This window comes from Nelumbo lutea, chromosome 4 (genome assembly GCF_056320005.1).
Source record: "Nelumbo lutea isolate HS-2025 chromosome 4, American lotus-T2T, whole genome shotgun sequence".
In the NCBI taxonomy this organism is placed as follows: domain Eukaryota; kingdom Viridiplantae; phylum Streptophyta; class Magnoliopsida; order Proteales; family Nelumbonaceae; genus Nelumbo; species Nelumbo lutea.
The window spans coordinates 65,009,702-65,081,790 of NC_142687.1; the positions used below are offsets into that span (position 1 = coordinate 65,009,702).

General features: G+C 37.7%; 1 protein-coding gene across 3 annotated transcripts; it reads left to right on the top strand.

Moving 5' to 3' along the window:
- Window positions 1-12,374: 12,374 nt before the first annotated feature.
- Window positions 12,375-50,639, top strand: POL (Protein phosphatase 2C family protein). Of its 3 annotated transcripts, XM_088982049.1 has the most exons (5): window positions 12,375-12,944; window positions 13,037-15,510; window positions 30,079-30,192; window positions 47,722-47,986; window positions 50,067-50,639. In XM_088982049.1, exons 2-5 carry the CDS (start codon window positions 13,276-13,278, stop codon window positions 50,180-50,182), a joined length of 2,730 nt encoding a protein of 909 aa, XP_088838175.1. In that variant the 5' UTR covers window positions 12,375-12,944; window positions 13,037-13,275; the 3' UTR covers window positions 50,183-50,639. The 3 variants fall into 3 exon arrangements, 2 of the variants coding, with proteins under 2 accessions (XP_088838175.1, XP_088838174.1); XM_088982048.1 differs by having other exon boundaries at window positions 12,417-15,510; XR_016112210.1 differs by lacking the exons at window positions 47,722-47,986; window positions 50,067-50,639 and adding an exon at window positions 15,867-15,957 and having other exon boundaries at window positions 12,530-15,510.
- The last annotated feature ends 21,450 nt before the right edge of the window (window positions 50,640-72,089 follow it).

Genomic DNA, 72,089 nt, shown 5'->3' on the forward strand with positions numbered 1-72,089 from the left:
TAGGCAGTGTATATAATCTAATTTAGCTTCAAACTTTCTTTGATATACCCAAAAAACACAAAGATATTCTTTTTGTTAAGAGGAAAAGGAATTAGCATGAGGAATCTATAATCTATTAATAGCTTTGGATTTTATCTTAAAAACCAGAAGTGTCTGAATGATTGAATCTAAAAAAGAAATTGTTTTTCGTTTGGAAAGCTTCATTGTTAACGCCATTAATTAACAAGAGGGAGGAGATTAGCTAGACCGACGATTTGACAAGGTTTTGTCCAGTAGAGGGCAAACCACATGTCTTAGGATGGGGCAATTTTACGTATATTTTTATTCAAAACATCTACACTAGATGACAGAAGTCTTTGGGCTGGGTATTATATTTGACACAGAAAACTAAATAGGAGGACCTATTATGCACGTGATAAGCCTTCAAAGCCTCTGAGACCTGAGCTGATCAGTATAATTATTTGACATGAGAGATATTAAAATTTGGATTATTTTAGTCCCTTTTATTTTCTCACGGGGAGGCTCGCCAGTTGGTAAGACTTAGGCTCTGTTTGTTTTTCACCAAGTTACTTAACATATAACTTAAGAGATGATGAGTATCACTTAAAGAAAGGAAAATAAGATTTTTCTGAATTCCACATAAATCTAAAAAAAAAAAAAGAATACAAATATTTTGATCATTGAGAACCAAAATCTTATTGACCCCTTCTCAAAACCCAACAAATATTTTGATGAGTAATATATTTAATAAAGGAAGTATGGCATGCACAATCCATGAGGTGAGGCCTCAGTCTTGGTAAATATATATAGGCATATATAGAACAGAGAGAGACAAGTTTGTATCTTTCACTCTTCATGTGACCAGATAGACAGGGGGACATGGAGAAGCTTCATTTTGTCTACTCCAATTGATGTAGCCTAGAGTACATTAGGTCAACCAAAATTGCCCACATCACCTCTAATCCCATAGAATCAGCAAGGATTAATCTTAATTGTTAAAAGCTCTCCTAATTGAAAAAAAAAAAAAAAAAAGTGAAATATTTCAACTATATGTTGGTCAAGCTTTATCTTCAGACTCTATTCAATTGTAGAGGTATGGATTATCAAAGCAACAATTAAAAGCAGTGGAAAAACAGGAATTTTGCTGTGCATAAATGAATACAGAGAGATGGGTCCTGGGTGATCCAATATCATCCTTGATTTTAATAAACTGGTCTCACGCAGTTCAACACCATGGATCCAGCAATCTACATTTATGAATTGTCACCGGGAATCATTGCTTTCTTTCTTCTCAACTGTTGTAGTAATTGAAGGAGTAGTGCGACAACATGGTGGATGATCCATCCCACAGTAGCTGACTAGCTGTAGTGGGTAATGGATTCATATATTGAACTGGACTACTGGAGTAGGCCACCCAAACCCAATGAGCCAGCTGGCCTATTCTGACCCAGGACTGCAGGAGTACCCTAAAGTTATGTATCAACCCAATTCAACGAGTCTACTTTCTAATCATGATTCAAGTACAACTGGGTGTGGATTAAATTAAAATAGTCCAATGAAAAAAAAAAGGGGGGAGGGGGGGGGGAAGGGGAGGAATAAAATGGATGAACGGTATTGAGTTGACTTTTGGAATGGGTGTGACAGGTTTGGAGTGTGGAGCCCATTTGCATTCATCACTGCACATGTTATGTGAAGGACATAGGACGGGTGGATAGCATTATATTGCATAGTTGTTACTGCTGCAAATATGTCTACTACCTTAACAGTGAAACTAGTTAAGTGGTTTTGGTTAGATAAGGGGATTAGGATATTTAGGTTGTGTGTTTGGTTTCGTGGCAGTTTAATGGAAAAAATGTTGTTATATTAGCGTTACATAAGCGTTAGATTTATTGTATATGAAGTAAAATGAAACACTTATTTGGTTTCATCGTCTATCAACTAAATAATAGAAAATTGAAATGCTTTGTGTATATGATATTTGGGGAAATTTCAAAATTTTGTTTATTCCAATACCCCAGTATTTCTTGAAATCAAATGATGATGTGACACTTTAATGGATATTAATATGAGGTAGAGAGTAAAAATGTTTAAAGTGAAGTCCAACCAAATAATAAAAACAAGAAACATTTTAAAATAAAAAAATATAAATAAACATTTAAAATGAAAAAATACAAATAAACAATTTATTCATAAACACCTACAAAACCAAACACATACTTAATAAATTACACTTATTTGAACGTTTATTTAACACACAACACAACAAATAGTATTAACTATTAATAGGTGTTCAAAAACAAAGAATAGTGGGGGAGGGGGCAATTTTAATTTTACCTATTCTCACTGTCTCACTTGTTTGGCGGGTTATAGTTATTACTATATTATATTTATTGATAAATAATAAATTGTATTAATTAACCACACAGCCCACGTAGGTTATTGACCTGCGTGTAGTCTAATAGTGTTGCCCAATGCCCACCTAAATACCTAATCACTAATCTCATCTCCATGTGTGTATTGGTTGGTTCATAGCAGCAGTGATGGTGGCTACCTAATTTTAAATTGGGCTCTTTGTTTCAACTTTCAAAGAGCCCTTCTTCTATACAGATAAGATCAGTGGTGCAAGTTAAGCCCACTCAAACAATACAAATTGTTGAATGCATGGCATTTCATTAATTAACATTGGAATTTTGTTATTATTATCTCTCTCGGACAGGACTTTGTGTTAAGGAGGATATTTATCAGACCCCAATACATGGCCTTGATTTAAATATCCTAGCATTTAATAATTATTCTTAATTATTTAAAGGGGAAACAACACCTGCAATATATATTAGAAAAACAATTAAAACTGACGATTTAACTTTTCATTTCTTTCTCTTATACACATACACTCACACACACCCTTTAGTAATCAATGTTTCTAAATTCTAACATCTCTCCTTTCCCATTAAATCTCTCTTTTTCACTTACATCTCTTTTAATTCCTTTTGGTTATATGATAAAATGGATGTATGAATAGATGGATTAGATTAAGGGCCAATCCTAAATATGAGCCCCAGCTTGAACCCAAACTAATGTCAAACCAAATTTGTCCACAAAGTATATAGGGTGAACCAACTTCTTCCTTATAAAAGTCTAAAGAAATCATTGCTCCTTTCTATGGTATCAGGTTTTTCTCTTTTTTTATTAATTTAATGCAGAGATGTTTCATGGATTGTTTTAGTTCAATAATAAAATGCTGTAAAAAAGCACTTAATGTGAACTTTTGGTCATTTTCGTTAGTTCAATTTTGAGACTGTTTTTCAACTTGGTTGTCGATTTTAAAATGATACTTAAAATTGCATTTTAAACAACAACCTGTATATCATACAAATAAATCAGAGAGAGAGAGAGAGAGAGATTTACTTAATATCTCATTAGGGGTGTCAATTGACTGGTTTTGGATTGGATCCAATGTGATCCAAACCTTATCAATTCGGATTTGGACAGTTCGTTGTAATTATTGGATTGGGCCAATCCAAAATAAATTGGTTCATATTCTTATTGGTCTAAATTGGACCTAAACCAAATTTCCAATAATCCGATCATGAGGCCAAACCCTTGTCCAATTAGGAATCTATTAGAATTGAAGCCGATATAAAATCATTTTTATAAAAGTACTTTTACAAAAGCACCTTTAGAAAAATACTTTTACGAAAGCACTTTCATAAAAGTACTTTTATGAAAGCACTTTTATAGAAGCGGTTTTATAAAAAAAGTACTTTTATGAAAGTAATTTTACACAAAAACACTTTTACAAATGAAATCTTACAGAAATACTTTTTATAAAAGCACTTTATGGATGTACTTTTATAAAAGCACTTTTATGAAAGAACTTTTACGAAAGCACTTTTACGAAAGTATTTTTATAAAAGTACTACAAAAATACTTTTATAAAAGCATATTAAAGCACTTCTATGAAAGTACTTTTATAAAAGTACCTTTACAAAGGCACTTATATGAAAGTACTTTTATAAAAGCACTTATATGGAAGTACTTCTATAAAAATACTTTTACAAAAAGTACTTTTATTAAAGTATTTTTACGAAAACATTTTTATGAAAGTACTTTTGCAAAAGTGTATTTCAATACCAAAAGGGTATATTTTTTGTAATTTTCAGATTTTCTTCATTTTAATATATTTTTGTAATTTTTTACATATTCTATTTTTTATTTAATTTTTTATATTTCATTCGATTCGGATTAGATCCAATCCAGTCCATTTACATGGATTGAATTTGGTTTGTATTACATTTAAGCTGAAGTGCAATCAATTTATAAGTGGGCTCACATTATACTGGATCGGATTGAACCAAATCCAATCCTACTGACAGCTCTATATCTCATCTTGGCTTTACATGAGAAAAATTGTACATAACTCTATATCTCATCTTGGCTTTACATGAGAAAAACTGTACATAATGGAGTCATTGTTAATATAAAGTGTACAAAAGAAAAGGGTAAGAGGAAGAGACGATCAGCATTTCTTGATTCTTCTAACAGATGATATAAAATTATACAAATCCCGAGCACCCACATGCATGCATTATTTATCTTATTCTTATTCGAGAAGCAAGTCCAGCTTCTAGCTTCTACTTTCTGAAATCTGAATCACCTCTACAAGTTACAATGGCGACCATTTGTTCCTTTAATTTTTTTTTTCTTTTCTTGTCTTTTTAATAATTAATTAATACACGACACAGACCCACCTATTTTTGCCATGTGGATGGGATCATGTGTGACACGATACTAAATATTTTCCCTTTTAACAGCTGGCTCAGACGATCAAAAGGTTATGACCATTTGACTAGAATGAATCGATTCTCGGCCATGTTTATAGTAAATATTGTCTCATTTGTGCTGTGTCTAAAATCCGTTTATGAAAAATTTCTAATGTTATTGATTCTTCGAAAAACATTTTCTCAGATCAGTCTTAGAAGTTGGGAAATGTGTGATTTGATAACATATTTTTTTATTATTTTTTATTTTTTTTATTATTGTTAATAATAATATACTGATATAGTATTAAAAAACACTTAGGCTGCGTTTGGTGGAAGTGTAAAATCGACCTGAGATAAACTTTGCACCTGGTTCGATTTTACATACATTTGGTAAACATGTAATTTTATATCGAAAAATTATTAAATCGGTATAAAATTACATTTTATCTTTTAATTACAACGATAATCGATGTAATTTTTGACGTATTTATTACATTGCTCGCTCACTCTCTCTCTTCTCCTTCTCTCTTCCTTTGATGAGAACAGAGTACGAGAACATGACTTACGAACAGAGAGGCAGTTGCAACACCTGGCAAGGATTGCAACACCCGACGAGAACGAGAACAGAGAGGCGCTTACGTACGAGAGCCTCTCCTGTTGCAACACCCAGTCACCAGTTTATGGGTCTGATACATCACTCACCGCCGATCGCGGTGCTCTGTTTCATGGCCGACCGGTAAGGACTGCAATCTCTCGGTTGTAGGGATTTTTACCTCGGTTTCCTTGTGTTCGTCGTCGTTTCATTCGCAATACCATCCACAACCATTGTTTCTGCTCCCCCTCTCTCTCTTCCCCTCTCCATCTTCTTCTTCTTCTCTCTCACTTTCTGTTCAGTAGCTTGTTGGCTTCTCTGTTCTCTCCCCCTTCCTTCTTCTTCTTCTTCGTTGTCGTCCTCGTACACTCTAACCATTACACCAGGTGAGTGCAAAAGATAACCGATGATCTTCCAAAAACTTTTACTGGATCGATTCATCTTTTACACTTATCTGATGGGCTGTTTTACAAATACATCAGTGTAATTATGTGATAGTAAAAACAATAATATGAAATAGCAAATTCCAATAAAAAAACTTTTTCTGAAAAAAAAAAGCAGCATATCTATGCAATACTATTTTCTGATAAAATACGTTCCAAACACCACCAAAAAAGTGAACAAGAGACAATTCTATTTCTTACGTTTACATTCGCTAGTAACATAACATGTGTAACAAGATTAAAAGTTGCTCATATAAATAATTTGATTTTTGAGAAGAAAAAGAAGTTGGGTTTTAATTTACGATAATAATATAATAATTAATAGATAACATGCATGTGCATAGAAATGTCAAATGTAATCTATCATCCAAAGTATCATCCCAATCCATCTATCCACCACCACCAAGAGAGGTCCAGGACCTTTAATTTCCTTAATTTAATAATAATAATAATAATAATAATCAATTAACTAATTAATAAAGAAGAGTTTCTTAATTATTATAATGAATGGTGAGTAATCTAGAAGGACCTTTTTAAGTCTTTATTTTAATTAATATTGTTATACTTCAATGGCCATTTCTGATTTCTGACTTGAGGTTTTGTTTCTTTCATTGATTGATGAGGGGGTTGGTTGAAAGATTTTTCAAGGAAAAAAAAATAAAACATTCATGCATGACTCATGAGATTGGAATATTGGACTTGGGTTGGGTTGAGAGGTGACCACTTCAACCACTTTCTAGAAATTGTTACTTTTTTTATAAGAGAAATTGTTGCTTGTTTGTCCACGGCCCACTGGAAGAGAAAATATAGAAAACAAAGATATGGTTTAATCATATATAGAATAACAGTGTTGAAAAGGATAATTAATTAATATGGGAGCTTTTCAGTCATCATTAAAGCTTTAGCTGTAGTGGAACTGGTTAATTTAGTCAAATGACAAAGTGATGAGTATCGGTGCTTTGACTGACTGTTTGTGGAGTTGGGGGTCTGCTCTTCCAAGGCCCACACAACAAATACACCTCGGATCTGCTCTCACAAATTGTTCCCATATTCTATTTACAGAGCATCACCACTGTGTATTGAAAACATCTTATAAGAAAGATATTCTCACTGTAATGTTTCATGAATAGAGATGTGAAAACAACTAATGGGTAGCATATCTGAGCCTCAACAAATGTGCATGTTGGACCATTTATCATTGCATGTTTTACAATTTCTTCACCCCAGATTCCATGTTGGGTCGTGGAAAAATGTGTGGGACCAATTTTGCTTCTTTTTACTGTTTTTCTTAGCTTTCTTATCTTCTTTAGATAAGTGAAAGAGGTCATTAGTTTTTTTATCCCTCAGTTCTTTTTCTTTTCTCTTTTCTCTTTTAGCCTGCTATATGGTCAAAATAAGGAAGATCAATTTTAATTTGTTTCCGTTTTTCTATGTTCCCTTTGCAACCAAACACAACATAAGACAATATATCTGTGGATTTGGTGGGTAAAGTGAGAAGTATTTGTCAGGATCTACTAGTTACATATTGGATGCCTAAAACCAAACACAACATAAGACAATATATCTGTGGATTTGGTGGGTAAAGTGGGAAGTATTTGTCAGGATCTACTAGTTACATATTGGATGCCTAATGGAAATGCACCTTGAGACTGTAATTACAAAGTACAAAACAGACAAGTGAAAACATCCCACTTACCCTTCAATCAGTGGATTTTGAAGGACTATACCTACTAAAAATATCTATCCACTAAAATTGATAAAAACTTATTTATTATTTGCCTTGGCTTTACATTTCAAGTCATAAAAGTTAAGAGGTTGTTTGGTATCAATGGCATTTATAAGATAAATGTTTTGTACGATTTTGTCTTGAAAAACGAGACAAAATCTGTTTTAAACATTTTGTACGATTTTCTTACACCTCAGCGTTATTAGGCGCCATATAAGCCAAACAATGAAAAATCGGTCTTGAAAATGAAAAACATCAAAATTGGTGTTTTTTAATAAATGGTTCACACAATTTTTGAGAAAGCCATATTTTAGTAGCAGCACAAAAAGTTAATACTTGCAAACAATAGTTTTCATATTTTTACTCTTTTATTATGTCCCCTTCTGTTAATTAGTGGCAATAAAACCAACTACTTTCTAAATTTAATTGGACTTTTTTCTTTTTTATTTTGCCACTGAACAAACAAACTAAAGTAAGAACACTTTCCCTTTCTCCCACAATCTAAATGTCCATTATGTATTTTTTATTTCAACATAAACTCATCATAGTCCCATTTTCCAATGTTTAGAAAATTGGACTAGATCAGCCAATTGGATTGGTTAAACTATGACATGGGCCCTCATCAATTTGGTCATACCCCTAAAACCATTATCACCAACCAATTGGCCAGCTGGCTAGTCCAACTAGAGTAAACCAGCCTTTGGTTTATAAAACTAGCCAGTTTTTTTATCATTTTAATTTTAGCTAATATGCAAACTTGCAGAGGCGTCTTGGCATCATTATTTTTGCCAAAAAAAAAACATCCTTTGCCTCAGATCTTAATTTTAATATAAAAATTGAAACTAGAATAAAAATATATATTATAACAAAATATAAATATATACATTGAATACAAGTATATAATTAATATTATTATGTATATATTATGTTATTGCTGTTGTTATTATTACATCATCACATTTTGACCTCAAACCTCTGACCCGTAAATCTCTCTCTTTTTTTATTGTCTTTGGTTCTCTAAACATTGTGTATGTATATATAAATATATATATATATATATATAGATGCTCAAATTAAGAAAATAAAAATAAAAGAATAATTAGTTAATTATAATTTTATAAGAGAGTGCAAAGGTTGGGCAATAAATATATAGATGACTTTATTGGCTGTGGACCATGTTTAATTATATCTCTTTTTTACTCAGGCATGGATGTAATATATGTTGAGCTTGTCCCAAGATTTGGACCATCTATGTATGTGTACTAGATGGGCCACAGTCTGAAGATGTTGAGTTGACTTGGTGATCCCATATGTGGCCCATCTAAATCTAACCACCCATTAATGGAAGTGTTGTGTATACCTACCTTCTCTGCCCAGCTGCAAGTTTACTCGGGGATCTTTCGAGGCAATCCACCAGGTGAGGCGAGTACGACTCAGCCCCATAGGTTTCTCTTTATCGTGACAAATCTTTCCAAATTAAGGGCCAGTTTGGTTTGTGGGATTTGAAGTATAGAATCAAAATCAAAATGGATCATTCAAATTTTAATTATTTGGTTGAGTGGAATCAGAATTTGATTCTCATTTCTAGTGGAATGAGAGAATGTCCATTGTATTGGGAATGAGAAATTCATTCCAACCAATTCTAATTTAAAATCCGATCCGAGCCTAACTAAATAGGTTGGGGAAGAACTATTTGGATTCCAATTCTGATTTTGGTTTCAATTCTCTAAATATTGATGAATGATGATTACTTTACTACTACTTGATTAGATAAATTAGTAGCTAGATTTAGATATCTATTAAACATTTCTAACATTTCATGGGTCTTCATTGTCTCTCATAAAATTCATATTTACTCTCTAATAAAAACAGTCTTAAATCTCCCATGGGTCTTATTGTCTCCATATTTACACTCTAATGGGAGAATTCTTAATGCTCCATTTGGGAAGAATGCAAATACAAATATGTTCAATACAAAAGCTTGTGTAGTATATTTCTAAACCTTGTATATACACTATACATACTTGTATTTCTACTCTTCCCTAAATTTGCCCACCAATACATGGTATGAACTAATTTTCCTCCTCTATAAAAACTTTAAGAAATCATTGTTCATTTTTCCATGGGCTCCCTCTCTCTCTCTATTGATTTAATATAGATTTGTTTCATAGATTGTTATGGTACAATAATAAAATGCATTAAGAAAGTATTTAACGTGAGCTTTAGTTATATTTGTTGGGTCAATTTTGAATTTGCTTTTTTTTCACTCGGTTATTGATCTCATGCTAAGCACATTTTTTAAACCAGCTCATGCATGAGTTTATTCTAACAATATAAGATAGAGTAAACAACCCGATTTCATACACAAAATGAATAGTTAAATGTGAACTGATAAGTAATACATTTTCATTTAGGCTACGTTTGGAAACGATGCAAATAGAGTGTGAATGCAAATATGAAGAGTGTAAAACCGTTCATGCAAATACAAAGTTGGGTTAGTTTTGCATTTACAAATTTACCTTATTACCAAACAAGCTTTTACCTGCAATGGATGCAAACAAGAATTCTAATAAAGTATGTCTTTTTTTTTTTTTTTTTTTTATCAAAAGCCCACTTGAAATGCAAATTTACTTATTTTTTATGGATGTACTTTTACATCTCATTATCGATATAAACATGCATTGAAAAATATATTTTCTGTAAACAGGCAAAACTGAACTAGAGTGTAAATTTACCTTAAACCAAGATTTACACTCCATTTACATTGTTTCCAAGTGCAACGTTAGGATTTATAGGATAAAATTCAGTGTGCTTTATGTGTACATTACATGTGCAATATAAAATAAAAGTAAATTTTCCTATAGTATTTAAATGCATGCATATATAATTTATAAATTAAAAAAATATCGTGTATTATCTGCCTTGCATTTTTATTGAAACAAATAAAAATATGACTATACAGTATTTATATTTTAAAACTAATAAGGTTTTAATTTAACTTCATAGTCAAAATTATAGAAAATAAGCTTAAAAATTGCAGATATATGCATTGGTTTCAAGGTTGGGGGTGAGTTCATTGTTGTCCAAGCCTTATTGCAAACATATGGGGTTGGCTACATGAATACTATTTAGCCATTCTATTTTGTTTAATGCCATATTTTTTTGCCACAAAATTTTATGACACCCCATACCCATGAAATATAATTAATGGGGAGATGACATGGGTAATAAATCCAATGCACACCTATGCTGTCCTGTGTAGAGATGGCAATTTTTCCCATTCTCACCGGGTACCTGACCTCGGGGATGGGGATTAATAGGAACCCCTGACCGAGGTTAAGATTGGGGACTGGGAATGAAGTCCCCACCCTGACCCGACCTTGATTATAGATGTATATATTAAATATATATTATTATATATGATATTATTTATAATTTTATATCAAAATATGTTTAAAATATTATTTATATTTAAAATTTTTCTTTTATTTTAAGTAAACTTATTTTTCTCAAAATTCCTGCTAATTAAAAAGATTTGAGGATTCAGGTCCTTGCAAGGAACCCGCCTCTGTCAAGGATTGGGGATGGAGGATAAAGACTGTAATTTATCTTTAAGTTGGGGAATATGATCCCCACCTTGAACTCACCCATTGCCATTTCTAGTGAATGATAAAGGAGATATTCCCAATCTGTGCTTACGGGGAATGAAGTCCCCACCCTGACCCGATCCTGATTATATATATGTATATATTAAATATATATTATTATATATGATATTATTTATAATTTTATATCAAAATATGTTTAAAATATTATTTATATTTTAAAATTTTCTTTTATTTTAAGTAAATTTATTTTTTTCAAAATTCCTATTAATTAAAAAGATTTGAGGATTCAGGTCCTTGCAAGGAACCTGCCTCCATCATGGATTGGGGATGGAGGATAAAGACTGTAATTTATCTCTAAGTTGGGGAATATGATCCCCACCTTGAACCCACCCATTGCCATTTCTAGTGAATGATAAAGGAGATATTCCCAATCTGTTCTTATAGTATCTTGTGGTAGGGATGTGGAAAGAGTTTATAGTAGAAGATTTGGGCTTGGAGGAGGATTACCCTTAATTGTGTAGAAATAGGGACATGGTTTTGTTTTTGAAAACAAAACCAATTATATCATCCGGCACCCCATAAAAATTCAAATTTTCTGAAAAAGTAATAGGTTCAAGAAATATTCAAATTTATTTATTTTTAAATTGTTGGTTTGTTTGATGTTTTTTTTTTCTTTTTTTCTTTTTTACTGTTTTAATGAATCACCCTAAACAAGTGGATTCTCTTCTTGAGGGTAGCCACGGATTATTTAACCCACTCTCTATTATTTAGGGTGTGGTCATCAACCTGTAAAAAAAATATAAACCGGAAATTTATTATTTTTGAATGCTAAGTAGGTTTGAAGCTTTATAATCCCCATCCATCCATGTCTTTCAGCACGAGGACGACCATGGGCAAGAGAGTGGTGCTGATGGTGATGGTGGAAAGTGGCTATTTATTGACTCCAACGATATCTGCACCACCAATCATTCAAATAAAGCAAAAATAGAAAAAAAAAAAATAAAAGCTCTCACTCAAATTTAGGGTGTTTCCCTTTAATTTTTGATAATAGCGGATTGGTGTTAGGTGGGCTCCAGCAGTACCACACTAGACGAGGGTGGTTTCATCTTTGGGAGCAGGAGCAGGATGTAGTTCAATGCTGATGCAGTTCGACCACACTTGATCGTTGTTTTGTACGAGATCTTCCCTTTTCCAGTGTTTTTCTCAACCCACAATTCACCCGTACACAGCTCTTCCACAAATGAAATGGCTTTTCTTTTATTTTATTTGGGCAGCTTCTCCAGTGCTCTCTTTGCAACAAAACCCATGTAACTGTTTCAACCCTTCAACTTAATTTAATTTCTTTTTACCCTCCCAAACCATTTGAAAACCCCAAGAAAGAGAGTTTCCTTGATGAACTCAAAATAGATTCATCATCAGACCAAAAAATATTAATAAAAAATTGAAAAAAAAACCTCGTTTCCTGCTCTTCTTTCCCATTCTTTTCTCTTGTCACTTGGGTTCCTGTTTCTCTCATCTCCCAAATCCTAGTCCTCTCTTCTTCTTTATTTACTCAAATTCTCATCTGGGTTGACTGTTTCTTCTCACTTTAGCTCTTATACAGCTCCATCTTTACATGTTTTTTTTCCTATTTTAAATCTGTTGTATTTCCTCTACATCTAGGCTTGTTTTCTTATCTGGTTTCTCAGATTCCTGAAACACCACCTGGTTACCTTGGCGACGATGTTCCATTTGAAGCCCTTTCCACCCTTCGATCTGTTTGCTGTGCCGCCCGATCCGGAGCTCCATTGACGTCCAAGGATCCTTCAAGAGGTTAGATGAAGTCTTTCACTTTCTATCATTATTGCTCTATACATCTGCTTTGTATGTGCTTTTAGTTTATCGGAGAATCGGTAAACCTACAGAAATACACGAGGAGGTCTTGGTTCAGTTGTAATGGAGAAGCTAAGAGTGTTCTTGGCCTTGGTTTCATAATGTTTTAGTTTGATATATTGATGATGCATAATCACCAGAACACCCACCAGGCAGAGGGATTTGTTGGGCTTCCTCTGTTTCCTTTAAGCTACTTTCCGTTGTACCTGCTCATGGTGCAAAGCCACAGAAATCTTCCATTCCGGAGGTCTCCTATCTAGTTTGGTCCGTGATGGGGAACAGCACTTCCCGCGTGGTGAGGTGCTTTGTTCCAGTTGATAGCGGAAAAGGTGGGGTTGATTTAGAGTTCTTAGAGCCACTGGATGAAGGATTAGGCCATTCCTTCTGCTATGTAAGGCCGATGATTCTTGACTCTCCTGCCATAACCCCGTCGAATTCAGAGAGGTTCACGGTTGATTCTAGTACGCTTGATTCTGAAACACTAAGTGGGTCGTTTCGCCACGAGAATGTAGAAGACCAATTGGGTTTACAAAAGCCCAACCGGGGGTTTCCTGAAACAACATTCAAAACAATATCGGGGGCTTCCGTGAGTGCCAATGTCTCTACAGCTCGTACTGGAAATCAGAGTGCACTTTTTGCGAGTGATGCACAAGAGCCTGCTGCATCATTTGAGGGCACTTCTTCCTTTGCAGCGATACCCCTGCAGCCGGTGCCTCGGGGCTCAGGGCCTTTAAATGGATTCATGTCGGGACCTCTGGAGAGAGGTTTTGCTTCTGGTCCTTTGGAAAAGGGAGGTGGGTTTATGTCAGGTCCTCTAGACGGTGCAGATAAAATCAACTTCTCAGCACCACTTGCTTATGGTCGTAGAAAGCCAGGTCTTGGGCGTTTAATGAGGAGCGTAAGTAGACCCATGAGGAGTGCCCTCTCTCGGACCTTCTCAAGACGATCGGTGGGCTCTGGGTGGATGCAACGTTTTTTCTTGCATCCAGTTACTCAATTTGTCTGGCACTCCAAGGAGACAAAGTTTCGACAGGAAGGCCCAAGAAACTGTGTTGAGTTAGGCCTATCAGAAGGCGAGTATAGGAATACCCGCAACTTGCAATGGGCTCATGGCAAGGCTGGAGAAGACAGGGTTCATGTTGTGCTGTCTGAAGAGCAGGGATGGTTGTTTGTTGGGATATATGATGGCTTTAGTGGCCCAGATGCACCAGATTTTCTTATGGGCCATCTTTATAAGTCTATTGACAAGGAAATGGAAGGATTGCTTTGGGATTATGAGGATAAACCTGTAAGTGACCAACCAAATTCCCAACTTCTTGATGCCGGAAATGCTGCAGCTTCTTCAGAATCCAGGGAAGAGGATCATCCAAAACATCAAGTGCATGAACAAGTTGTTTGTGGTAATTCAGAGCTTGATCCTAGAACTATAAAGGCCCAACCATCTAACAATGAGATAATTGAGGAAAAAGATGTGACCATGGAAATCATTGAACTGCAGGCAGCTAAGAAAAGGAGTGAAGATTCAGATGCAATGCCATCTATTTCAGGCATAGAATCGGATTCCATTATGAATGGAAAAATAGCTGGTCAAGGTAGGAAAAGCAAGAGGCTTTATGAACTACTTCAGTTGGAAAGCTGGAATCTTGAAGGTTCTATCTTGGCCTTGGAGACTGGAAACCGGAAAAATGGTTTGCACAATTTGCAAGCAAGTGCAGATGGATTGTATTCAAGAGAGGCCTTACCACAAGCACAGCTTCTATCAACCTTGGTGAATCCCAAAGGAGAAACTTCTACTTGTCTGGCAGAAGATACTAGTACTTCCCGGGAAGATGGAGGGGTTATTGGGTTGGAATCTGAGCAAGATGCTATGGCTTCGTGTTCTTTTTCAGAACAAAGGCAGGGGACAAGAAAGTCTGTAATTGGGTCAAAGATAAAAAGAATGTACAGAAAGCAGAAGTCATTGCGTAAGAAGCTGTTCCCTTGGAGTTATGATTGGCATAGAGAAGAGATTCATGTGGATGAGCGAATAGCAGAACCAGTGGGGCCCATGAGGAGATGCAAGTCAGGGCTTGTTGATCATGATGCAGTTTTGAAGGCAATGTCTCGAGCACTTGAAACCACTGAGGATGCTTACATGGAAATGGTGGAGAAGGCACTTGACAAAAACCCAGAGCTTGCTCTGATGGGATCCTGTGTTCTAGTAATGTTAATGAAGGATCAGGATGTCTATGTGATGAACCTTGGTGATAGCCGTGTGATTTTAGCACAAGAGAGGCCAAATGATCGCCACCCGAATCCAAATATTCTGAAGGATGATGTAAGGCATCGGAACAGATCAAGGGAATCACTTGTACGTGTGGAGCTGGACAGAATATCAGAGGAGTCTCCAATGCATAACCAGAACAGCCAAATCAACAAAATCAACAAGAATAAAGAGATATCTATTTGCAGATTAAAGATGAGGGCTGTTCAACTTTCTACTGATCATAGCACAAGTATTGAAGAGGTACTATAAAACTTTCCTCTTTTTCATTTTCTTACAGTAGTCCTGGTTTTGCTTGAAAATGTTAATTGATTGTGAAACATATACAAGAACTCAACACTAATTATGTTCTTTTTTGACCCTAAGGCTAGTGCTTTTCTTTCGGTCAGTTAAAATGCAATAGTGTTAGAATTTAGAAATCCATAATTAGACGCCATTATGCCATGGAAGTATAATTTGACATATTTGGACTGGATACATAGTGTTGGCTTCTGTATAGCATTGCATCGACCTTCTGGTTTCAGTTAGTTTTACTTGAACAAAGAAGAGAACAGATCCTTCTCATGGATTTGATTTGGTACATGTCATCACAATTGCAGGTTGTATACTGATATTTGATGGTGGTACTATAAGAATTTTCTTACATGGATTTGACCAAACAAGCATGGGTCGGCACATTTACGTGTCAGGGTACTATAAGCATTTTTCTTGCTTCTTGCAGATACCTTTTGAAACAGTTGTTTCTTCACATATTTGGAATCTGTTGGCAGCACCAGTTTACAAGGATTCACTGAATAATGCTTAGTCTTTGGGGCATTTTTAAATACTGATATCCAATTTTGATCTCTGTTGTCCCCGTAAGTTAAGTAACCTAAGTGCATTCATGGGAGTTCATATTTCTAATTAGACAAGGTACTGAGGTCAAAGCTGTTATGCTGATGTCTACTTTGCTAGTACGCACATCTGTGAGTCCAGGGTTTGGGACATTTTTTTGTTGTCTTTTTCCTTGATTTTTTTCCAACTTTATACATTTTCTTGTCATCAAGAGAATGAAATTTATATTAAGGGAAGATGTCTGGAAAATATCCTGGGGTTCCACACTACTATTTTGTTCAGCTGGAAGATGTCCAAGTCAGCCTTTGAGCAGTGTTTTAAAAGGCACACCTCAGGCATGCCTAGGTGCACCATGTGCCTTGCGCCCTTGCCTGGATCAAGGCACAATATCCTTTCAAAAGGTGTGTGCCTGATGTGCCTTGTGATTCAGCCCAGGTATATGGGTTTTCTACATATTTCTTTTTGTTTCTGTTTGTTTTTGTTTTTTTTTTTTGTTTTTGTTTTTGTAGAATCTTATATTCTTTACTGTTTCGTAATGGTTTATCAACTTCTAAATGATCTTTTATTGCTGTTTGTGCACTAGTAATGGTTTATTAACTTCTGAAATAAACAAAAAAAGAACCTTTTAAATACCTGAAACCTCAGTTCCCTCACAATGGGGAGGGACAGATGTATGCAGCCTTATCCCTGCAGATACACGGAGAGACTTTTTCCAAGATTTGAACCCTGATCACCCAGGTCTCAATGGAGCAACCCAACCTTTGCGCCAACGCCTACCCTTCTTTCTATATAGGGGTCAAGCATTTAGGTGAGAGGTACTTCCCCAAACTCCTGCATACACTTGTTTGGGCTTGCCTCAAGGGGTCTTTATAATGGAGGCTGAGGGCCAATCTTCAAAGATTAGGAAAACAAGATGTTTAACATCACACTAGCTACCTGAAGTATGCAACTAGGAGATAAATAACCACATTGAAAGTTTCACAAGCTTGAATTGTTTTGTGCTTGAAGCACTTTGGTATGATCTACATATGTTTGCTTTCACTTTGACATTTTTTACTTTGAATATATTTTATATGTCATGCTTTATGTTTTTTAATTTGAGCCAGTAGGTTTTTTAAACCATTTAATTTCTTTTAAAATTCAATTTTGCATTTTTATGTATTATTGCATTTTTTTTTACTTTTTGATTTTTTTTTTCAAAGGTTTGCAGCTCACCTTGTGCCCTGTGCCTCGGGTGCCAAAATCCCCTTATGCTGTTTTTGCACCTTGCACTCTTAAAACATTACCTTTGAATTGCTTACCTCTTCAATTGGGGATGTATATCAGATGATTTATATGGGTAGAGAGGATGCTGATCTTATGCTTGGCAAAAGATGATCAATCTGAATGGAGGTCTTATGAACCAAAAGCAGAAAAGTCTGTGCATGTAGTTCCTGCTACTGATAAACAAGTAGATGTAGTCTCCCCTGAGCTAGGATCAAATCCCATATTCGCCTTTCCTGCTTCTCTCCCCAAAATGTGCCTGAAAAACATGAGAAGAAAGGGCTGAAGCTCTAGGAGTAAATTGTGAAAAACTTAAAATAGCTTAGCTTTGTCGCAGTGATTTAAAAGGTGTGACTAGGTGCTCAGGTGAGGTGCATTTAAAGGTATGTGCCTCGCCTAGGCCTTAGGCACAGCACTTTCAAAAGGTAAGCACCTGGTGCTTCAGCACAGGTGTGTGCCTTTTTTTATTTTTTGCGATTTTTGTTGCCTTGAGGGGTTTGGTACAAAGGTGGCTCGTAGAATTAGGAATACAAGATGTTCTACATCAGATTAGCTATTTGAAGTAATGCAATTGAAGAAAAAAGAGATTTTGGGTTTTACATGCTTGAAAATGTTTTATATGTTTGATTTTGTTTTTAAAGTTTTATTTTGAATACGATTTACACATTATGTTTATGTATTTTAATTTAGATAATAGGTTTTTTAAAACATTTATTTTAAAATTGAAGTTTATATTTTTATTACATTTATTTTGGTTAAACTGAGCTGAATTGATCTTTTCACGAGTCGAGCTTGAATAACTAGTAAAAGGCTCAATTTGTTTCCACCCTTACATCTTGCCCAAACAATGTAAATAAGTGCTCCCAAATCCTCACAAATGGGGAGAGGAGACAAGCAGATGAAGAGTGGTGTAACCAAAATGGCAATACAAACATCTTTTACCTACAAAATGAAAACTAGGAAAAAGAAAAGCTACCTCAAATAGGCAGAAAACATAACAATCAAGGTAACAAATTACACCAACATACTATCCCGGAATGTCAGATTCCCAAGACAACAGACTCATCTGGGCTCACCCTAGCAAGTCTAACTGCTAATAAGTTGGCAAACCTATGAATTCGTTAGAATGAGTTGTTCACTGTTGTGACCAAGGCTCTTGATTATGTTTCCCTGATTGAATGTCTTAAACTCTGTATTTGCATCTGCGAAAAAAGTAAGGTATTGCATTAAAATCTCAATGGAACAAGCACGCATAAAGATATTTAGCATGCCGAAATAAGGTATTGCATTAAAATCTCAAGGGATGCATTGAGATCCACATAAAGAGAAGCAACAATTTATTTATTAAGCATGCCGAAGTGATTAACATAAAACAAGGATGAGGATATGACTTCTCTGAACTCCTCTTAACAGACAATCAGGAAAGAACTGTGCTAATAATCTTCTGGAGAACAGCTTCATGAGCTGAGGTTTTTTCATTCTCACCGTAGCCGACATATCTGCTAGGTTTTTTCCTGACCTGGGAATCCATTAGTACAAGTGGTTCATTTTGGATACTAGTAGTTTGATCTACATTTTAATGGAAGTCAGTTGGTCAAAGACTTTTGGGGAATGTTCTACTCTAGAAACCCATAACATATGCAGATATCTGGGGAGCATAGGAAAGTGTTTTTTATTAGTAGGTAAACCCGAGAACGATGAGTGTGCTTTGGAGTACCTAGGACTTCTATTAGGGGGGAGCCTGAGAACAATAGACTTCTAGAAACTTGTGATGGAGGAAGAAACTACATTTCAATGGGTAGAAGAATTGCGGAAAAGAAACTACATTTCAATGGGTAGAAGAATAACTTAATTAAATCCAGAATGGCTAACTTACCCATTTACTACTTGTCTACCTTTTGTATTCTAGTTAAAGTGGCCAAGCAACTAAAAAACACGAGGACTTCTTGTGGGAATTGGGGGAAGAAAGAAAGAGTCACTTGGTTAAATGGGAAAAAGTTACCAAACTGAAGGAGCAAGGTGGGCTAGGAACTGAAAACCTGATTCATAGGAATTAGGTTCACTCCTCTGTAACTTCCCCTTGGAAATCAATTCAAGAGGTACTCCTGATCTTTCTTAATTTTACTCATTTTGATGTGTTGTGGGAACAGAGTCCTCTTCTGGGATGATCTTTGGGTAGGTGAAGCCTCCCCTCATATTGCAATTCCCTTTACTTTATACACTCTCTAACTATAAATTTGAACCTGTGTCAAAATTTGGGGTAGCCTCCCACTTAGGGTTACATTGGGACTTTGGTTTCAAGAGGGGTTTAAGGGACAATGAATGTGCTTCCCTTGATCAGTTGTTGGCCATCTTGGAATCAGTCTTTATGGAACCTAACTTGGAGGACAAAAGAATTGGTCAATTTTTCCTGATGGCTTATTCACTTGTGCTTCCTTCTTCAATGCCCTATTACAACCTAATAATTTGGAGGAGAACTTCTTGGTGAAAGAGATTTGGAGCAAGCCTATTCACCAAAAGTCCAAGCTTTATGTTGGGAAGTATTCCTTGGAAAGATCAATAATTGTGATATACTTCAAAAACGGTCTCATAAATATTTATCTTCTCCTTATACTTTGCAAAGTTAGTAGTGAGACCATTCCTCATTTGCTAATCTCCTGTCCTTTTGTGCTTTATGTTTGGGAGTTTTTTTGTTCTCTCTTTGGATGCAGGTGGGTCCCTCTCCTAGATGTGGTAAAGAGAGGAAGGATCATGCGGAAGGCAACTAGGGCAGCAGTGGTGTGGACTATTTGGGAAAGAAAGGAATGAGAGATATTTAAAAAGAATGGCAAATCCAAGGAAGAATTAGTGGAAAGGATAAAGATTAAAGTTCACATTGGGTAAAGACAGTGGAAGTATTTCAAACTTTCACAGCAAATGACTTTTTAAGATCATGGATTGAAGTGGCACAATCAGCTAAAACTAAGGATAGGGTGATTATAGAAGGGAATGCCCCAACAAATAATACAATAAAGTTGAACTTGTTCAGAGATTTCTTGGGCAGGGTGGTGGCTATGTACTTGGAACCAATTGCAGATGGGTGCCCCTTGGGGAATCCGGGGTGGGCAGGTAGGGGGGTGTATTCAGAGGTTTCTAGGGCAGGGTGGGGACTCGTTGAAAGAAGAATTAATGGCTTTAATGCAAGGACTAAGATTAGCAAAGCCAGCTTGGATTTCAACATTTGGAAGTAGAAGGTGATTCGAAGCGGGCAATATCTTGGATAAGTAACAAGAGTGCAGTCCCTTGGATACAGACATTCATTTGAAGAAAGAGATTGTTTATCAAAAGAACTGAATATCTTTCCAGAATGGGTTAGAACAGCAAATGGAATAGCGGATTCACTAGCAAAATAAGCGCTTGTACTAGTCCTACATTCAAATTTTGGAATTTATGGTCTTCTTTCTGAGATGAAATATTCTCCATTACCAATAAAAACTTTTTTTTATTAGCAAATAAAATTTTATCAGGAGAAGTAAATAGGATTTAGTAAAAGCAGGTTAGAACATCCCAACAGCCCAAGGTTACAATAGAATCACACTTTTGTCCAAAACAGATTTTGTCTATTAAACCCTAGTCAAAAAAGTTTTTATTCAAACCCACCCTGACAGGCATATCTGCTAGATTGTTTGCTGACCTATGAATCCAATTGAACAAGTGGTTTGTTGTCTGTAGTTTGATTTCTATTATCAGATGTCTTAGACTCTAAGGACCTTGTTCTTCTAATGCAAGCCATCCTATCACAACTTTGTGGTCATCTTCCATGATTAAATCAGCTTAGTTGACCAGTCCATTGAACTGCTCAGCTCGAATCATTGGAGAGGTGCTATTGTTTTATCCTTCCAAGTGTTCTCCAGTTACTCCACAGTAATTAAGCAGGAGTTTGACTTCATAATTTCTAATTGCTCTTCCAATTCTAGATGGTCCTAGATTGTCTAGACAACAATATTAAAATTGAGTTTCATTCTGGGTTATATTCCGTTGCATCATTCTGGGTTATCTTCTTGGTGCATAACTTGTTACTGCATCCCAGTGTTTGAGAATGGAGTCTATTGTCATTCCTAATTTCCTTTGAACTCTTCTCTTGTCATTAAACAATGTGCAATCATTACACTATGTTCTCTACAAAGTGTTCGCTTCCTGCTTTTTCATTAAAGTTTCTCACATTCTATGATTGTTGCTCTGATTTACTGTCACATTAATTTTCCACTTTTTATATGATGGTAGTTGATGAGAAGCAAATAATTCAACCATGTCTTGTGGAGCAAGACATGTACAACCAAATAAGCAAAACAAGTAAGTCCAAACATTTACTGCAGAGGAGCAAGATATAATGAATGATTGACATTCTTCCCATCTTTGAATCAAAGGATACAAACATGAGGGGACAAATACCAATTCAGTCTCCTTTGAAGTATCTAATTGATGCAAGATCTAAGTCGAAATTGGAAATTTGTGAAAGTTTTATGTATTTCTATATTTTTAGACAAAGGGGTATTTTCGTCATTTTGTCCAATCCCATGTGTGCCTGGTCCATGAGATCTTGTTCTTTTAGTTTAGTAGGGCTTATCTTTCAATTTTCAGTTTATTTGCATTAGTAGGTAGAAAGTTATTGTATTTCTTGATGCACAAGATAAGGAGTGGCATTTTTGTAATTATGGTGACCAGTATTCCGGGCCATACAAGTCACTCTATAAATATATGTATTCTCTTCCTTTTGAGGCCAATGAAGATTTCTGTAGAGCTCTTTTGCAAGTTTGTTGAGAGAGATTCCTACAAACCCTAGAGTGATTCTAGGACCCTTGTAGCGATTCCTTGGGATTTCTTTCTCTACCCTTTCTACTTTTTCTCTATACTTGTCTCTTCTAGCTTGTACTTATTTGTCCTAGTTCTGCTGCATCAGTTTTGGTATTAGAGCTAATGGTTAGTTGCTATATTTTGACAAAGTGATGACGCTATAAGCCTAGGGTATCTTCTAAACAAGCTTATGGGTCTGGGATTAATGATGATTGGGTCTTTCAACCATACAAAGGGTCTCTAGTTCACTTATTTGAGAAGCTGGTGGACCAATGCATATCCAATAATGTCAACCACAAGAGTAAGGTTTCGAAGAAGGTTAGAAGAAAAAGGGAAATACCAAATTTCAAAGGAGATGATGACTTGCAATCATTCTTTGATTAGGTTGCTCAACTAGAAGGGATTGGCATGATATGTCTAACACACAAACAATTAGATTTGCACACATGGAGTTCCTGGGTCATGCTAAAGTATGGTGAACTCTTGAGCAATGTCTAGAAAATAATGCTGCATATTTTATTACTACATGGGCAGAGATGTAGTGGCGTACACAAGAAATGAACATTCCACAATACTTCCATGATGATCTATATATGGAGTTGACTAGCCTCAAGCAAGGTATGCTATTTGTAATTCAATAAATGCACAAGTTTGATGAATTATATATTATATGTGACATTATAGAAATTGAAAGGCACAAATTAGTTTGTTTCACGAATGGAATTGTCTACAGTTCAAATTTATGACTTTGATCATGCTTTTGTATTGGCTCTCAAGATCAAGGTTCAAAATTTTGATATGTATTGGGCCGTATCGGCCGATACGTATCGTATCGGGGGCTTCTCAATAAGCCTCTATAGTGTGTGTTTCGGGTAAGACCATGGTTCACGGGGTAGATGGGCCTTAAACCGACCCCTCTGAACCAGATTGAAAAAAAAACTAAAAAAATGGAGAAGTGAACCTTGATACAGGTATCAAGGTTCAGGGGGTAGTGGCATATCAGCATGTATCAATATTTTGAACCTTGCTCTAGATAGAGAGGCAATAGGTTACAACAAAGAATTTGAAGCCAATGAGAAGAAGGTACAAAGTTGAAGATAAAGAAGATGATTCCTTGCATTGTTGATGCCCATCTTAAAGGTAAAGTTGTGAATGAAGCTAAACAACTAGAATTTCAACCTATAGAAGTTGTAAACATTAAAGATCAAAATGGTGCAGGCCATGAAAATATGGGAGTTTTTGAAGAAAGAGCTTCCAACACCCATGATCAATTTCAGGTGCAAAATGCAAGTGTGTTGGTCATAGTAGATCTTGGTATGGAAATAAGTCATGACTTTACTTACAAGTTCAGCTGGATCCACCAAAATCAATAATGGAAGAAGCCCAAGAGTTTGTTGAAGAACCAAGGATATCTGAACACATAGAGGTGGTGGTTCCTAAGGACCTAAACTAGAGATTGAAGGAAAGTTCCAAGTGCTACAATTGAGATTGCTGATATATATATTTTTTTTCGATAAGTAACTGAGATTGTTGATATTAAAATTTGTAGTGATAAGCAAGGGGAAGATTTACCATGAGATAGGCTGATTGATGATTTAAGTGTTCAAGAAGCTAATGTTATTAATGATTTAATGAAGAAGGTTATGAAAAGCTGTATTTCAGACATACATTGCTTTCAAGATCCTTTTCTAGCTATGTGTATAACATCTACTCTACAGTCCACAAGTGTCTTGAAATAGCTACGAAAACTCCTACTCCTTTTTCCATTTAGGTATATCGACTTATCATCCTTAAGTTCTTCAAAACTTGAGTACAAGGTTTTTTGAACCAGGGGAGAATGATGCAGGAGCTGAATAGTCAAAAATGGAATTTTCTGAAAGTTTTATGTATTTCTATATTTTTGGGTAGTAAGGGTATTTATAATCATTTTGTCTGATCCCATGTGGGCCTGGTTCATAGTATCTTGTTGTTTTAGTTTAGTAGGGCTCATCTTTCAATTTTCATATTTTTGCATTAGTAGGTAAAAAGATATTGTATTTCTTGATGCACAAGACAAGGAGTGACATTTTTGTAATTATGATGACTAGTATTCCGGGCCACACAAGTCTCTATAAAAAATGTATTCTCTTCCTTTTGAAGCTAATGAAGATTTCTTTAGAGCTCTTTTGCAAGTTTGTTGTATGGGGTGATTCCTAGAAACCCAGAGTGGTTGTAGGACCCTTGTGATTTCTTTGGATTTCTTCTCTCATAGCTCTCTACCCTTTCTCCTCCCTCTCTGCATCTCTCTTTCTAGCTTGTGCTTGTTTATTCTATCCCTGCTGCATCACTAACTGGTGCTAAGGATGCTTCCTTAATGAAAAGCTTCAACTTCAAGAGGGGAAGGACCTTTCCACGCACATCCTTGAAAGGGAGTCCAAGGGGGAGTTTTTAGAGAGCGGGTCTAGTGTCTTGTAGGACTCGCAAAAAAAGGTTCTCCTAGTGTTAAGAGCCCACACTCAATGATCTTCGCTAATTTGGGTTATAAAGGTTTCTTTTATGAGTATTGACTTCCCCAGTCCACATTCACAATCCTTTAGTCCTCCCCTTAAATCCTAGATCCCATGAGATGTCCCAGTTTTCAAAAGACACCATGTCAGAATTGAATTTGGTTATTATGTTTGACAAATGGAAAATTCTTGGGAACAGTTAGCATAATGGTCTATTCCCTGCACCCACCCCACCCAAACATAGATTTTTCCAAAGTCTGGTTTTTACCCGAGGTAGGATCATACATTTTATTTTGGATGAAGGTAGGGTAGATTGCAATACTTGCTTTCCATGGGCATCTGATACTTTCTTTTCCTATTGGGTTAGCAATCCTCCCATTACCTTGAGGCCACAAGGGAGGTTATGTCATCTTCCTTCTCCACCCTTGGATCCAAGGAATTCAAAGGCATCTTAGTTACTTGGTTTAGATCCTCAATTCTTCAATCCATAACTCCGTATTAAAATGATTCTACTATCTCAAGATCAGATGGGCAGAAAGTAGAATCATTGATAAACTCCTCCCCTGATGGCATCCATTCAACCCCATGTCTGTCCTTTCTGTTAGAAGTATTAACCACTGCTAACCAACTTCTCCATAGGTCATCAAAAGAGTATGCACCAAAGATCTTTAGAGTTTTCAACCACTGAATTGCCCTTGTCAAAATACATTCTTTAACTTCTGAGAAGCTCCTTTCTTTTTCACAAAAGATTCTGGTGTTCCTTTCTTCCCAAGAATAGAGTGCTATTACACATCATATGTCTAAACTCTGAAGACTCCTTATACCTATACTCCCTGGGTTCCCTAAGCTGCAACCATCAAAATTCATCTTGTCTAATGATCCCAAAAAGAATTAGCAATAAAAGCATCATTTTTCATATCTATTAAAAAAAAGCATTGTTTTTCATGCCAAGGTCCCATCCTCTTTGCTTGTGCAGTCACCTAATTGACAACGTGGTCTTTCTATGCATTAGGGGTGATAATTTTCAGCTTGGGAATTTTTGGGCTTGGGCCAGGTTTAGATTTTTGTGTTCAAATGTGGCCTCACCTAGGCCCGCATTAGGCTCGAAATATTTAGGGCCATGCCTGGGCCCAACACTTCCAGCCTGACCCAGCCTGCAATATATTATTTTCTTATCCGCAAAAAGGTAGTTTTATTAAATTAATTATATATGTGAGTAGTACAACTTGATGTCCAAATGGTCATCCCAAAACAAACCAAAGGTGGTTTATAATCAAGCCCAAAAAAGCTGTAGCCTTGTAGTCCCTTGCTTAGAAAGGGAATCCGCTAACCCATTTGCACTTCTTCTCACCCACTTGAATTCAGCATTTATATCCTTTGCAATCCTTTCCACTTCCTTGAAAACATATTTAAGAGTCCATGGGGTATGTCTATTACAACTTGCCCATGAGATAATTACTTTTGAGTCCCTTTCCACCTCCAACTATCTAAGGCACAGTTGCTTTGCTAACTGCAGTCCTTGTAGCAATTCCATCAATTCAGCCTTCAGAGAATTATCAATACTAAGTGGCCTTGAATATAAGGCAAAGATCTTGCTCTCAGAGTTTCTGATTACAATGCCTATGCTTGCCACACCTGGGTTACCCAAGGAGCTCCCGTCAAAGTTCAACATTACTTTATTATTGCCTTTTTGGGATTTCCATTCCACTCTTATTCTCTCTTATATCTATGGGATTTTGCTACCTTAGATCAAACTCTTAGTATATCAATGACTGAGAAATTCTAGAAGCAGTCCAAAGTCTTTACCCAAAGTGCAACCTTCACTTTTATGTAGTCTATTACCTCCTCCAAAGTTCTGCTCTTTCCAGTAAGATTCTGTTGTTCCTTTCTTCCCATACTACCCAACTAATTGCTGCCTTTTGTAGCTCTCCACAATACTCTCCCTCTTTTCTTTGGTTGCCTCGAGAAGTTTTGGTTGAAAATGTCCAACATCTCTTGAGAGGGTCCCACTTGCAGCCAAAAAGAGAATAGAAAAACTCCCAAATGCAAAGTATAAAGGAACAAGAGATTAATAAATGGGAGAGGGTCTCTCTACTATCCCTACATAAGAAACATATATGAGGAGAGAGGCAAGAAAAATGCATTATTTTTTGTAGCATATCACACGTATTTACCTTATCAAGGAAAGCTTCCCTATAGAAAGCTCGAATTTTTTGTGGGAAAATTTCCTGAAATATATAATTTATATATTAAATATAAACTTGTGTATGTTGCATTGCATTCAATGTTTTAAAAAGCATGGGAGGCGTATGATTGGAGGTGCGCTTATAGGCAAGGCACCTTCCCAAAAGGCTGTAAGGTGCATACTATGAGGCATTGATGCCTCTGAGGCGTGAGCCTCAAGTGCATGAGACATGCACCTCAAATGTCTTTTCCATGAGGTGTGCTTCAGGAGTACGCTTCAAATGCCTTATGCACACCCCATACAAAAATAAAGGAAAGGGAAAGGAAAGAAAGAAAGAGGGAAAGAGAAGACAGGGAAAAAAAAAGAAAGGGAAGATAAGGGAAATAAAGTTTGGCCCTATTTGTTTTTTTGTGCCAAGGGGTCCGAGTCCACTTAGGAGAGCGAGTAAAGTGAGCTCGCCTTCGCTTCGATTGGATTCCCACCTCCCCTCCCCTGGTTAGTGTTGTTATGCATCTTCATTCTTCTTGATACAAAACATCTTTCATAGAAAGTATACAAAAATATGATCTCACCTTTGTATTTCTCCAAAGTGGTGTACCCTTTTCAAAACTAGTGGAGAAAGTTGTTACCACCTTCTAATCTCCTGCCCCTTTGTTGTTAAGCCTTTGGGAAAAGCTTTTCGGTTGTAAGCCTTTGGGAAAAGCTTTTCGGTCCTTTTGGTTACAAGTGGAATGTGCCCCTATAGATTGGTAGCCTTTTTGACCTTACAACCTTCAAATGGCTGAAGAGAAGAGGTAAAGTTGTGGAGATGTGCTCGGGCTGCCTTGGTTTGGACGGTGTGGGAGGAAAGAAATGCCAAAATCTTTAATGTTAAGGAAAGGAATGTGAAGGCAGTTTGTGATGTATAATTAACAGGGCTATACGTTGGGCTAAATCAATAGATTTTCAGACTATTCCTTTGATGTTATATCATAGAATCAGTGATTTAAAAGGCACGCCTAGGCGCACGTCCCGGGTGTAACACTTTCAAAAGGCACACACTTGGTGCTCCTTGCGCTTCAGCCTGGGCATGTGCCTTTTGAAAATCTTTGCATTTTTTCTGTTTTTTTGGTGTTTAGCAGTTGGGTTGGAGGCTCTGAAAACCCCAAAATTTGCTAATGTTGCTCATTCATTCATCCTAATAAAAGATATTTATTGTTATTATTTTTTTTGATTTTTTTCGAAGGGCTACACAACGGGGGTAGCCCATACCCCCAACCTAGGTGCAGGTGGGATTTGATCCCAAGTCTCCACTATGACCAACAGGAGGCCTTACCAACCCGCTTGTTCGCTCCTTGCAATGAAAGATATTTTTATGACATACTTAAAGTTATAAAACCGTTTTTATAGGGGTTACAAATTTAAAGCCCTGATATGGACTTGTTTGCACTTGCCTTGGGGGGCTTGGTACAAAGGTAGCTCATAGAATCACGAACGCATAATGTTTAACATAACAGTAGCTATTTGAAGTAATGCAATTGGGAAAAAAATAAAGAGATTAAGAATTTATATGCTTGAATATGTTTTATATGTTATGCTTGATTTTATTTTTAAACTTTCATTTTAATTATGTTTTACATGTTGTGTTTATGTATTTTAATTTGAATAGGTTTTTCAAAGCATTTATTTTAAAATTTATGTTTATATTTTTTATTAATAATGTGCTTAATATTTTCAAGTTTTTGGCATTTTTTATATATTTTTTGTTTTTTTTTTTTTGAAATTTTGATTTTTTTTTGCAGTTTTTGCACCTTGCTTCAAAAAAGGCGCATGCTTCGGGCGCAAAATGGCCCTTGTGTTTTTTTTTTTTTGTACCTTGCACTTTACACTGGGCAGAATTGAAAGTTTGTGGCAAATAGCTTGATTGTTTAAGATAAACCTGTTGTAGCTTGGATACCCCCTGAAGAAAGTTTTGTGAAATTAAATTATGATGGCAGCAGCCTAGGAAATCCGGGGCCAGCTGGTATAGGAGGAGTATTTAGAAATTCCAAAAGGCACATTCTTTCTTTATTTTCAGGTTCTGTTGAGTAGGGGATTTGGTGCATGCTGAGTTCCAAGCAGTAATGCAAGGAGTACAGGTTGCTAGAGAGTTAACTGTGATAGGTTGTTAATTGAAGTAGACTCTAATCTGATAGTTGGATGGTTGAAGGAACCGGATACAGTGGTCTGGTTGAAGGAACTGGATACAGTGATCTGGAAATACAGGGAAGTAATGAAAAGTTAGATGACTGATTAGAGATATGACTATTAGAGTACAATGGGAAAGGGGATCCAGCTAATGGATTGGCTGATTATTTGGCTAAGCAAGGGGTGCATTAGTCTCGGTTGTTTTGGGCTCAGTTGTGACTCTGTTTTCGTAATGGAAGCGGCACCTCAAACGTCTGTATGGATGCTCTCTTTCTAATATTCCTGTTTCTTAATAATTTATTATTATTATTTATCAAAAAAGAAACAAAAAAAAAGGTGAGATCCTCTTTCCTCTTCTTCTTCTTATACCCTTTTCTGCAATATTCTAGTCCTAAAAGAGGTTGCCATGCTGATTTTTGAAGGCAACAGAACATAAATGCAAGTTAGTCAGAATCCATTATTATGGAGATCACTGACATTAGAATTTTGAGATTTGAAATCAAATTGCAGTGTGAAGAGTCTAGTCTATTCATTTTTGATGTGGTTTGGATAGGAATTATTCAATCTAGGGTGGAAGAAGTACAGGCATACTAGGTGCGTAGTCGTTGCTTAGACACTGGTAAGTAGTCAACTGCAGGATTAGATTTCTATGTGAGGGAACTGAAGTGTGGCTAATTGTTTTTACTATAAAAGTCAATTGTATGCAAGTCTGTAAATAAAATCCATTGTACATTTTGAAATCCTTGCTCGTCCCCTATTTAGCAACTTTTGCAACCACGTCAAATAGAAACATGCTTGTTATAGTTTCCTATTGTTGTTTCTTGCATTCTTACTTTTGTTACCAGGAGCCAACTGTGAAGATTGTTGCAAAGAAACATTACTCTATGCTAATGAATTCTATTATTTTATATCCTCTGAGGAGACAACTAATCAAGACATTTTAAATACTAAAGCACTGAGATAAATATAACAAGAATGACCTTGTTGTACTCTTTGTTTAAATGTTTTTATTTTGATCAGCTATTCTTTGTTTAAATGTTGTAGGAAGTTCTGAGAGTCAAAGCAGAGCACGTTGATGACAGCCAAGCTATCTTGAATGATAGGGTGAAGGGACAATTGAAGGTCACTAGAGCATTCGGTGCTGGATTTCTCAAGAAGGTTAGTTTAATGTGTAGTGTTCATCATTTAATGCATTATCTCTGCAATGTGCAATCTATTATTTCTGTGGATTTTCTTTACTTAATGTTTACTCAACAAGCAAATTGTTTGGTTAAATGATTGAGCATGTTTTCTTCCTTTGGTGGTTTTGATGTTAATGGCTCTTTGCATCTTTTTCTGCTTGCATGTGTCTGAATTTGCTCAACAAACTCTTAGGCACATGTGAGTTGGGGATGCTTCACAGAAAGCACTTGGAAGCACATACACACAAACATGCACAAGGGTAGGTATGCTAAGAACTTGTCAATCAATGGAATTGCTGTATGCAGCAAGTTGAGAGTGAATGCTCAGTTTTATTGAGTTTATGCTTAGGAATAGGTAATGTGGTCATTTTAAAGGTCATGGTTGGTTAGGTCGTTCTAGTCTTTAGTTTTAAATGTCTAAAAGTGGTTCAACCAGTGGTTCCATTTACAGGTTGTTTTTTTCTTTCTTTCTTTTTTTTTTTTAAATTTTCTTTGTGTTTTGAATCTTTTCACAAATAAAATGGCAATCAACCTCAATGTGTTCTGTCCTCTCATGAAACACTTCCAAGCTAATGGCATCTTGATTGTCACAATGAAGATGCATAGGAAGTGGTATGAGAAAAAACTATCTCCTGAAGAAGAGTCTTTTACCACATTAGCTCACATGTAACAGTGTTTTCAACCCAGAATTGATCCAGCTGGTTGAACCACCATTTGGGTCGGATTCTGTTGAAACCCACCATTTGGTCAAAAAATGTTGAAACCTGTGAAAATTACCTTGATGTACACAATTAGAGTAGTCCTTGTTGTACACTATTGTATTCTTATTATTTTATTTGTTCTTTTTATCCTTCAGCTCTGTAAGGGCATTCTTGTAACTATACATATCTTTTATCTCTTTAATATAAAAGAAACTCTTTGGGGTGGGGGTCGACCATTCTTGACACCCCTAATTCTGTTTTCTTGCTCTCAATTCGGTTCACTGCTCACACGGTATCAGAGCAGGCTGCCCTTTGATCTTCTTTCTCTATGATCCACCTTGTTTTCTTGATCCATTGAGAACTTGTATCTCTGCCGATTGGTCCTGGACTATTTTGATCTTTCCAGGAACCATTTTTCTGTTTTCTATGCATCCAAAGAGAGATTTTATTGGATCTCTCTCGTTTGACATCCGTTTGCAACAAGATCTGAAAGGAGTTGTTGCCTAGCCATTCTCAACATACTCTGGAAGTTTTACTGAGATCCGTGAAGATTTGAGAGAAATCTAGACTTCTCTTCTAGGCGGTTGTGCCCAGACTTTACTTTTCTGGACTGTGTGTTCAGTTTTCTTCTTCTATTGGATCTTGAACAATCTTTGGTGAAAGTAAGGGGTTTCTTTCTTAGTTTTTGACTCTCTTGGATTCGATTACAACTTATTTCACTCGTTTTTTATCAAGTTTTACTTTAGTCTAGGTCCTTTAAACTTCTGCCGAACCCTATTTTGTGCTATTTTCTTGCTGTAATGGCTCCAGACAGAGGTGATATCATTCCTGTGAAGGATATCTGAATGGAACGGTCACTAAACCAGCTGAGACCGAGGCCAAGGCTTTACAATAATGGAAGTTGGATAATGGTAAGCTTGTTTCTTGGATTATGTGTTCTATTGATTATCAGATATATGTACCTATGAGGAGAATGAAAACAACCTATGAGATGTACTTGTATATGGAAAAAGTTTATCAACAGCCCAACATATCTAAACAGTATCAGATAGAATCAGAAATATTTTCTTATATCCAAGGAGATAGGAGGATACAAGAATATTATTATGGTTTTCTTGATTTATGGGTTGAATATGAGATTGTTCACATTGAACCCTCGGATCTAGTAAAGTGTGTGAAATATCTTCAGAAACACTTTGAGAAGAGAAAGGTGACGCAGTTCTTGATGAGACTTAGACCTGAATATGAGATAATCAGGTCCAACATTCTGAGGAGGGGAACACATCCAGATATGGATTCTGTTTTAGGGGAACTTCTGAGGGAAGAGACTAGACTTCTCACTGTAGCCGGGTTTGATGGGAAGATGGCTGAAGTTGGGGTTGAAACAGCCTTTGTTTCTCCTGGGGGTAAGAAGCCAACCTCCAAGTTCTTCTCCAAAATCCAGTGCTATGAGTGTAAGGGTTTTGGACACATTGCATCTCACTGTAAGAAGAAGAATGTGTGCACCTATAGCAAGCAACATGGTCACATCATTCCAGACTGTCTAGTCCGACTAGCTAAGGGTTCTCAGGAAAAAAACTCAGCCCTGGGCCTATCAGGCAACATATGGACAAGCAACAGATACTGTATCCACCAAGGGTGATTCTTTAGTGAAGGGTGATTCAACAGGTGTCATGGATGAAGGAAAGGTTTGGCAATTGGTGTCTTCTGCTATTTCCTTTGCTTTCTCTGCTATTGGATTGTCTGGTAAGTTCTTTGCATATTGTTCTTCCCCTTCACACGTTTGGATTATAGATTTAGGTGCCACCAACCATATGACAGGAGCCTACCTCAATCACCCAAATCCTTCCACTGAAACTTACCATAAACATATTATTACTGCCAATGGTGAAAAGTTAGACATCATTGGTAGCAATGATTTATCTCAACTATCACCAACCATATCATTTCCTCTCTTCAAAACCCTCTTAGTAATACAAGACTGGTACAAAGGGAAGGGGCGTAGGCTGGGCCGTCTATTTGTACTGGAGTTCGAGAAAACTCAATCAGGAGCATCCTCAACTTTACTCAGTTCTTCTTTGTCTGATTCTCTGCTGAGTTACAGAAATAATATTTTGGATTTATGGCATAAACGGTTCGGTCATTTATATTACCAAAAATTAAAATTTTTATTTGACTTTGGTTTGATTAAGAATAAAATTCCTCCTGTTTATACTTTTGATGTTTCTTGTACCATGTGTTGTTTGAGTAAAAGTCATGTTTTACCATTTTTTTCATACATCTGAACATGCCACTAAACCTTTTGAGATAATACATAGTGATGTTTGATCTGCATCTATTACTTCACGATTGGGATATAAATATTTTGCATTATTTATAGATGATTGTACCAGATATACTTGGATTTATTTTTTGTGGCACAAATCAGAAGTCTTTGGTGCATTTAAATTATTTCATACTATTGTGCAAAATCGATTCAAGTGCAATGTGACTATCCTCCGCTCAGATTCAGGGGGAGAATATAGAGACAGGGACTTTCTGGCCTACTTGAGGAGTTATGGAATTCAGCATCAATGCAGTTGCCCAGACACTCCACAGTAGAATGGTGTGGCTGAACGGAAGAATGAACATATTTTCAGTGTTGTTCGGACATTACTACAGGAGTCTCATACTCTAACTTCGTTTTGGGTAGAAGCCTAGATCTTATCAGCAAGCCATTAGAAGTTCTCAGTGGAAAGAAGCCATGTATTGCGAAATTCAAGCCCTCCATGAGAATGATACTTGGGAGCTTGTGCCAGCTCCTCCAGATGCTTCTATTGTTGGAATCCGTTGGGTCTATACAATCAAACTGAAGTCAGTTGGTTCCCTTGATCGATATAAGGCTCAGTTAGTTGTCCAAGGATACAGTCAGGAATATGGGATTGATTATGAAGAAACATTTGCCCCGATTGCAAAGATCACCACATTTCGGACTCTTATAGCCATATCTGTTGCTCATTTCTGGACTATTTACCAATTTGATGTGAAGAATGCTTTTCTTCATGGTGAATTGAGGGAGATGATCTACATGAAACCTTCGCTTGGATATTGCAGTGATCCTTCATGTGTTTGTCGCCTAAAGAAGTCTCTATATGGTCTGAAGCAAGCATCCAGGGCTTGGTTTGAGCGCTTCTGGGATGTTGTTGTTGTAGCTGGGTATAATCAGAGTTTCTCTGATTACTCCCTCTTTGTTAAGAGAAGACCCTAGGGAATCACTATCCTTCTATTGTATGTTGATGACATGCTTCTAACTAGGGATGATCATGACGACATTTGGGAGCTGAAGTCCTTCTTGGGTTTGGAGGTTCATCGTAGCAGTCGAGGGTTTCTACCTTTTGGCCATCATGAACAAAGTAAACAACTCGACATTTATCACCCTAGTTCCAAAGAAAGAGGGGACCTTGGAAGTTAAGGACTTCAGACCTATCACTTTGGTGGGGAGTTTATACAAAGTAGTAGCTAAAGTACTGGTGACTAGACTAAAGGAGGTGCTGAAAGATTTAATTTCAAGCAACCAGTTTGCCTTTATGGAAGGGAGACCGAATATTGACAGTATACTAGTGGCTAATGAATGTGTAGAAGAAAGAAGACAAAGTGGCAAAGCAGAGGTGGTAATCAAGCTAGATCTGGAAAAGGCCTATGACAAAGTGGATTGGGATTGCTTGGTAGAGATTTTAAACCAGAGAGGTTTTAGAAGTAGGTAGGTGAGATGGATTAGAGGGTGCATAAGCTCTGTTTGGTTTTCAATCCTAATAAACGATGAACCTATTGGCTATTTTAATGCAAACAGGGGCCTAAGACAAGGCTGCCCTCTCTCCCCCCTACTCTTCACTTTGGTGGCTGATATCGTCAGTTATTTGCTTCAAAAAATGGTGGAGTGAAACCTGCTGAAAGGGTTTGAGGTAGGTAGAGAAGAAATTCAGGTATTTCACTTGATGTTTGCAGATGACGTAATCTTGTTCTTGGAGGCGGATTGGGACAACGTATCCAACCCAAAATGGGTGTTAAACATTTTTGAGCTGGTGACTGGTCTTAGAATTAATTTCTCTAAAAGCAGTATTATGGGCTTAAATGTTAGTCAGTTAGTGACTCTTTGTTGGATTGGTTCAAGGAGCTGTTAGGTTGTAAACTGGAGAGGCTTCCCATTGCCTATTCGGGAATGCCTCTTCGTGGGAATCCAAGGAGTCAAAGCTTTTGGGATCCAGTGGTAGAAAAATGTGAGGGATCGGCCACATGGAAGAAAAGCTACCTATCAAAAGGGGGAAGACTTACATTTATTAAGGCTTCCCTTGCCAACTTGCCTACCTATTATCTGTCGGTTTTGTGAGTCCCGGGCAAAGTAAAAATGGTAAGATTGAGAAGCTCCAGCGGGGTTTCCTATGGGAAGGAGGTGGTGAAAAGAAGTGCCATTTAGTTTGTTGGAATCAGGTTTGCAAGCCTAAGGAAGCCGGAGGATTGGGGCCAGGACATATTAAAGAAAGGAACATAGCCCTTCTTGGAAATTGGTTGCGGAGGTACTCCTTGGAGACGGAAGCTTTGTGGATAAAAATCATCAAAAGCAAGTACGAAAGACACGCCAATGGTTGGGATAGCAAGGTCCACTTAAACCGAGTCAAAGCCTCTAACCCTTGGAAAGGTATTTCTTCTTTTTATGACCTCTTTATTGATTCTGTGAGATACCAGGTGGGAAACGGGAATAGAATCAAATTTTGGACTGATTTGTGGTGGGGAGAGGATACCCTCGCTAACTCTTACCCTAGAATTTTTAACCTGTCCTGCTCCAAAGAAGCCACTGTAGCCTTTAGCCTTAGCCCCTCTCCTTCAGAAACCAGTTGGAATCTGAACGTCAGAAGGCCATTAAGAGAGATAGAGCTTGCTGATATATCTAGTTTGCTAAGTTCTCTTAGTGAGGCCTGCATCTCTCTTGTCACCCCTGACTAGAGGATCTGGAAACTTAATCCTGCTGGCAAGTTTTCAACTAACTCCTTTTTCAAGGCTCTAGTGTTGGAAGATCAAAGCTTTCCCTTTCCGATTAAGAATATTTGGAGCTCACATATCCCACATAGAGTTTCCTTCTTTATTTGCTGCTTAATGAAAATAAACACTTGCGACCTGATCCAGAAAAAGCTTAGTGGAAAATTATGTATCTCCCATGTATGTTCTCTTTGCCTTGGCGATGGAGAGATAGCTGATTACATCCTTCTCCACTGCCCTGTCACAAGGAACGTTTGGTGTTTCTTCCTAAACTTAGTTGGCTATAGCTGGGTATTCCTAGAGAAGGTGGTGGACCTCCTGTGGCAATGGAAAGGCAAAGGTTTAGGAAAAAGAGGAAAGGTTATACTGGAGAACGGTGACCCATGCAATCCTATGGGGTATATGGGAAGAAAGGAACAACAGAACTTTTGAAAACAAAACCAGAAATGTTGAAGACCTAATTTCTTACATTACTCTGAAGTTTTCAAAGGCTTGTCCTTAAATGACCTTCATAGCAGCCTTCCAGCTATCCTGCAGTCCTCTCCAAGATCTGAGTCGATCATGAGAAACCTTGATAGAGAGATGGTGTGATGACCCTAAACTTTGACAGCAGTGCCCAAGGCTCTACTGGTCAAGTAGGAATTGGAGGTGTAATCCACGGGGAGAGGGGAATTTGCTGGGTATATAGTGGTTCGATTGGGAGGGCTTATGCTACAAAGGCAGAGGTATTGTCTGCACTTACAGAAATTCGGTTTGCCAAACAGCTAGGATTATTCTCTTTAACTATCAAGGGGGACTCTGCAAATATTATAGCCTGGCTAAGGGAGAAGGAGGGCCTTGGAGACTTGCACATCTGTTAGCTGAAGCTTGGGATATCTTGGAGTCTATGAATGTGAATCTGATCTGAATTCCTAGGGAGCAAAACATTGTTGCTGAAAGCCTTGCAAAATCAGGGGTTTTCAGAGGAAGCTTGTTTAGTGACATCTGTTTGCCCATGTAATTCTGCTTTAGCTGCTTTAGTTTTCTGTACATCCACTCATGTGCTTCTTCCTGTTTTATCATCAATAAAAGTTACCTTTGCTAAAAAAAAAGGGTAGTGTTTTTGATAGATAGATATAAGGTGCTGAGTCTAGATGGTTTTACAATGGCCTTCTATCAAGGTTGTTGGGAGATCCTAAAAGATGATCTTTGTGAGATGTTTAGAGAATTTGTTGATAATCACATAGTAAGCCCAAGGGTCTATGTTACATTTTTTGGCTTTAATTCCTAAGAAGATTGATGTTATTCACCCCAAGGACTTCAGGCCAATTAGCTTGGTGACTAGTATCTACAAAATTTTTAGCTAAGGTACTATTCCTTGAGAATCAAAGATGTGCTCCCTTCCTTACTCTGTAAAGCCCAAGGGACCTTTGTACAAGGAAGACAAATTACAGACCATATCCTAATAGCTAACGAGTGTTTGGCGGAAATGAGAAGATCTAAAAAGAATGGTTTTGTTTGTAAGTTGGATTTGGAAAGGGCCTATAGTAGAAGATGTTGATAGTTGATTTTAATATAATCTTTGTGAAGAAAAGAAGCAGATGTAGAAAGGTTTCAGCTAGAGAGAAAGAGAGAATAAGAAGTAGAAGAAAATGGGAGGTAGCCAAAAAGAATTAGTTCTGGCCGCCCCCTTCCTTTGATTTATATACTTCATAAAAAAGAATGAACAAATACAATAATACCCTTAGTAAGTTGGCTACAAGTAGCTGAAAAGACCTAACTTAAACTAACACAAGCTAATGGGTATGGCCCAATCACTTCCTAACTAAATAAAGTAAATAAAAATAAAACAAAGCTAGTCCTAATAACTTAACATCGGCCCAAATTCAACACTCCCCCTCAAGTTGGGAATAAATGTCATACATTCCCTTGAACTTGCGTAGATCATGCTCCAGCTTTTTTTTTGCAACACCTTTTATAAGAAAATCAGCAAGCTGCAAATCAGATGCAACATATGGAAGGCAAACTTCCCTTGAAGTCACCCTTTCTCTTATAAAATGTCTGTTCCCTTCAATGTGTTCATCCTATCATGTTGAATCGGGTTGTGTGCAATGTTAATTGCTGCCTGATTATCACAGTATAGCATCATAGGTTCTTCTGCCTCAATCCCAATTTCTCCTAACAAGGAACGGATCTAGAGGAGATCTGAAACCCCATGTGCCATGGCTTGCGGGAGTAGGAGAAGAGAGAGAAGCAGCAGCTGCTCCCTCCAGATGCCTCCAAAACAAGTGGGACTTGAACCGCTCCCTTCCGAAAACTTCAAAGAACCCTAAAAAACTAAGGCATCACTTCCTAGGCCAAAAATGAAGAGTCCTACAAAAGCAGGACTCTCCCTTTCTCTAGTTCTTCCTGATTTTGGACCATAAACATTTGTCAAAGCCCATTACCTGCTATCACTAGATCTCCTCCACACATTCCACCTCATCATTTTTCTAAATGGTAAGAATTCCTCCTGATGCACCCCAAGAGGGTGCAAATGCCTAGTTCAATCCCCTGATTCCCCAAATACTTAATCTATCTTCTGTCAATTTCTGAGAGTTTTGTTTCTTGAGTCAAAACTAAATCCAGCTTCCCCTTTATAAGAGTATCCTTTATGAACCTCCTCTTAGTGGCACTGCCTAATACCCTCTCACATTCCAACCAATTTACTTCATTCTTAAAAGAAGTGGAACCCAAACCATATATTCCTTAGCTTAATGCTCCCCTCCCCTTTGTTTTCTCCTGTTTACTTCCCTATCATAAGCTATCTCACTAATCAATTTGCCCACTTCACTCTTCTTCCTTTTCTTTACCTTCTCTAAGCCTTTATCCTTCCTCAAGTACACCTTTACCCCTCTCGAACTTTCTATGGTAGCCTTCCTTTTATTCTTACTTAAACTAACCTTTTGTTCTGGAGACAAATTCCTACCCTCCAAGTCACTATCTCTGCTCCTACGAGGTGGGGCAGACCTATATGAGTTTCCAGTTCCAGCATTCTCCTTGTCAACCTTTAAAATCAAATCTGTTAAAATTGTCTAACACCTAGTCAAGGACTCTCTCCTCCGCAGCAATTTCACCCTTCTTTTCTACGTCTACTGAGAAATCAGGCATAGTGACAACTTGATCCCAGCATTCAAGGGATCTTGAGGAATAGTTGGAGCTGCAAAAATCAGGGGACACACAAGGGGAAGCAACATTAGCAACAAAAAAAGCAGCATTAACAAAAAAGGAATCAAAGTGAGGGACAACCGAGGAGTGAGGAACTCCCTGCTCTAAACTTTCGCTAGCCACCCCATCAACAGGCTTTGATTGGTCAGAGACTTATCAGGTAAACCTTGTTCAACTTTCTGTGACAATCGCTCTTGAGTTTCCTGGATCGACAAGGGGTTATGATATTTGATCCCAACTTGTGTATCTTGTCTTTGGTCTTGGCATGGTGGGTTGACATGTACTCCTAACACAGCCAAGATCTCCTCACAATCGGTAAAAGTCTCTACAGAACCAAGAATTTTTAGCTGCACTGTGTCATCACAAGAATTCTCCTCAAAATTTTTAGCTGCAATTTTCTTCTCAAAATTCTTTTCTGCACCATGTTTTCCAAGATCTCTAGATATTTGCACAATAGATAAAGTTTGAACCTCGTCTTTCTGACAAAATCTCTTTAACAAGGGCAGCATAGTGGTCCTCAACATAGCTATTCTCTCCATATTCCCTCCTTTGTGTTATTACCCTTATTGGTTGTTATTAGTACCTCTTGTACCTCTCCATCCAGCATCATTTTGTGTTCAGCTAAGCTCTTTTTAAGTTTCTTCACTACTTGCAAGTTCCCTATAGGCCTCTATGATGTTGTCCAAATTGGCTTCTTGAACCAATTTATTTGAGGTGATGAGAGCAGTGCTTGGCTTAGGTTCTTTCTTTGGACTGGAATTGAGCCGCATTGGCTTAATTGTTTAAGAGTTATATTCTTATTGTCTTTCACAAAACTATATGTATTCTTGTCCCCATAATGAATAGTCTTACAATCATGTTGCCATTGGGCGACCCAAAAGAATATACATGCATCCATTGAAACAACATCACACCCAATAGACTCTTCAAATACATTACTAAGGCTGCATTTGGATGCAATGTAAATCAAGAACCGATGTAAAATTTACATCGGTTCGGTTTTGTAGGCGTTTGGAAAGAGGGTTTAATTATTATCAACGTAAAACTTCATTCCGGTTCAGTTTTGCTTGCATTTGGATGGAGTGGAGTTTTACATTGATAATTGATGTAAAACTTTACACTTCGACCCATCGCTATTTTCAAAAGCAACGGTCACTTTCTGTTAGACAGTTTTGTATGCCCTTAGCTTCAATCAAAATTGATGTACTTTGAGTTTATTGTAAATGAATAAAAGTGCATATTTGATTCATGTTCCCTTGGTATGTTTCTGTGTAATACCCTTAAACTGGACACTTATTGAGACTCGTGTTAGTTTAGAATGTTCACAGCCAGTGGGTCGGTCTGGGGAGACCTATCTTGACAAGGCTGACACTGTGGTGCCATCAAGTCGGTTGAGGTGGCTTGTCTCAGCTACCGGGGTGAGACCCCAGGCACATACAGTGTGGGATTAATTGAATCTTTGAACTTGACCAGATTTCCAGTATTGCCCTGGACCTTGGAGATTGATGGGCAAAACTGGAAAGTTACACCCGACCCCTAGACTCGATTATGATACTGCACTAGGTATCGGATCGGGGTGTCTTTGATGTACCAGTCAGTGAGATCCTTAGCGGGGGTCAAAACCTGAGTATGTTGGGACAATCCAAGAATTCATCTGAGTGGGTGATCATAGTGACAGGACCAGCCCCTTTGTCGGACAAAGGTAATGATCGGGGATGCACTCTCACTGTTGGAAACCAAGACTGCCAGCAGCCGATTTCAACCGTTGAGATTTGTTTTGCAAAGTATATTTTATATGAGATATAAAAGTATATATATTATGGTTTCTAAAATGTTTGCAAAAGGTTTTAATTCCCGGGATCCATATAAGTGGAGAGTGCAACACTGTTCCTTGCAGCCGAGGGAGAGGTCCTCTCTTGTCGGGTAGTGTAAGATCATTATGGGCTGAGAGGTTAAGTGTAAGACCATTGAGGATAATACCTGATGGGCTAATCTTGCATCTGCCCAGTCCCTGGGTGTTACAAGGTGGCTTGGCCTAGGGACCACTTGGGGTAAGTGTTGGGCCCATAGAGCCCATTTGATGGGTTTTAGGGTGTGCATTGTCTTTAACAGTGTATTCGATCAGGCCTTGTAACAAAGGCTGGGCCGAACCCATGTGGCTGATGTGTAGATCAATGCTTGGGTCCCATGCCATACAAGGAAGCCCAACTGGGCAGCAGTTAGGAAGGTTAAGTGAGCATAAGCTTGATGGGCCTAAAGCCCATTTCGAACTGGGCTATTTATTTAGTTAATTAAAGGGGCGAATTCTGAGATGGATTAGCAGATAGGATAGGGTCTTAATCCTATCCACTCAGAGAGTCCAGATCTGAATCACATTCAGATCTAGAAACCTCCTAATGGGGTTAGGATAAAGCTAATCTAATCTGCAGATAAGATAAGGGTTTATCCTTATCACTAGAAGAGAAGGCTGATCCAAATATGATTTGGATAAGCACCTCCTAATGGGATTAGGAGCTGATCTTTTATTTTTAACAAAAAGGAGGGGGCGGCAGCCTTGAGAGAGAACAAGAAACACATCAGATCCTCTTTAGTGCTGAAATCAAGAAGAGAGAATTCTGCAGCCTGCGAATACTCTCTTGCCGCCTCCCTGCTCTTGTCGCCCTGTTTGCCAGTTCGATCTCCAGCTGTGGGAGAAGTCAAGATTGGATCTTGACATCAGTTCTTTGAGAAAGGATTGAAAAGGAAGTTGTGCTCACGTCCCATCATACTGTTTCTTGCGAAGGACATAGTTCTTGGGGAAGAACACTGCTGATTCTGCTCCATCCTGCACTGCGCCATCTTCAGTGGGAGTAGTCATTGGATCCTTCCTTGGGCGTGAACACCTTCGTTGGGAGATATTACTTCTCCATATCAGGTATTATTCTCTCACATTCCTTTTGGTTCAGATCTGGTTCAGTTTAAGGTTCAAGATTTATCTTTGAAAATATAATTTTCTAAATAGGGAATGTGATTCCCAGTTGAAGGGAGATGAAAAAATTTTTGAAATTCGCCCCTTATTCCGCAATCTTGGGCGTCCATGTGATGGATCTCTCATCTCTTCACTTTCATGGTTCAGTGTAAAACATCATTGGTGTATTTTTACACTGATTCCAAATGCAGCCTAATAGAAAAATTAACTACACGTTTAGAAGAAGCTTTTAATTCATTTCCTTTGTTGAACCACAAAATGTGATATGGTTGAGGGTGTTCAACATTCTTGAGTTGCAGCTTGTGCATCATCTTTTCAGACACAAGATTTTGCAGCTTGTGCAGTGTGTTGTAAAGATATTCTTTCTCAACCAGTCCCCCTGGTAGTGGCTCTTGAGGTGCAATCATAGTGTCGTATCACTAACACTTCATTCTCAACATTCCCTTCCAAATTTTCTTCTTCTAAGGCCTTAGCCAGTAGTTTCAGCTACTTGTCCTTCCTGAACATGGCATATGTCATCTCATTCATTACTTCATCAGCCAAATGTGTTTTGTCTTTCAACCCTTAGGACATTCATTTGAACGATGTCTGAACTCCATACATCTAAACATTGAATAGCAGGATGCCCCTGGCTGCCCTTTACTGCCTTTGAGATTCCTTGGGTTGTAGGTCATGTTTGGTTGGTCACATGGCCCCAACTAGTCTTAACACTTGTTACATCACCATCTGCAGTAGTACTTTGGGCTATAAGTTGAGCAAGATGTTTAGTATGTTCCTATAGCCCCCTTATAACCTCTTGAAATACCTCTATAATAATATTTTTGTGGTCTCCTTCTACCTTTATTACGTTTATGTGCACCCCTTGCAACCATAATAATGTAAGCAAGATATAAGAAGAATATTAACTTTGAAGCAATCCCAAGGAAAAAAAAACTTGCTTTGATACCACTTGATGTGGACAGACATGTTAGACAGTGTATGCCCTTACCTCTAATCAGCTTGATGTACATTATGACATTTATTGTAAATGAATAAAGTACATATTTGATTCATGTTATTATGGTGTGTTTCTGTGTAATACCCTTAAACTAGACACTAATGAAACTCATGTTAGATTAGAATCTTCGCACCCATTGGATAGATCTGGGGAGATTTATCCTGCTAAGGCTGACACTGATGTGCCGCCAACTTGGTTGGGGTGGCTTGTCTCAGTTGCCAGGGTGAGACCTGAGGTACATGCAGTGTGGGTTTTCTTGAAACTCTGAATCGGACCAAATTTCAGTGTTGCCCTGAACCTTGGAGACAGATGAGCAAAACTTGAATGTTTCACCTGACCCCTAGACTCGATTATGGTACCGCACTAGGTGTCGGATTGGGCTGTCTTTGATATGCCAATCAGTGAAATCTTTAGTGGAGGTCAAAACCTTGGTATGTTGGGGTAGTCCAAGAATTCACCTGAGAGGGTGATCATAGTGACAGGATCAGCCCCTTTGTCGGACTTGGGGAATGCACTTTCTCTGATGGAAATCTAAATTGCTGGCAGTGGATTTCAAATTTGTTTGAAATTTGGTTTTGCAAAGTATATTTATATAGAGATATACTTATATATTATGTTTTCACAAATTGTTTGCAAAAGGTTTTAATTCTCGCGCTCCATGTGAGTAGAGAGTGCAGCATTGTACCTTGCAGCCGAGCGAGAGGTCATCTTTTGTCGGGTAGTGTTGGATCATTATGGGCTGAGAGGTTAAGTGTAAGACTATTGGGGGTTATACCTGATGGGCTAATCTTGCATTTGCTCAGAGTCCTTGGGCCTTCATAAGATGGTTGGACCCAAGGACCATTTAATGTAAATGTTGGGCCCATTAAGAGCCCTTGGTGATGGACTCAATGGTTCACTATGTCCTATAGTGAATTCGGCCAGACCTTGTAACTAAGGCTGGGTTGAACCCAACTGATGTGTAGATCAATGATAGGGTCCCATGCCATAGAAAGAGAGCCAAGCTAACCATCATTAAAATGAAGTGAGCCTGAAAGCTTAATGGGCCTAAAGCTCATTTCGAACTGGGTTAATTGGATTAATTAATTAGGGGTGAATCTGGGTATGGATCAGCAGATGAGGATAACTTTTATCCACTTAAAGAGTCTAGATCCAAGTAGAGATTTGGACCAGGAAACTTCTAATTTGATTAGGAGTAGCTGATCTTGATCTGTAGATAAGATAAGGGATTATCCTTATCACTTAAAGAGTTTAGAACACAAATAAAGATTTGGATCAAGAAACTCCTAATCAGATTAGGAGATCATCTCTTAAAGTGCTATACATCTGCCTCCAGTTCTCTCTCACTGCTCTTGCCACCCCACCCTGGTCGATCTCCATCTCTTGGAAGTGATCATGATTTGATATTGATATTGTTTCTTGCTGGAAAAAACAATTTTGAAGCTGTGCTCACTACCCCATTCGATTCTTGCTGAAGATTCAAAGGTTCTTGGCGAAGAACCACTTGCTGATCCTGCCTCATCCTAAGTTGTGTCATCTTTAGTGGAGGGAGGATTTGGTACTCTCTTTGGGCATGAACACCTGCATTGGTAGGAGCTTTTTGTGTGGATTCCGTATCAGGTATACCTCTCCCTAATCTTGTTTTCATATTTGGTCCAATTTGGTTACAAGAATGAAACTTGAAAATGCAGCTTTCTAAATTGGGAATATGATTCCCGGATGGGAGTAAGAAAATTTTTGAAATTTCGCCCAACCACCCTATATGGTTCGGCCATCCATATGATGGATCTCCCATCCCTTCAATGAGCATAGCGGTACAAAGCTAAAACAACAAAAGCAAACATGATTCTTATATATTTCAGAATTGAACCTGGTTTAGAACTCTTCCTTGAACAATTTTGCTATAATCAAGGTTCTAAATATCGATACAGGCTGATACACCGGCCTGTATCAATGCTTTTTTTTTGTGTGTTTTATTTATTTTTTCAAAACCGGTTCAAAGGGGTCGGTTTAAGTCACGACGACCCTTTGAACCATGGCCTGACCCGATACACCCCCTATAGGGGTGTAGGGGTGTATCGGAAAGGCCCCGATACAATATGTATTGGCCAATACGAGCCGATACGAGCCAATACGTAACAATATTTTGAACCTTAGCTATAATAATAATGGCATCAAGCTGGCCTCTCACAGTCACACGAACATGTAGCGATGGAGTAAGGCTCTCAATGGGTTGATTCCTCAAAACCCAAGCTCCCAATACATGAAAATCCTAAGTTGGGGCGAGCTACAGCTCACATAAAAGAGAGAGAACTAAAAAACCACCATTAGAAACAATCCTTTTCCCTTTTAAGATTTGATGGCTTGTTGGTGAAGCCAACTAAGATATTTACACATAAGCCCCTTAATTGTCTCCCTTTCATAAACAACTCCTTAATAACCAAAGTACCTTCAAACAACCACCCAAAAGATATTTTTTGTTACAGAAACACCCTGTTAGTGTCAACTGTATAGGGGTAGTTTAGTCTTTCTATTTATGTTTAAGCTGATGTATAATGTTTATGTTGAGTGATGTGTCCCATACTTAAGTAGGGGCATAATGGTCTTTTGATTTATTTAATAGAAACATATAAATATAACCTGGCCGACTAGAGAGAGTGACTTTTCTCTCTTGTTCGAACCAGTTTTCTCCTCCTTTCTTCTCTTCTCTTCTTCTCTTCTTCTGTCTTCTCTCTTCTAATCTTCCCCTAATACTATTTCTAACAGAATTCTAGTGCAGGTCTGAACTTTATCACACCCAAAGGGCCAAAATCCAACAGAGGTACACTCAACTGCCCCCAGACCAGAATCTAAATTATAAAATGACAAAAACACCCCTGGACCCAAACCATGACCATCCTAGTTATTGGTATGACTTGCACCACAGCCTGCACATCCTCCACAAAAACTACCATGATCACGACAACCAGCATTCTCAGAGAGTTTATTTATATATATTTTTATTAATAAGGAGATTTATTAATAGAAAAATCATTGCTATATATATTCTGGACCTATAGGAGTAGGGGATTCAGTTAATGCTGAAATTGAAGCAGTGGTACAAGGAACTGAATTTACCAAAGAGCTGAACTGTGAACAGCTGCTAACCGAAGGTGATTCCAAGCTGGTGATCCAGTGGTTAAATGAACCAGAAACAGCAGCCTGGTCCTATAAAGGGGCTTTACGAAGGTTCAAATGTCTAACTACAAACATGTCAGTTCTATTCCAATGGGAAAGAAGATTAGCAAATGGGTTAGCAGATTCACTAGCTAAACAAGGGGTGCATAGGAATCAGATGTTTTGGGCTAAACTGTAATTCTTTATTTTATTCTGAGGCTGCATCTCGTGCCTTATCTTGGGAACTTTCTCTGTGTATCTTTTTGCTTCTAACCTATTAATAAAATCACTCCTTATTCATAAAAAAAACATTGTTCATACCCGAAAAGTAATATTTAACAAAATAGCCCTGCGCCCTGAGACAGCTAGCGTTGAACAATCTGTAATTGAACAAGCTCATATCCACCCTTGAGACCAAACAAGAATTTCACTACATAGATACCCTTGAGACCAAACAAGAATTTCACTACATAGATATAACTCCTTTGTTGTTGTATCACATCAGAGGAAAGTAGGTGGTATATATTAGGTTCTTCACACAACCCTATTTAACCCGGAGTGATAATCTTCAAGTGTCTTCTAGATGTATTGTTAAGGAGCGCTGATACAACTGATGAATATGATTATTTTTTTACTCCCAAAATACATTTTCTTTACTTGATGTCACATTTGTCTGGCGGTACCCAAGAAGATCAAACTAATGGTAATTTTTAATTCTGGCTCACCATTTTTTTTGGTACTATAACTTTCATGAAGTATTTTTCAGATAGGATGACAAATGACAATATGACAATATGACAAACAAAACTCTATTAACATGCTAAAGGCCATCACCAAATGTTGTCCTAGCCATCCAGTGGTACTGGCCTGCTGGGTGGGTGGGGCAGACAGGATACAGGGTAATGGTCCAGTAGACACACTCAGAGTTCAATCTGTCTTTTCACTCTTGTCAGCCCAATATCTTACCATCAGACCAAGCAATGGCCCCAATATCATATGCACTTGTTACTTTTGTCGAAAAGAAAACGTAGATGGGGTACAAAAAAGGGAAAAAAAATACTAACAAAACTGATGGGCAAGAGCCACAACCTAAATACCACGGGGAAAAGAAATACTACAAAAATTGTATCCATAAAAATCTCTCCCATGGTCCAGAAATCCTCTGGACACATCAACCAGGAACTCACCAAACTCCTCTTTGGTATGAGTCTGAACACTACACCCATGAGCAACAGATCCTTCAATCTTCAGCCATCATTACTTGAATGAAGCAAATTTTTGAATTAAGATTTTATTGATACTGTTGCCACCTGCCCTGCATTTTTCCATGGTCCATTCTCTTCTATGGGTTGGAGAGTGAGATTGGAATACCCTTGTTATGTAGGCACTTCTATTTGACTGTAAACCATTGTTCATGCAATTTAGAAAATGCACATTTTCTTGCTGAATTGATCAAACTTTACCATATTTATTTGTTGGATGCAGCCAAAATGCAATGATGCTCTGCTGGAGATGTTTCGGATTGATTATGTGGGGACTTCTCCTTATATCAGCTGTGTCCCTTCAGTTGTTCACCACCGGCTTTCCTCAAGTGACCGCTTCTTGGTCCTCTCTTCAGATGGGCTTTATCAGTACTTCAGCAATGAAGAGGTAGTTGCTCATGTTGCATGGTTCATGGAACATGTGCCTGAAGGTGATCCTGCCCAGTACCTCGTCGCTGAGCTTCTCTTCCGTGCTGCCAAAAAGAATGGTTAGTTGATGCTTATTAGCTTCTACCTTTCTATAACTCCAGATTATTCCGTAGGATAGAATACTCAATTTGGCCTGGAGGATGGTCATGCTCCCTGGAGTACTAATTACATGGCACATGCTTTGGGCAATGGATGGCATCTTCAGTTTGCCACACCTGGGAGATTTCCACTGTTGGAATTTATCAAATCAAATGATTCCAACAATTTAACCTTTCACTTCTTTTATAATGGAGAGAAATAAAAACTGTCCATAAAATCCATAAACCAAATAATTAAGAAATTGTACATGGGGTGCACATATGCAGGATAATGGGGCAGAAAAAAGGATCATAGGAAGTTCTATGTCAATTTAGCATAATTCACTTTACCAGGAGGTTTTAGAATGATGTATTAGCAAGTCAGCATTCTCCTATTGTAGATTGAGAACATATTAGTTTTGTACGGTACAACTGTATTAAAGGTCTGAATACAGTAACCTCTGATAGTACATCAATTTGTTAAGTATATTCTTCTTTCACCAATAAAAAAAGGTCTTCAATTTTTTATTATTTACTGATAAGAATAGATTTTATCAGATATTATTATAATAGAATTTCAGATTGTGATAAGATCTAGTCTTTATACTCTCCCTTTATATTACAAGTAGCTCTTGGATCCTTCACCCCCAAGTAATAAAAAAAGTTTGACACTGCCTATTCTTCATTGGCAGGCGTCACAAACAGTTCAACCCTGTTTATGCTTTTTCTTGCATATCTGTCAACCAAACAATTTGTTGACCTTTTGATCCACCTGAATAAGGTATTCAGGTTTCTGGCAATAGGGGTGTTCACGGTCCGGTTCAGTGCGGTGGAGAAGATCTCAGACCAAACCAGTATATTACGGTTTGAGAAATTTCTAAACCAAATCAAACCGTTTTGGTATGGAAACCAAACCGTTTTATTACAGTTTGGTGTGGTTTCTAATACGGGTTGGGGACTGGACCATTCTATGGTTTTTTTTGGGCTTAACTCAATTAAAAAGCCCAAATAGCTCCCCTAAAAATTAAAACTTAAAACTTTTATGTATTATTTTATTATAAAATAAAGAGTTCATTATATATTTATAATTTTATGCATTCCATTTAGATATGTTATATATAATGTATATATATATATATATATTTATATATATATATGTATGTATGTATGTATGTATGTTTATAAAATTTTGGTTTACGGTTTATGGTTTGGTTCGGTTTATAAAATTCAATAAACCAAACCAAAACTGAAAACCACAATTTAGAAAATTCTCAAACTGAACCAAACCATTTATAGGTATAAACCGAACCAAACCACAAATTTGTTTTGGTTCGGTTCGGTTTTGCAGTTTGAATCGTATAATGAGCACCCCTATCTGGCAAGGAATCTTGCATCCCTTATGATTCTGTATACTTAGGGGACCTTTCCTACACCATTCATTTGCCATATCACCTCAAACCTCTTCCACCTCCCACCTTGATTGAATTGCCAAGACCAGAATACATGAATACAACCACTTGGATGATCTGGTGATAATTCCCACTATAACTAAATTCTCTTGGTTGCCATGACAGCTACTATCAAAATTTAATAGTAGGGTATTCGAAGGTGGACATCACTCCATGGAGATGTCATGGCTACAGAATATGGAGGCATGATTTTGGGAATACAGGAACGAGTTAAAGAAAATTAGGTGGTTGACCAAGGACATGGAAATTAGATATTGTTGGGTTAAAGGGAAAGCTAATTGTGCTGCTGATTGTAAAGGGAAAGCTAATTGTGCTGCTGATTGTATGGCTAAACAAGGGGTGGGGAGAGAACAAACGTTTTGGGTACAATTGTTTAAGAGGGGAGAGATAAGATGGTTTATCTCTCCGTGTTTATTGTATATGCCCTTTTCTTTATTAACTAATGAAATTGTGGTTATTGATCAAAACAAAAAAAAATATCATCTGTTGAGAATGGCCAAATCCTTGATTCTATCCAATCGGTAGATCTAAAATTCTTTCATATGCTTGAATTACTTTATCTCCTTTTGATATATTATTATTGTCTGTTGCAGGGATGGATTTTCATGAGTTGCTTGATATTCCCCATGGTGATCGCCGGAAATATCATGATGATGTTTCAGTTATGGTGGTTTCCCTCGAGGGCAGGATATGGAGATCATCGGGCTAATATTTTTTGTGTGCATAATGCTTCACAATGTGACATTTTTCAAGCTAGGAGTAATGCATCCATTTTTTTTCTTTCTGCAATTTAGCTATTGATCTCCCATTCCTCTGGTGGGTTCTTGCCGTTGGGACTTGGGCATCTTCACTATGCATATGCAATTTTATCAGTTGAACCCATCCTCGAGACATTTGAAACAGCAATCATCTGTTAGACCAACTGACTTGGATGGTGTTTGGCATCAAGGTGTTTTTTAACCGTTGTGTTCGAGCATATCAGCAATAAAATTCACCCCACCCCCATCCCCCTGCCAAAAGAAAGGGAAGAAAATCATCCAACGTTTTTTTGTTACACATTTGTTTGGTAGAGACGTGCTGACTAGGCATTTAAAGTGTTCTGGCTTTTTAATTAAAAATTTTGTTGCAATTAGAATGACAATTCAGAAAAATTTTCTGATTTACTAGCTTTCAGTGGGTCGCTTCATTAAGGGAAATTATAGTAAATGAGTAAATCCCGAGTGAAGAAATGTCCGAAATGGCGAAATGGTTTTTCTGATAATTGCCCCTTTGCATTGAACTCTTGTGCATTATTTTTTTTGTTGGTGTTTCAGCATAAATGGGCATGGACAGGCACGAAGTTTTAGCATTTGGGCTAAAATTCTGATGTGGCAAATTATTTAAATGCAGTGGTCAAGAAATACATGAATGCCAAACACCTTCAGGAATTAGGATTTATTAATTCAGGTGGGTAGATCTAATCAGCCCTTCAAACTCGGACTTCCAAACCAGTGGTTGGTGAGAGAGGGAGGGATTAGGGAGGCAGTGCAAGGCAATGCCAAACTATTTCTTATATTTAATGCTTACCATTGAAGTTTACGATTTAAGTGAAGATAAAGCAATGCCAGCGAACTTGGAGGAGTGTAAGGAGGCCAAGGGTTTCTCACCACAAGCCTCACATGGAGCCCTTTGTCTCCTCCACACGTGAAATTATTAGAAGTTTAAAACCCTCTTTTTTTTTTTAATATTCTATCACAAAGTCTAATAAGTCTCAATGTACAAACATGTATTCTCATAAAAACCATCTTATGTCTTAGTTTTTTTTTTTTTTATTATTAAAATCTATCATTACTCTTCTCTAATTAACTCATTCTTAAATAGTTAAATATGGAGGAGTGTATGGAGACCAAGGGTCTCTCAGACTCTCACTACAGGCCTCACATAGTCTCTCCCCTTCTCACCTTCACACATGTGAAATATTAATAACCCTCTTATGTCTTAATCTCCTGTCATAAAGTCTAATAAATCTCAATGTGCAAACATGTCTTACTCCTGTCATAAAGTCTAATATATCTCAATGTACAAACATGTCTTGTCATAAAAACCTTTTTGGACTCGCTATTGTTTTGGATTTTGAGAGGGGGAGGGGGGTTGGCCTTTCTTCAGATTTATGTGAGATCCGCATCACTTATCGGGTAAATGATATCCATCATGTGGGTAAATAACTTTCCCATATGGGGTAAAGGTGCCTACACTTGGATGGGACAAAATTGCCCCTGTTAATAATGGTTTTTAATGGTTAAAATGGTCATTTTCTTATTTACTTGGAAAATAAAAGAACATGAGTACCTGGGTAAGTAACTTCCCCAAAAGTGAATGAGGCCTTCATGTCTTAGTTTTTCTATTAAAATCTATCATTATTGTGGGATCAACCCATCACCCAACCCGCCCATTTAAATGGGTTGGGTTGGGTTGGGTTGTGTTGGGTTGTGTTGTGGATAACCATTGGGTTAACCATTACAAACATAAGTCATTTAAATTATTGACTAAATTTAGTTTTGTCTTGAGTCAACACACTTCACCCAACATAAATCCAAATCAATTTGACCCAAGTCCGGACCAGTTCAACGCGGTTTGACCAGATCTAGCACATACTAATCTGGGTCGACCTGAATCCGAAATAGACCCTAGGTAGGATGGTTCAGTACCGCTTGCTCTGCCAGGTTTGGGTCGTCCGTTACAACTAGTATTCACACAAATTGACCCGACCCGGTCGACCCGAATCCGATATGGTTACGAATGGGATGATTTGGTGCCCGTGTTCTTTGTCCGGTTTGGACCGTTCGCTCGACCAATATCCACATAACCTGACCCGAATCCGAACCGACTAGATTTACTTACATTGGCCGGGTCAGTCGGTTCCAAACCCGTGCATAAGCTTGATATGGTCCAGTCCAAGTCAATCCACCATTGACATGCATGTAATGTGATTTGAACCTTCACCACTTGTGTAAATAGTGACTACAATTACCACCAGGCTATGACCAATTTATTTGTTAAGAGAGAGTTAGTGTGTTTTTTAAGTCCATAAATATAAGATTAATGGGTTTGGGCGGGTTGGATTGGGTTAAAGTGGGTTTAGGTTGAACCCAACCCATTTAATTTTATATAACTGGGTCATTAATGGGTTGGTGGGTGATGAGACTAAAAAGTACCCTATTTTTATCTCCAAATATTCAATCCTTTTCATTAATTTAGCACTTAATTGGACTGATTACTCTTGTATTTAGATTCAGGGCAAACAAGAAGGAAATTGGAAGAAAACAAGGCAAATCGAACGATTTTGCACAATTTCGGCACCATTCGATAATCTGGGCATAACTCTCAATTCCGGACTCCGATTTGGATAATTCAAGAGGCATCAGAAATATGAAAGAAAGGCACACAACTTTTATGTTTTGGATTTTGACAGATTCGGTCCGCATCAAAGATGGAACCGGTCTCGAAATCGGAGCAAGTTCGTAGCAAAGCCCATTTCATAGCTGAAGCTCAATTCGTAGAATAGCCTTGTAGTAGCCCAAGATATTAAAGCAGCCCAACTCGAATTCAAGAGCCTAGAGTCCCAGTTTCGAATGTAACCTCCAAAAGGAGAGTCTTATTAGATTTAAATTTTGAATGTAATCCTATAAAGATAAGAAGATTGGATTAGATCATTAGATAAGAGATGAGATAGGATTAGTTCAAAACAGATCAGGACTTTCTAACTTGAGGATAAATTCCTAGAAAGAGTTGGAGAGAGCCCCTCCTCCTAAAGCTATATAAAGGGGGGGGGGGGGGACCAGCTTTAGGCATCATCCAGCAGTCAAGCATTAAGCAACTCAAGCTACGAAGAAGATCAATTCGGCCTATTGAGAAGCAAAGCCTGGAGGGTTTGAAAATCATGAGCAACTAAGCCTTTTCTTTTCTAGTTCAAGGGGGGAGGTTCGATTGTGTCATCGTGAGGTTCTGTATTTAACTCAAGTTTTTGCTTTTTTTAATTCAAGTATTCGTTGGTTCTTGTGCTCATTCTCTATGGATGTTAATGTTAATTAGTCTGACAAATTAGTTAATATTGATTTTCCTACTGCTATCCATGGTTCGATGATCCGTAATTGTCACGAATAATGGTACAAGTAGCAATTAGGTTAATATCTTTCTGGGTCAATTGTTCGTGACAGCCTTTGACCAATGTATTGACATGTTTTAACCTAAGGGAATCAATGGAACAAGATTCGATAATTGTAGCTATCTCAATTATTGTTATTTTGGTTTAACTGTTTTCACAAAGCTTAACGCTATCACTAATTGATATGGAACGCTATCGTACCCAGTCGATTAGTGATAAGTGTTGATCGAATGCTGGGTTTGGTCAGCTGATTTAGGAAAACACAAGGTTTATTATGGTTATCCTAATAAATCTAAGGTTAAATGCTTGAATTGCAAGACTGCCGAAATCTACCTATGATCGATGACCAATTGGTTAATTCGAACCCTTGAATCAGAATTCGGTAAAACTGATTTCTCTTGTTTGATATTGCTATTGCTTTCTTGTTCTTTTAGAATTTTTAATTATTTAATTTCCCCACTCTATTATATTGCGCATTTGGCTAAGAAATTATTCCCTAGCTCCCTATGAGATTCGACCTAGTACCACTATTACTACAAAAATTTTATTGTGGGACTAGCATTAATTTTGAGAGCTTCGACAACCCGTCAAAATTTTGGCGCCGTTGTCAGGGAGCTACTTTAATTTCTTAGCTTGTTACCTTCTATTTGTGTTAACCTTATGACTCATGCTTCTCAAAGAGGCAAACTAGAGTACAACCCCGAAATTGAGAAGACTACCCGTCGTTTAAGGAAGGAGGCGAAACAAAGGAAGGATCGTTCACCTCCAAGGGTGAATTCAGAATTCAACTTGCCAACTTGTGATCAACCCATCTTCGAAGAGGAAGAAAGGATGGCTGATAGACAACGCTAAGGGAGTTGGCTGCACCAATCATGAACCAACAGCCCCTGTGCATAATCTATCCCACTCTCGAGGTAGCCTTTGAACTAAAATTTGGATTGATTCAACTGCTTCCTATTTTTCATGGCTTTCCAGATGAGGACCCTCATAAGCATCTCAAGGAATTCCATGTTGTCTGTTCAAGTATGAAACCACAAGGTATGGTTGAGGATTAAGTAAAACTTATAGCTTTTCCTTTTACTTTACGAGAGAAAGCAAAGGACTGGTTATACATTTTTCCTCCCGGTTCGATACGTATATGGGATAAGATGAATAGAATGTTTTTAGATAAATATTTTCCTGCATCCCAAGCTGCAAATATTAGGAATGAAATTTGTGGAGTTCGGTAGTTTGGTGGTGAGACACTATACGAATATTGGGAAAGATTTAAACAGCTTTGTGCTAGCTGTCCCCACAACCAAATACCTGAACAACTCTTGATCCAATACTTCTATGAAGGACTCCAACCCAAAGCGATTAGGGAATTGATTTCCAACATGGCCAAAAATTTACAAAAATTCAGAGCAAGAACAGATGGTACTATCAGGCGAGTTAATGAGGTGAGCCATTCTAATTTAGAAAATCAAATTTCTGATATAACTGCCTTGGTTCAACAGCTGGCTGCACGGCAATTGCAAACGGCAAGGGTGTGTGGTGTCTATTTGATTCCTGGGCATCCTACGGATATGTGTCTATCATTGCAAGATGGTTCGATGCAGCAAGTTAGTGCCGTAAAAGGATTTCTAGGCTAACCCCAATGAAAGTATGATCCCTATTCCAATTACTAAAATCTGGGGTGGAGGGATCATCCCAATTTGAGCTACAAAAACCAAGGAGGATCACAGAGATACCAGCCCCAAGCTTTCAACAGACAGCCCCCAATTTCAGCACCTATCTCAATGCAAAGTCAACCCTCAAGTTCAAGTATGTCATTAGATGAAATCATTAAGGCTCTAGCTACTAAAACTCAACAAGTTCAATAAGAAACAAAAGCCAGCATCCAGAACTTAGGGAACCAAATCAGTCTTTCTACTTCCATTAGCAAGTTGGAGGCATAGAACTTTGGAAAGCTACCATCACAGACGGTAGTTAATCCTAAGGAAAATGCAAGTGCAGTGGTATTGAGAAGCAGAAAAGAATTGCAGCTATAACCTACTATTAGACAGTTTTGTATGCCCTTAGCTTCAATCAGAATGATGTACTTTATGAGTTTATTGTAAATGAATAAAAGTGCATATTTGATTCATGTTCCCTTGGTATGTTTCTGTATAATACCCTTAAACTAGACACTTAATGAGACTCGTGTTAGTTTAGAATGTTCACAGCTAGTGGGTCAGTCTGGGGAGACCTATCCTGACAAGACTGACATTGTGGTGCCACCAAGTCGGTTGGGGTGGCCTGTCTCAACTGCCGGGGTGAGACCCTAGGCACATACAGTGTAGGATTAATTGAATCTATGAACTGGACTAGATTTTCAGTATTGCCCTGGACCTTGGAGATTGATGGGCAAAACTGGAAAGTTACACCCAACCCCTAGATTCGATTATGATACTGCACTAGGTGTCGGATTGAGCTGTCTTTGATGTACCAATCAGTGAGATCCTTAGCGAGGGTCAAAACCTGGGTATGTTGGGACAGTCTGAGAATTCATTTGAGTGGGTGGTCATAGTGACAAGATCAACCCCTTTGTCAGACAAAGGTAATGATCGGGGATGCACTCTCACTAATGGAAACCAAGACTGCCGGCAGCCGATTTCAATCGTTGAGATTTGTTTTGCAAAATATATTTTATATGAGATATAAAAGTATATATATATTATGGTTTCAAAATGATTTGCAAAAGGTTTTAATTCTCAGGATCCATATAAGCAAAGAGTGCAACACTGTTCCTTGCAGCCGAGGGAGAGGTCCTCTCTTGTCGGGCAGTGTATGATCATTATGGGCTGAGAGGTTAAGTGTAAGACCATTGAGGATAATACCTGATGGGATAATCTTGCATCTACCCACAGTCCTTGGGTGTTACAAGGTGGCTTGGACCAGGGACCAGTTAGGGTAAGTGTTGGGCCCATAGAGCCCATTTGATGGGTTTCAGGGGTGCATTGTCCATAACAGTGTATTCGATCAGGCCTTGTAACAAAGGCTGGGCCGAACCATGTGGTTGATGTGTAGATCAATGCTTGGGTCCCACGCCATACAAGGAAGCCCAATCGGGCAGCAGTTAGGATGGTTAAGTGAGCACATAAGCTTGATGTGCCTAAAGCCCATTTCGAACTGGGCTATTTAATTAGTTAATAATGGGGCGAATTCTGAGATGGATTAGCAGATAGGATAGGGTCTTGACCCTATTCACTCAGAGAGTCTAGATCTGAATGTGATTCAGATCTAGAAACCTCCTAATGAGATTAGGAGAAAGCTAACATAATTTGCAAATAAGATAAGGGTTTATCCCTATCACCTAAAGAGAGATCTTATCGAAATATGATTTGGATGAGCAACCCCTAATTGGATTAGGAGCTGATCTTTTAGGTTAACAAAAGCAAGAGGGGGCGGCAGCCTTGAGAACACAATTCATTCAGATCCTCTTCAGTGCTGAAATCAAGAAGGAAGAATTAAGCATCTTTGCAGAATATTTTTCTTGCCGCCCTTTTTTTCCAGTTCGATCTCCAGTTGTGGGAGAAGTCAAGATTCGATCTTGACATCAGTTCTTTGAGGAAGAATTGATAGAAAGCTGTGCTCACATACCATCCTGTTGAATCTTGCGAAGGACAAAGTTCTTGGTGAAGAAAATTATTGATTCTGCTCCATCTTGCACTGTGCCATCTTCAGTGGGAGCAGTCTTTGGATCATTCTTTATGCGTGAACACATTCGTTGGGGGATACTTTTTCTCCGTATCAGGTATAATCCTGTCCTACTCCTTTTGATTCAGATCTGGTTTAGTTTATGGTTTAAGATTGATCTTTGAAAATATGATTTTCTAAATAGCAAATTCGATTCCCAATTGAAGGTAGAGAATTTTTTTTTGAAATTTGCCCCTATATTCCGCAATCTTTGGGTGTCCATCTGATGGATATCCTATCCCTTCACCTACCTCACCAAGGAAGGCAGAGAAGGGAGATAAGGAAGAGGAGAAACAAGATTCAAACAAGAGCTCCATTAAGGTAATGCCCGACCCCCTCTCCCTAAGATTACTAATGCAATTGTACCACCTTTTCCTAGTAGGTTGGAAAAATCCAAGAAGTGAGAAAATGAGCAAGAAGTATTAGAGACCTTCCAGAAGGTGGAAATAAAGATTCTCTTGTTAGATGCCATCAAACAGATTCCAAAATATGCAAAATTTATGAAAGAATTGTGCACTAACAAGAGGAGGCTGTGAATCAGTGTGAAGGTAAGGGTTGGAGAAAACATTTCAACTATCATTTAGATGGCCTTGCTGGAAAAATGTGCTGATCCAGGTATGTTTACCTTACCTTGTGTGATTGGCAATAAAAGAATCGAGCATGTCATGCTAGATTTAGGTGTATCCATCAATGTCATGCCATACTCGATTTATTGTGCTCTGAGATTAGGTCCCTTAAAGGAAAATAAGATAGTCATTCAACTAGTTGATCGTTCTAATGCCTACCCGGAAGGGATTGTTGAGGATGTGTTGGTGCAGGTTAATGATCTAATCTTTCTAGTCGAATTTTACATCCTAAAGATGGAGGAGGACACAGTCACAAGTTCAGCCCCACTTCTATTAGTCAGGTCATTCATGAAAACGGTTAAGACCAAAATAGATGTGGACAAGGGTACCCTCTCCGTTGAGGTCAATAGGGAGATTGTTACATTTAATATTTTTTAAGCTATGAAATATCCAAATGAATGCCATTCAATCTGCTCTATTGACACTATTGATTCAATTGTGCAGGAAATTTTTGGAGAAGAGGACATGAATGGAGAACTTGAATTAAGTGCACAATTGGACAAGGAGGAGGAATTCTATACATCCTGCGAACTTTCGGAATCGATGTTGGAACAAAAGGTAATCAATTCTGATATTTCATTGTCATTTTCTCACAAGAAATTGTTGCTTTCTGTTTTGTAGGCTCCGAAGTTGGAATTGAAGACCTAACCATCTCACCTTAAGTATGCATACTTGGGTGACAAAGAAACATTGCCCGTGATCATTGCGAAGGGGTTGACTGAAGAACAAGAGGAACGTCTCATCAAAGTTCTGAAAGAACATAAGGCGGTGATTGGTTGGACCTTAGCTGACATAAAAGGGGTCAGCCCCTCAATTTGCATGCACAGGATTCTTTTGGAAGATGGCGCCAAACCAATTAGAGAATCGCAAAGAAAGCTCAACCCGGTAATGAAAGAAGTGGTGATGAAAGAAATACTTAAGTTGCTGGATGAAGGGATAATATACCCAATTTTGGATAGTAAGTGGGTAAGTCTTATACATGTTGTACCCAAGAAAACTGGGATCACTGTGGTAAGAAATCAAAATAACGAACTAGTCCCAATGAGGGTACAAAGTGGTTGGCGTATGGTAATTGATTTTTGAAAACTTAATTTGGCCACTCGAAAGGATCATTTTCCCTTACCCTTCATAGATTAGATGTTAGAAAGATTAGCAGGTAAGGCCTTCTTTTGTTTTCTCGATGGGTTTTCAAGTTATTATCAGATTGTTATTGCCTAGGAGGACCAAGAGAAAACAACTTTCACTTGCCCATTCGGTACTTTTGCTTACAGACGAATGCCTTTTGGTCTGTGCAACGCTTCAGGCACTTTTGAAAGATGCATGATAAGTATACTTTCTGAATTTATTGAGAAGTGCATTGAAGTGTTCATGGACGATTTTACTGTTTATGGTGATTCATTTGATGATTGCTTAAATAATTTAAGAAAAATTCTGAATTGATGTGTCAAAACTAATATTGTTTTGAATTATGAAAAATGCCACTTTATGGTAAATGAAGGCATTGTGTTGGAACATGTTATCTCGGCTAGTGGAATAGAGGTCGATAAGGCCAAAGTTGATTTAATTGTGAGCTTACCTTACCCTACAAATGTTAGGGAAGTACGTGCTTTTTCTTGGACATGCAAGTTTCCATTGCATGTTTATCAAAGACTTTTCAAAAATTGCCCTGCCATTATCCAAATTGCTTCAGAAGGATGTGCCTTTCGACTTTGGGGATGAGTGCAAGGAAGCATTTGACAAGCTCAAGAATCTATTGACAATTGCACCCATTATTCAACCACCTAACTGGAACTTGCCCTTTGAGATCATGAGCGATGCAAGCAACTATGCGGTAGGGGCTGTTTTAGGTCAATGAATTAATGGGAGGAGCCACGTCACTTACTATGCTTCAAGAATGTTGAATGCTGCACAATGCAACTGCACAACCATCGAAAAGCAGCTATTAGCAATTGTGTTTGCTTTAGATAAATTTTGATCATATTTGCTTGGCTCTAAAGTGATTATATTTTTTGATCACACAACTTTGAAATACTTGCTAGTAAAAAAGGATTCAAAACCGAGGCTGATAAGGTGGATACTCTTGCTCCAAGAGTTTGATTTGGTAAAAGATGAGGACTCTTCACCCATCTCTGAGTTATTTCCTGATGAGCAACTATTTCACATAAAAGGTGTGGTCCCTTGGTATGCTGATATTGTGAACTACTTGGTTACTGGAATTTTGCCTAATCACCTTAGCAAGTCAATGAAGAATAAAATCATATATGAGGCAAAATATTATGTTTGGGATGAACCCAATCTATGGAAATTCTGCTCTGATCAAGTGCTTAGGAGGTGTGTCCCTAAGAATGAGCATATGTCGATTTTAAATTTTTGTCATAATTATGCTTGTGGTGGTCATTTTGGGCCAAAAAGAACTACTCGAAAGGTCTTAGATTGTGGGCTGTATTAGGCAACCCTATTTAGAGATGCATACCTATTTTGCAAAAATTGTGAAAGATGCCAACAAACAAGTGCATTATCTCGCAGGAATGAGATGCCTCAAACCCCCATTCTTATCTGCGATATCTTTGATGTTTGGGGTATTGATTTTATGAGACCCTTTCCTCCCTCTTGTGGTTTTGTTTACATACTTTTGGTAGTTGACTATGTCTTAAAATGGGTGGAAGCAAAGGCCACCAGGACTGATGATTCTAAGTGTATTGTAGGGTTTATCAAATCTAACATCTTCAGTAGGTTTGGCATTCCTCGAGCCATCATAAGTGATCAAGGGACCCACTTCTAAGTGTATTAAAATGGGGTGCATCACCGAATCGCCACTACTTATCACCCCCAGACAAACGACCAAGCTGAAATTTCCAATAGAGAGGTCCAGTCCATTTTAGAGAAGACGGTGAATCCAGGAATAAAGGACTGGAGCCTATGTCTAGATGACGCACTCTGGTCATATCGAATAGCCTATAAAACACCAATAGGGATGTCTCCTTATAGATTGATTTTTGGCAAATCTTGTCACTTTCCAGTCGAAATCGAGCATATAGCCTATTGGGCAATCAAACGCTGCAATATGAACATGGAAGAAGTTGGCAAGGCAAAAAAGCTCCAATTGTAAGAATTGGAAGAGTTGCGGTTAGAAGAATATGAGAATTTGAGAATCTACAAAGAGAAGACCAAGTTGTTCCGTGATAATTTGCTTTTAAGAAAACAATTTATAATTGGACAAAAGGTTTTATTATACAATTCTCTCTCCAACTCATGCCAGGTAAGTTGCATTCCAGGTGGATGGGTCCATTTGTTGTTACTAATGTGTTTCCTTATGGTGCGGTAGAGATCAAAAGTCTCAATACAGACAAGGTTTTCAATGTGAATGGGCATCAATTGAAGTTGTTCCATGAGGATGCAAATGTCTCATCTATGGTAGACATCTCGTTGGACCTTCCTCCTTATTCATCGAGTTAAGGAAGCAAAGGAGGACGTCGAGCATAACAACGTTAAACAATTGCGCTTGTGGGAGGCAACCCACTGTGTTTGGTTAATTTTGTTATTTTTTTTGGTTTCGATTTCTGTGTTTAGAAGCTGATTTTATATCCCAACAAGGCGTACAGGGAAGTTCCCTCAAATCCTTCTATTATATGCATAACCATATACATTGGGGACAATGTATACCTTAAGTGTGGGGGGATTAGGGGAAACTCATAATTTCTAGGGTAACTCTAACATGCTTCGTTCATCACTTCTTAACCTTGCCTTTTGAAATTTCTGCTCCTTGGAAACTTATCCTTGAATGATTTCAAACTATCAGGAATTATGTGCTTAGGCTGAATAGATAGGATAGGATGCAAGCATGACTAACTGAATTTTTGGCTGCATAAGGTACCTCATTATTTTAATCGATCAATAGGCAAGATGCATACAAATTTATCCGCATGAGGGTTTGATTGATTTTCACATAAATATTTGTCAAACATGGTTTGATTATTCTAGAACTTGCTGTGTTAGACATGTTGAGACCACGATCAATGAGTTCATGGATCAGAATGGTGATGCCCTTGTGATTCTTGTGAAATATATATATATATATATATATATATATATATAATTCATGACTAATGTGAGATGGAGCATAAAATGCACTCACATCTAGAAGCGAAAGGAAAGGATGAGATGGAGCATAAAATGCACTCACCCTAAAACCCCAACCCCATTCTCACCCTCAGATCTTTGGAATTCATGTTAACTGGTGGAGATGTGATACATAGCAAGCTTATGGTAATAACATACATTGTTTCGACCTAAGAAACAAAGAAAGGTAATTGAATCTGGCTGTATTGGTTTGTCAAAACAATGGGTGCTTGTTCAGTCCAAGAATATTCTGCCGGTGGAAGGCTTATTTCCTTTACTGTCGATTTAACTTGGGACCATGAGGAATGGTGATTTGAGATCACTCTTGGACAAGTTATAAAGGGAAAAAGAAATGGAACTAGTAAGATTACCAAGTTTGGACCGAAGCATGCAATGGATTAGGCCTTATGTCGAGAGAAAGAGAGATCAGTAGGTAGTTTCTTTTGTTTTGCTTGAGTTTTGCCTTGCCCGAGGACGGACAAAGTTTAAGTGTGGGGGGATTTGATGAGAATAAAAAGTATCCTATTTTTATCCCCAAATATTCACTCTTTTTTATTAATTTAGCACTTAATTGGACTCATTACTCTTATATTTCAATTCATGGCAAGCAAGAAGGAAATTGGAAGAAAACAAGGCAAATCGGATGATTTTGCACAATTTCAGCACCATTCGGTAATCTAGACATAACTCTCAATTCCGGACTCCGATTTGGATAATTCAGGAGGCATCAGAAATATGAAAGAAAGGCCCACAACTTTTATGTTTTGGGTTTTGATAGATTCGGTTCACATCAAACACGGAACCGGGCTCGAAGTCGGAGCAAGTTCGTAGCAAAGCCCATTTCACAACTGAAGCCCAATTCGCAGAAGAGCTTTGTAGCAGCCCAAGATATTAAAGCAGCCCAACTCCAATTCAAGAGCCTAGAGTCCCAATTTCAAATGTAACCTCCAGAAAGGGAGTCTTATTAGATTTAAATTTTGAATGTAATCCTATAAAGATAAGAAGATTGGATTAGATCACTAGATAAGAGATGGGATAGGATTAGTTCAAAACAGATCAGGACTTTCTAATTTGAGGTTAAATTCCTAGAAGGAGTTGGAGAGAAACCCTCCTCCTAAAGCTATATAAAGGGGGGGGGGGTGGATCAGCTTTAGACATCATCCAACAATCAAGCATCAAGCAACTCAAGCTACCAAGAAGATCAATTCGGCCTACTGAGAAGCAAAGCCTGGAGGGTTTGAAAATCATGAGCAACTAAGCCTTTTCTTTTCTAGTTCAAGGGGGGAGGTTCGATTGTGTCACCGTGAGCTTCAATATTTAACTCAAGTTCTTGCTTTTTTTTTTTAATTCAAGTATTCGTTGGTTCTTGTGCTCATTCTCTATGGATGTTAATGTTAATTAGTCTGAAAAATTAGTTAATATTGATTTTCCTACTGCTATCCATGGTTCGGTAATCCGTAATTGTCATAAATAGTGGTACAAGTAGCAATTAGGTTAATATCTTTCTGGGTCAAATGTTCGTGACAGCCTTTGACCAATGTATTGACATGTTTTAACCTAAGGTAATCAATGGAACAAGATTTGGTAATTGCAGTTATCTCAATTATTGTTATTTTGGTTCAAATGTTTTCACAAAGCTTAATGCTATCACTAATTAATATGGAACGCTATCGTACCCAATCGATTAGTGATAAGTGTTGATCGAATATTGGGTTTGGCCAGCTGATTTAGGAAAACACAAGGTTTATTATGGTTATCCTAATAAATCTAAGGTTAAATGCTTGAATTTCAAAACTGCCAAAGTCTACCTTTGATCGATGACCAATTGATTAATTCAAACCCTTGAATCGGAATTCGGTAAGACCAATTTCTCTTGTTTGATATTGCTATTGCTTTCTTGTTCTTTTAGAAATTTTAATTATTTAATTTCCCCACTCTATTATATTGCACATTCGGCTATGAAATTATTCCCTAGCTCCCTGAGGGATTCGACCTAGTACCACTATTATTACAAAAATTTTATTGTGGGACTAGCATTAATTTTGAGGGCTTCGACAATTCGTATGGACTAGCCCTGAGTCCATCAGTATGGACTCTCAATGGACCCAACATTTATAGTAAATGATCCTTGAGTCCAGCCATCCTATGAAGGCCCAAGGACAATGGACTTCAGTAAAAAATAGCCCATCAGGTTAACAACCCTTAATGATTTCTTACACTTAACCTCTCAGCCCATAATGATCAAACATTGCCTGATAGGGAATGATCTCTCCCCTGGCTGCAAGGTGTAGTGTTGCACTATCTGCTCGGATGGGTTTCGGGATTTAAAACATTTTGCAAACCTTTTTCCTAAAACATAAATATATATATATATATATATATATTATCATATAAATATATTTTGCAAAACAAATCTCAAGCACGGTTGAAATTGGTTGCCGACAGTTTTGGTTTCCGTAAGAGAAAGTGCAGTCCCAATCATTCACTTTGTCCGACAAAGGGGCTGATCCTGTTACTATGATCACCCACTCGAGTGAATTCTCAGACTGCCCCAACATGCCTAAGTTATGACCCCCAAAGGATCTCACTGATTGGCATATCAAAGACAGCCCAATCTGACACACAGTGCAGTACCAAAATAGAGTCTAGGGTTATGTGTAACTTTCCAATTTTTCCCACCAGTCTCGAAGGTCTAGGGCATGACTGAAAAATGGTCTAGGTTTAGTGTTTCAAACAAACACACACTAGATGTGCTTTGGGTCCAACCCTAACAGTTGAAACAAATTGCCCCAACCTTCTTGGCAACACATTATTGTTATCCTTGGCAGGATAAACTCCCCAAGTCTATCCAACAACTGAGAATATTCTAAACTAACATGAGTCTCATAAGTGTCCAGTTTACGGGTTTCAGAAACACACCAATTATAACATGAAATATTTATGTATTTCTACTCATTTACAATAAATGTATCAATACATCAATCTGATTGGAGCTAAGGGCATACACTATATAACAGCTCCCACTTGCACCCAAGTCCAATCTGGTACAAGCCTTAGTCCCATATTGCCCACGTGTTTCTCAAACACTTTCTGTGTCAGTGGCTTAGTCAATGGGTTTACCATATTATCCGTTGATGCTACCTTATGCTTCCGGATGTCCTCTCTACCAACAATCTCCCGTGGATCCAATGTTGTCATACAACAGTAGAATGGGTGATATGGTAGGATTCCAAATTCTAGGATGAACAATTTTATTCATTAGGCAACCTCACTTATGGCTATGTGCTTGACCTCAATCATGGAATCTACTGTAGACCCTTATTTGTTATTTTCCATCTAACTACACAGGACCCCAACGTAAAGATGTAACTAGATGTAGAGTTTCTATCATCTGGGTCTGACTGGAAGTCGACATTAGTATACCCGACCATTTGTAGTGAACTACCATCGAAGACAAGACAATACTCTTTAGTCCTCCGAAACTATTTTAGTATGTTTTTCACGGCAGTTCAATGCTTCTGTCCTAGGTTTGACTGATATATACTTACCACACTCACAGCCTGAGCAATGTCTGGTTGAGTGCACAACATGGCATACTTGATGCTCCCTACGGCAGAGGCATAGGTAACCTCTCTCGTGCCCTCAATCTCCTTAGGAGTCTTGGGAGACATACCCTTGTAGAGAGTGACTCCGTGTTTGAAAGGTACAAATTCTTTCTTGGAGTTCTCCATGTTGTACCTGTTGGCAATCTTGTCAATGTAAGTAGATTGGGATAATCCTTTTATCCTCTTCGATCTATCTCTATAGAGTCAAAGTCCCAAGATGTAGGAGGCTTCTCTAAGATCCTTCAAGGAGAATTGCTGCGAAAACCATACCTTCACCATAGTCAGCATTCCCAATGAGAAGAATGTCGTCTACATACAGAATAAGGAACATAACCTTATCTCCCATTGATTTCTTATAAACATAGGGTTCATTCGGATTTTGCTAAAAATCAAACTGTTTGACCGTAGAGTCAAATCAGATATTCCAACTTCTGGAAGCTTGCTTTAATCCATAAATGAATTTTTTTAGTTAGCACACCATATGTTCCTGACCTAATGCAATGAAGTCTTGTGGCTGTTGCATATAGATATCTTCAGTAAGATCTTCATTCAGGAACATAGTTTTGACATCCATATGCCAAATCTCACAATCATAGTGTGCTGCTACAGATAGAAGGATCTGTATAGAGTTTGATGTGGCTCATTGTGACACTAGCAAGTGCACTAACTGTTTAAATAGTAAAGTAGTGAATAAAGTATCATTCCCACGAGGATTTAGAAAATAATTACCAATACTAAATTGGGCACTTCTTATTTGATCAATCAATAAATCAAAACTTTATTCAAAAGTTAAAAATCCTAAACTAAAATCTATCTAAATCATTGGCCCAATTGCCTTCAAATCAGGTTAGAAGAATAAGCAGTAAATGTCAATCTCAGAATTCAACAATCTATCAATTTGGATCGTTCGAATAAATCATGATTGATCCTTGGTTTGGTGAAACCCCAATGTCATGAACAACCTCTCTCAAATGCATGTTCATCCTATGCATGAGTGACAGTTCTTCTATCTCTAGCAAGAATCTAATCCCCATGCATGCATTTCTTCAAACACTTCTAAGGCATCAATTCAAATCTGAATTGATCAACAAATGAATTGTGCAAGTTATCTCTAGCCTTGCACTCAATTCAGTTCTTGAATAGTAGATATGAATTCCTAAAGTCTCTCTCAAGCACTCTAGGAATTCCAAGCTTTAGATCCATTCGGCCAATCTGAAATTTGTAGATCTGAATTCTCTTTCAAGCAATTCAGATCTTGCAATCTCAGATATGAGTTTTGAAGGTTAATTGGCCGAATTAATCTACAATTTAACCCCTATTCAAAAAACTTCAAGTACAATTCATAACCATTCGGATGAATCAAAAAGAATTTGATTGCTGAACTAAAATTTTACAAGCTGAAATACATCATAAAAGAATGGAAGAAGGAGAAAGAGGAAAGAAAATATAACAAAGAAACAGAATTCAAATTAAAGGAAAATGAAACTACAATTGAGTTATTACAAAAGATCTCTGAATCACAAACCCCCAATTTTGAATTCACCTTCTTCTTGCTTGCTTGACTTGAACTTCCTCCAGCCCTTCTTCTTCTTCTTTTTCCTTGTGCCTAGCTTTCTTCTCTTCTCTTCTCTTAAGGTGGCCGAACTTCTAAGAGTGAGAGAGCCTTCCTCTCAAGCAATTGAACACCTCTCCCCCCTCCTAAAGGCCTCCTTATATAGTTTTTCAAGGGGGCTCTTGCCCCTTTTTGAAGCCTCTAGAATGGGGTGTATTACACCCCTTTCTTGAACCTTCTACAGCTCTCTTGAATGCCTCGTGAGGGCTGCTATTTAAGTTGCACTTAGGATCTCTCTTAGCACATGATAGCTATGCTTTGAGCTGCTCTTTTTGGCTGAGAATGAGCCTTTTTTGCTGGGCCAAATTCTACTCTGAGCTAGGCTTTCTTTTTTTGGATTTTCTCAAGGAATCCACTTGCTCTTCTTGGGCCGAAGTGCTCTCTCTTGCCTCCACAATCGGGCTGGGCTGAAATTGGTCTTTTTGAACCTTCTTTCCTTGCCCTTTTCCTTCATTTTCTTGGATTAATTGAAAGGATAGGGTATCCGTCATATGGACACCCAAAGATTGCGGAATAAAGGGTGCGAATTTCAAAAAAAAATTTCTATCCCTTTAACTGGGAATCAAATTCCCTATTTAGAAAATCATATTTTCAATGATCATTCTTGAACCATAAACTGAACAAGATCTAAACAAAAGTAGTAGGAGAGAATTATACCTGATACGGAGAAAAAGTATCCCCCAACGAAGGTGTTCACGCCCAAGGAAGGATCCAAAGACTGCTCCCACTGAAGATGGTATAGTGCAGGATGGAGCAGAATCAGCTGTGTTCTCCAAGAACTCTGTCCTTCGCAAGAATCAGCAGGATGGTATGTGAGCACAACTTCCTATCAATTCTTCCTCAAAGAACTGATGACAAGATCGAAACTTGACTTCTCCCACAACTAGAGATCGAACTGGCAAAACAGGGTGGAAAGAACAGGGAGGCCGCAAGAAAAGAATTCTGCAAAGATGCTTAATTCTTCCTTCTTGATTTCAGCACTGAAGAAGATCTGAATGAATTGTGTTCTCAAGGCTGCCCCCCCCTCCTGCTTTTGTTAACCTAAAAGGTCAGCTCCTAATCCAATTAGGAGCTGTTTATCCATTAATTATCCCTGAAACTAAGGCAAAAGTTAAGGCAAATACCCCCACACTTTATCCATTAATTATCCTTGAAATTAAGGCTTGTATAACATTAATTATCATTGAAACTTATTCTTAGCATTAAGCTAAATTAAGGCAAAAATTAATAAAACCGGCATAAAAATCTATGCTAAAGTCCTAAAAAATTATAGATAAATTGTAGGTTCTTCAAATACGCCCACACTTAAGCTTTTGCTTGTCCTCAAACAAATACATCAGCCATAAACTGAACATTCCCCCCTTCTGTTCTCACCATTTACCTAGTGAACTTTTTAAGATAGAAATGCATTGAGTAGTCGGAGAACTTTTGTAAGTGCTCAGCTCTTATTCTTGTAAATTACCATTTAACATATGTATAAGATCCAAGGAAAGGAGAATATGAATTTCATCATTGTCTAACCTTTACTCCGAATTCATATATAAACCAGCTCCTTAATTGTCAAGGTTAATAATCAAATTTCACTAAGTTTCACATCTGTAACTAAATCTTAATGAGAGTTCAACTTTAAAGTGCCCCTTTGAACCTCAATTGTCACCACAATTACTTATTTCTAAGGGTGAGTGCATCTTATGCTCCATCTCACCCTTTTCTTCTTCTTTTTTTCCCGGTGTGAGTGCATTTTATGCTCCATCTCACATACTTTTCTCTCTCCTTTTTTTTTATTTTTGGTGTGAGTGCATCTTTTGCCCCATCTCACACTAGTCACTTGCTTGAGGTAGGTAAATAGGACTCATGTTCTAAGCTGCTAGTTTTACTATTCAGCTCAAAATAGCGGAGTCAATTTGGGCTTTTGTCATTCTTTGCAATTATTAAACCTCAAGAATCAGCACTTCAGATGTGCACTAGATCTCTTGACCATTAACCATGAAATCAAGGGTTTCCATACACATGAAGATAGTTAGGGCTAGTCATGCTGAAAAGCATATTCAGCTCCCCTTTTCTCATGCATAAATTGGGTCATTCACAAGAATAAAAACTTAACAAGTACATCAGTCTCCCTCAACTCATTGAATTCTTTCTTAAAAATCATCAAATAAATAGTAATGAACTTGGGTTCCAGTCTTTTTTGGTTATGTCATTGCCTGCATATGTGTGTTGGGGTGAATGAGGTGCATGATTTCAGCCCCCATACCCTAGCCTCGGGCTCACTCCCCCACACTTAAAATGGACATTGTCCTCAATGTTCCTAGTGTTAGGGGATCACAATAAAACCAACAAGAGAAATTCCAAGTAAAGAGAAGGGTAAAGAGGACTTCCTGAAGATTAATTTCCAGATATGCAAGAGTTCTTTTGGTGGAAGCCTCTTCTGCTAGAATTTACTTGCAAGAGAGATCAGGAGCTTTGTTCTAACTAAAAATAATTTAAACCAAATAATAAAAAGACTATATTCACAATTCAAAAGAATGTAAATAATCCTAATCTACCCGCTATACAAGAAAAATTTACAAAGCCAAGTAATTAATAAGACAAACCAAAGTCATTTGCTTCTTTCTTTCTCTCTCTCTCTCTCTCTCTCTCTCTCTTTGTTTATTTTTTGTATAAACAAGAAAAATAGAGCTCCATCACTGAAAATCAGCATCAAGTGTGAAGTAGATCATTAATGAAAAAAAAAGCTAGCTAAATTAGCAATAGATATTATTACACACTATTCTAGACTAAATAGAAGTAAGCATATCTAACATCTAATGTAATCAGATCTAAAATCAACTGCTGAATTTAGTATATTTAGTTTGCTCTTCAGGCTCTTAATAGAATTAGACCTGAAGTCTTAGCTTTTTAGAACAGTGTTACAAACAAAAACCTAACATCAATAAGTCTGAATTATGATGCAATTAGGTCTGAAATAAATCTGAACTCAAAAGTTTAAGACTTCTTATTTCAAATCCCAACTTATATGTCTTGTATGCCTCAATAAATTGCATAGACTTGAAATCAGATATGCAAACTTACCTACTGAGAACAGTTACCTTTGGATCTGAGTTCAGATATGAAATTATGGTAGTCATTTATACTGAAATCAGTGGTTATTAGCATTCAATTAACCACTGATTTTAGATCATAAATGATTTTGATTATTAAAAAGGGAATCCAAACCAACAATCTTATTTACATCCCTTAATTGTAGCAGCTGAATTCATATACAATTTATTTGAGTTCAAATCTGCAATTAACAAACCATAATAAATGGAGTCTGAATTGAATATACTTATTGGAACTATTGCACATCACCATTTACATCTGCTATACCGTGGGCTGCTATTCAGAGCTGAATTGTCAATGTGCCTTTAGAGGACTTAATTTGAGTTATATCTCGACCTGAGCTAGGTTTGGGTTCAGGTTTATGAGCTATGCAAGTGTACAGCTTCAAGAAATCTTAAAGAATTCTTATGACCTGAAATCAGGTCTGATATTGACCTGCATAAGCTATTGCAATTGAAAGTAGTTTAGTTCACAATTAATCAATATTTTGGTTCAAATTCCTTATGAATTCATACAAATGTCCCATAAGCCAAAAATAGCAACCCATAGTGCAGCAAACAAAATAATCATTCCACACAATTTCAAATTCAAGGCTGCTGTATTGTAAGTTAAAGTGCAGCAGTAGCAGATCTGAATTGAGTCTAAATCTTTAGACTTTTTATTCATTCACAACTGAAATCAGAGCTAGCTAATTTGAAAATTTTCAAGAATCAGCCTAGAAACATCCACAATATTGAATTAGTGATGTTAATTGTAATACAAACCTGTTCTCAAACCTGCCCTGATTCAGCCTTGCTGTAGTAGGTCTGCTGTAGCAGCCCTACTATAGATCTGAATTTATTAGAAACACTTAGAAAGAGATGCTTTTCATTAGATATCTGAGGTAACACAAATTTTCAATTCAATCATACATCTCCTCAGATACATTACCTTGGTAATAAATGCATAGAGCAGAGAAAACAGTTCATCAAAAATTCAAAGTTCTGGTTCAGTCCTCAACTACAATTCGGATTTGAATCAGTTCAGGTATAAATTTCTTCAGATGTTGCTTACCAAAAGTGCTTTTGGGGGAACCCCATAAGTCCCCTAGGGTGAATTAGGGTGTGATGATACTCAATTCCCTCAAAATTGCATTAGTTCAGATCTGAACTGTTGCAGATCTGTAACAGCCGAAGTGATAACTGAACTCAGATCTGAGTTCCATTGCTATCCAGATCTGAGTTATGGTCTTAAATGCCCTTCTTTACTATCCGATTATTTTGGGGCGTGCAGATGGATAATAGGGTGAGTTGGGGTGATGATGGCTCCCAATTCACCTCATGATTGCATCAGTTCAGGTTTGAGTTCTGATGAACTCGGATATGAACTGTTGCAGATCTGCAATATCAGAAGAGAAGTCTGAAAAAGAAAAATGTGTGGAGGTGTTGCATTGCATTAAAACTATTGAGGCCTCAAAAAAAAAGTCTCAAAATAAACACACTTTTCCTCAACCAAATTACTCTATTCACAACCCCAGTTCAGATCTTGGTGATTTCAGATTTGAATTTCTTTACCCAATGCTATCCAATTGTTTTTGGGAGATATCTGATTAGTTCTAGGGTGTATTGGGGTGATGATAAACCCCAATTACTCTAAATTTACATCAGTTCAAGTCTGAGTTCAAGGGAACTCAGATCTGAACTATTGCAGAT

Coding starts and splice junctions, on each gene's coding strand:
- POL (XM_088982049.1), top strand. CDS start 13,276: ATGGGGAACAGCACTTCCCGCGTGGTGAGGTGCTTTGTTCCAGTTGAT. Junction 15,511..30,078: donor ATAGCACAAGTATTGAAGAG/GTACTATAAAAC, acceptor TAAATGTTGTAG/GAAGTTCTGAGAGTCAAAGC. Junction 47,987..50,066: donor CCGTGCTGCCAAAAAGAATG/GTTAGTTGATGC, acceptor TGTCTGTTGCAG/GGATGGATTTTCATGAGTTG.